A 67193-nucleotide genomic window follows, 5' to 3' on the forward strand; every position below is an offset into this window, starting at 1 on the left:
TTTGGTTTTGTTTGTTTGTTTTATGGTATCTGTTAAGGGCTTACACTGTTCTAAGGGCCGTGGTAGGTACAAGTTAATTAGGTCGGACAAAGTCCCTGTCCCCCACTGGGCTCGCGGTCTAAGTAGGAGGGAGAACGGGTATTTAACTCTCGTTTTACAGTTGAGGAAACTGAGGCACAGAGAAGTTAAAAGACTCGCCCAAGGTCACACAGCAAGCAATTGGCAGAGTCGGAATTAGAACCCAAGTCCTCCGGCTCTGAGGCCCGGGCTCTTCCCACTAGGCCACAATGATTTTCCTCCTCCAGGCTGGCCCTCCCAGCGGGGGTTCGTACAGGGGGCGAAGGGAGGGGACGGGGCGGGGGGAGTCACGGAGATTTGACACGGAGTCAATCTCCACGAGGTTCGGACTCCGGTTTCCCGAAGGAGAACAAAGTGTTGTATTAGGGAAAGCAACGAGCCGGACATGCTTCGGTTCGAAAACTTGTCTTCTTCTTTCCGATCTCAGTCGAGAAACCCTTCTGCGCCGGGAGGGACGGCTTGGAAAGTGTTGGAAGTTCATCAACGCGGTTAAGTTTGATGGTATTTCCGGTGGGAGAGATTTATATACCGTCCTGTCCCACCCGGCGGAGGAGCCGATGCGGGAAATCCGGAGCGAAGTCAGGCCGGACTGTTCCCTGCAGAGACGGTCCCAAAACCAGCCCACGGGGCAAGAGGGACGAAGCGGAATGGACGTGATTATTGCTGTTTCTTCTCAAATTAAAAAACAAAAACCGAGCCCCAGACCCGTCCAGCAGACAGCGGCGCCTCAGGTAAGTATACTTCAATTCCACCTCACTTTTTTTGTGGGTGGAGACGCGGCAGTCGTATACTGATACTTTTGTGATGAAGGGTCGGGGGTGGAATTAAGTCACCGAGAAGTTACTCTCACTGGTTCCAAGTGGAAAGACTCGTGAGATTCTCGCTGGAACCTTAACCTTTTCTCTCGACGACTCAGAGTCGAACCAAGTCGAAAGAGTCGGATTCAACAGCTTCTCTCCAGGAATCAACAAAGCCAGGACATTTTCGAGGGAGTCTAAAGTGGCCCTCGGCTATATGTCCGCCTACCTCCGTCTCTGTCTCCGTGTCTGCTTCCGCCTTCTGCCCCTTCACTGTCCCCCCTCCCCCGTCCCGCCCGAACCCAGCCTCTCTCTTCTCTGTTACAAACAAAATTGTTCTGACTTTGGTGCGGGTGGCATTTAGAGGCGGATTGCATTCTTTAATGCGTTCATGAAATAGGCGGTAGTGATTCTTGTGGTGTAGGAGCAGCCACGTGGCAATTCTAGACGCCCCTCGAACCCCTTAAATCCCCTCTCGGAGGACCTCAGGAGTGGCTTAGGGCTTGTGGGCAAGGAGCTTAGAGCCCTTCTTCCCCAGCTGGTCCTCCGTTTGAGGGAACTAGAGGCACGGAGGAAAGTGAATCCATTGGATCGCTTGTTTCCTGACCGGGCCAGGCTGGGGGAGAAGGCAGAGAATCGATCCTTCCGGGCCTTCGGTTTCCTAGCAACTGGTCTCCGGTGGGGAAAAGTTCATTCATAAAATGGCCGCGGAGGCCTTGCGTGGGAGCCGAGTCCAAGGCCCGGGTGGGCTGGAACCGGCTTGCGGAAATTAGAGGTTCCCGAAGAGGATGGAAACACTTGGGCTGACGCCGTCTCCCTTCTCGAGCCGGGCCTGCGGGTGGGTGGGCGACGTGGGCAACAGGGGAACCCACAGAGACGTCAGAGAAGATCTAGGATGGAGCGGGTCTCCAGCCCCATGACCCCAGTAGGGGTGCGTTTGGGGGGGGGGGGGGTTAGGGAGTAGGCGGGGGGAGGAGGATCCCCCAGGTCTGGCGCTGAAGGCAGTGTCTCTCTCCTGCCCTGGCTGTTCCAGCATGCGGCATCGCAGGCACCCGTTTCCTTAGTGAGCCTCTATCGCAAAGTCTCAAGAGCTCAGTGTGCCGCCTCCCGGACCCCTCCTCCCCTGACCCCAACCACCAAACCGTCCCCAGGGACCGGATAATTTTAACACCAGGCCTCCAGCCCCACCCGGACCCGCCCCACCCCACCCCGCCACCCTGTTTGGGCTGGGCCTGGTTCTGTAAGGCCCTCCTCTTCTCTGCCCAAGAAAAGGCCAGACCCGCGTACCCCAAGGGAGTTAAGGATTTTAGGGAGGCTGCTGGGCTGAGCCCGCAGACTAAAGTACAGAAACCGTTCCTCGCACTTTGCCTCAGCGAAGGGGAGCATCTGCTGGATCCGAGCGGATCCGGCCGTCCTGGCCTCCCTGGCCCGACCCTAGGAAATTCGTCCTAGTTAGAGAGAGGCCTGTTGTTTCCCCACAGAAGAAATGTGGTCCGAAAGCCCCGAGGGAGCGGCTGGAGTCTGTTACACCCTGCAGTCGCTCCCATCGCCTCACCCGGCTCCTGGAGCAGGGCCTAGGAATCGTCCCCTGGGATTTCACGGGGTCAATCAATCAATCAATCGTATTTATTGAGCGCTTACTGTGTGCAGAGCACTGTACTAAGCGCTTGGGAAGTACATGTTGGCAACATATAGAGACAGTCCCTACACAACAGTGGGCCCACAGACTAGAAGGGGGAGACAGAGAACAAAACCGAACATATTAACAAAATAAAATAAATAGAATAGATATGTACAAGTAAAATAAATAAATAAATAGAGTAATAAATATGTACAAACATAAACATATATGTATGTATCACACCAGATCACACCAGATCGGGGATCAACTTAGGTTTCCCCCGCGCTCGCCCTCCTCCAAAACCGCCGAAGGCCCGGAAGGGGAGCGAACGGGCCAGGGACCGGCTAGCAAGAGGGAGCTTCGGGGATCGCTGCAGGTTTGGGATCTCTGGGATAGTCAAATCCTACTTCCCAGAGGGAGCCCCAGCCTCCTGGAAGGCTGAATCTGCCTTTGGGGCTGCCGGGCGGCGGCCTGGGCAGGAAGGGCCAGTGAGGGCCGGATCGCCCTTCCCGAAAGCAGGGTGGCTTCTAGAGGCCACTGGGCTACCACCAAGCCTGGCCGCGGCTCAGAGCAGCTCCCTCCCCGCCGGCGCCCCGCGGCCCACGGCGACCCCTCCCCTTAGGAAATGTGCTGTAAAATCCCAAATCAATAAAGGGCTTTGGAGAGGAGGAGGGGGTTTTACAACAGCTCCAGCGTTTATGGAAGCAATTCCGAAATAACCTTCTACCTGGACTCCACTTCCCTTCTAGCAGCAGCTTTCAGGGGGCTCCTTGGGCCCCCGGACCCACGGGGAAAGCCATTCTAAATCGTTCCGGGGTTCTGTTAGGACCCCAGATTGCGGGGAAAATAGGATCGCCCACAAAACTGCGAAGACGGGTGGTTAGAGGTCTTTGAGGAGCTTCTGAGATTTCAGTGCGTTTAATATAGTTGTGGAATCAGCAGCTAGATCTTCCCAAGACCCTTTCCCCACATCTTTCCACCACGGACCTGGTCGGTGTGGCCACCTCCACGACGTGTCAGGCCAGTTTTACATGGTAACATCATTTCTAGACGCCCCATACATAGACATTACAAATTCACAGCGGATGGATTTTCACACCTGTAAAGTACTCGGGCGCAATTCAAATCCAGAGCAATACACGCCCAGGATAAGTTTTGTTCTAGATGATACTATCTGGGCGCTTCTCTGGTGGATAAACATTACAAGAAGAGGAGCCACCCCAAAATGGGTCCCTGCAACGATATATTAACATATACGTGGCAGATGCACGGATTAATATATCCTCTGGAATCGGACCCATCCCGGGTAAGTGTGGGAGCGAAAATTGCCCGAGTGCAAGCTCTCTTCTAGATTATTTTCAATCTGAGAGATCCTCCGATCCCGAGGTTCACAAAAGTGGTCAAGATCGAATTTATGCTTAATACTCAGGCATTTATTCACCCATTTATTTCCAAACGCCCAATCCGCAACCAATCCTACATCTAAAATATAGAATCTCCTGCAAGTTAAGCTCCTTTCCAGAACGGACATGCATTTCTCTATGATAGTCATAGGCACAAATTCACGTTCATATTCACCCCCATCCAGTTTGAGTACCGGGTATCCTAGATGGCAATAATACATCTAGACATTTCTGGAAATGAATCTATGTTCCGTCATGTACCTACCCAGTCTAAATTCAGCAACGGGCTTGCGCTCAGGTCGGCTCAGGTCGACTCTTTCTCGACAGCAGTCTGCCCACAGTCGACCCGGTTCGGCCTTTCCTGGGTAGGAGCTCCGACTATGGGTTCCGGATCTGAGCGCCTACAGACCAGGCCGGGATTTGGGCCCTCTCTCTAGGAGGAGTGGGGCTGGGGAAATACAGTCTGCAACGATCATGGGAGGGGGTTGCAGATAAATAGCGTCTGGGGGCGTAGGTGTTATGTACGGAAATATAAATATTTGTATCCTGCGCGAGTCTGTGACCCATATATATCCCGAGGCAAGTGTATTATGGGCACCCACTGAACGTTCACACTTATGGCACACATCTACATTACACATTGACACATCTCTCTAATGTTTATGTTTCGGTTTAATTCAGATATATCTCTCTCTTTCTCTCTCTCTCACACACACACATCACACTTTCCAGAGGATCTAACCCTCCCACACCCCAGGCGAGTGATCCCAGGAGCGGCCAAAGTATCACAGGTCTTTCCCCTTGCTTTCTCCTTCCCTCTCCATTCCCCCTCGTCGTTCTTGCGGGCCCGGAAGCTTCGGCAGGCCAGACCTTGTGCGTCTCCATGTCCGGCCTCCCTTGCCGGCAGATGGAAGCGTTCGAGCTCCGCTGGGGAGCAGGAAATGGCGAGAGAGAGAGAGAGGGAGGGAGAGAGAGAAGCAGGGAGGAAAGGGGGAGGAGGGCAGATAGGATGTCCCGCTTTTCCGACTGGAAAAATCTAGAATTTTGCCCCCAGAACCCTGCGGGGTGGAGGCTAGTTTCGGCCCCTTTGGGACTCAGGAGTTAGAAGGCCGTTTTTAATCCCGGATTGAAACGAAGGACAGAAAAGGTCAACTCCCCCCCTAGCCCAGCCCCTACCAGCCCGGCTCCGCTCAGGCTGCCTGCGAGCAGACTCGGGGGCTTCTCTGCTCGGCCGGGGTCCCACCAGAGGCGCCGAGGCGCCCGGGTCCTCGCCCCCGCCCGGCAGAAAAGCAACGGGCCGAAGCTCTAGGAGGCGCCACGACTTCCAGGGAGGTCCGAGTTGGCACGACGACTCTCCACTTCCCGGAGGGAGCCCGCAAGAACCAGGGAAAACTGGGGTGAAATCCAACATCAGCTCCCCTCCCCAAACAGGCGCCAAGCTGGATCGCCGGACTCCGGGGAGGGGGAATGCGGCTGCGGGGGGCGGGGGCCGCCGGAAAGAATTCCCCAGGCCTGAACCCCGCCGTCCCCAGACCCCAAATCCCAGCCCAGAGAGGCTCCTCCCCCAGGAGTCTGAGCCAGCCTGGCCTGAAGCTTCTTACTCCCCACAACCGGACCCTTACCCGGATAATGTTGGGCACCCTATTACTGCAATCACTATGGTCAAGCTTGCTTGGCTCTGAGGGAGCCTTCAGTCTTCCCCCCACATCACCCCAAAGATCATCAAACCTCTCTGCTGCCACTCCCCACGGCCCCGAACTTTCAGCGCAAGGCGGGACCCGATTAGATCTTTCGGGTTTAGAACAGAGCTTGGAACTTGAAAAGGGGAAAAGAAGGCTGGACTCTCTGCCTCCTTTTGGACTCTGATTTATCTGCTCCGAGAAATGAAGGCCGCGAGTCCCCGCCACTGTCCATGTCGCGCTTGTTTCACTGGGGTGGGGACAGGTGAATTGGGGAAAGGGGAGGCGGGTGGATTCATCCCAGGTGCGGCAGCGGCTACTCCCTCCCACTGCCTCCCGAGCAGGTGCCTGGTGGCAGCGTCTTTTTTATCGGCCTTTTCCGCCTTTCCCCTGGAGTCCGTCCGCCTCCTCGGCTCTGCCACCCAGCTAGGCCGGGCGGGAGGGCGAGCGGAGAGCCTTCTCAGCAAAGCCCTGGCGCAGCAGCCTGAGCTGCGGCCCGAGAAGGGGTGAGGTCGGCCGGCCCGCCCGCCCTCGGATTGATCCTTAAAAAATCATCTGGAAATGCCGGAATGGAGAGAAATATGGCGCGCAGCACGGCCGGGCCGTAACTCACATTTAATGACGTGAGATGGCTTCCTCGGGAGGGAGAGACGGGAGCTCGGGCCCTCGGCTTTCTCGTCGGAAGGAGGGGTTGGAGGGGACAGAGTGGGGCGCAGAGAAGAAAATAAAATAGGTAGACTTGTCCCCCTCCGCCCCCCAAATCATTTTTTTTCGTTCCAGGACCTCTTAGGCGAAGGGGGGAAGTGAGGTTCCTGAATTTGTTGGTGCTTCTGCGTTTGGGATCCCAACGAATCCCCATATAAGGTTGTCCTCCCGTTTCCAACCCATTTTCTCCCCCCCCCCTCCCGGAAAACTTTGGAAAACGGTCCCAGGCTTTGGGCTCCCAGGCTCCCCGCCTCGGTACAGCCAATGAATCAGCTGGGCTTGCTCTAAACTCGGAGGGAGAAAGGATCGGGAGAAACGGGTCGGGAGCCTGTAAAGTGACTTGCTAAGTTTATCCCAGTGGAACAAAAGTGCCGGCGAGGCAACCAGGCGTCCCCCGTTTAGCGCGATTTCTTTGCGGGAGGCCGGCAGCCTGGAAAGCCGTGCCCGGTCATGGCCAGGACTCCGGCCCGCCTATACTCGCCAAAGGCCTGAGGATCGATTCACATTTCCTGCTCCCGGCGGTAGCCGAGGAGCGGAAAACGAGTTGGGCGGCTCAAGGGTGACCCCCACTCGTAGAAAAAATACCCCACCCTCTGTCTCATCACCCGCGCCTCCCAGGGTTTTCCGAAGTCTTCCCCCACTCCCAGAGAGAAGCTGGCGCGGCTGACTAGGGGATGGAACTTTTTGCGTGTGTCTGAAGGAAAGAGGGGGTTTCACCAAGGGGAGGTAACTTTTCTTCCCGTTTCCCGGCCTCCCCGGACCCACCGCACTCCTGTCTGCGAAAATCCACCGCCTCGCAGCTCATGGAAGTTTATTTAAGTCTTTAGTCAGTAAAGTTCCCTGCGGCCGGCTCAGCCTCAACCGTATTTCCTAGCGGGAAAGTTCAGTGGAGTTCCGCGCCTGCTGTTTCCCCTTTCCTCTCTCCCTCGGGATGGGGTGGGGGCTGGGGGAGGTGGAGACTGGGTGATTCGGTGAGAGCTGAGTATAGGGGATCGCTCCCAATATAACGACTCTTTTTCAGAGTCCCTCCCCTAAGCCCTCAAACTCCCTGCCCTTCCATCCCTCTTGTCCATATCTCCAGAGGAGGATCCTAACGCTTTCTCTTTAAATAAAAAAATGCCACCGACGGTGGCCAGGGAGGGGAAATGGCGGGGTTGGGTGATGATAAATAGCTATTTTTCAATGGTTCCCGCGCGTCTCTCCCAGCTGCGGGGACAACTCGGGTCTCTCTGTCCCCGGTCCCCTTAGATCAAGCACGCTTTTTTGTAATTTTTTTTACCCTTTCCCCTCCCTCTTCCCCCTCCCACTCCTCTCCCCCCCCCTCCCCTCCCGCCCCCTGCCGGGGGGACTCCGGGCGGCCGGCTTCGGGCTGGGGTTACGTGGAAGCCGAAACCCCTGACGTGGTGGCGCGTTGCATAAGCAAAAAACAATCCATCCCTGATATGGAATGCAGCGCGGATGACAGCGGGAGCGCAGCCCCTCTGCCCGATTGATTTACGTCGAGGCTGACGCTTTATCAGGCTCACGAAAAAAGTTTGACCAATCATTTTGCAAGGAGCGCCGAGCCCTGCAGCCCCACTGTACTTTGTTGGCGGAGAAGTTGAGAGAGAGAGAGAGAGAGGGAGAGAGAGGAAGAGAGAGAGAGAGTCCAAATCTAAGCTCGGTCCTCTAGCTACATCTACCGATATAGAGCGGATGGTGGCTCTCCTTCCCTGTAACGCGCCCTGTATGATGCTCTGAGAATGTCCATTTCGGGGACGCTCAGCAGTTACTATGTCGACTCCATCATAAGTCATGAGAGCGAAGACGCGCCCCCCGGCAAGTTTCCCGGGGGCCAGCATCCGGGGCCCCGCCAGCCCGGCCACACCGAGCATTTAGACTTCCCGTCCTGTAGTTTCCAGCCTAAGGCTCCGGTGTTCAGCGCCTCGTGGACGCCCCTGAACCCCCATCCTCCGGGGACCCTCCCTTCGGTGTATCATCCGTACATTCAGCACCAGGCGGTCCCTCCGGCCGAGAGCAGGTATCTCCGCAGCTGGCTGGAGCCGGTGGCCAGGACAGACACTGTTCCCGGGCAGGGGCTGGTCAAGGCGGAGCCGCTGGCCGGGGGCTCCGGGGAGCAGCTTCTCAAGCCGGGGTCGGGCCAGGAGTACAATTTAGAAACTGCGGCGGGCAGAGAAGCGATCCTGTCGAATCAAAGGCCCGGCTACGAGGACAATAAAATTTGCGAAGGAAGCGAGGACAAAGAAAGAGCTGATCAAAGTAAGTTATAAAAAGTGAGGAAAGAAACAGCCACAAGCGGAGGAAGAGGGGTAATAAACGCACGGCCAGGGAGAGTTAAAATCATGGAGGGGGAGAGAGGGAGGGAGAGGGAAGGAGAGGAAAAGAGAAAGACTGAGGAACCGACAGAGGAGCGGAACTTTCAAACGACTTGGGGCCAGTTCGGAGAAGGGATGAGTGTTTGGAGAGCTGGAGAGGGTGGTCGGAGGGTTGGGAGGTGCGGGGGTGGGGGCAGAGGGTCTCTTCTTCAAATCCCGTAGCAAACGCTATCCGGAGGGGGGAACCTCAAAGAAAGCTTCCTTCTCTATTTCTTTGACTCAATTCGAGGTGGGCGAGAGACGACACTGCACGAGGTTTGGTCGGAGAGGGGAGTTGCTCGTGGGGCGGTGGGAAGAAAGGGAATAGGAGAAAGGGGACATTTGCTCCCGGAACTCCAGGCCCCTCAAATTTCTGTCCTGAAGAAGTGTGTGTGTGTGTGTGTGTGTGTGTGTGTGTGTGTGTGTTTATGGGGAGGGGGGTGGTGCAAGTCTGTGTGTATCTATGTGTATGTGTGTCACTGGGAGTCTGTTTTCTTGTATTAGCATGATGCTGGCCCAGTGATTATTTCAGGCATAGACGGTAAAAGACGACAAAGGGGGAAAGCGAGAGGAAGCCCTCTTGGCTTTTATTTGACTGGAATGGCTTAGCAGTCCTTAAAAATGGACCGTAAGCCGGCAGAGCGGGAGAAAGGATGGACACGGAGGAGGAGGACGAGGCGTTGAAAGGAAACAGCGGAGTCCCTCGGCCTCCTGCTTCCTCTGCGTCTCTGAGCCCCAGGGTCCGCGACCGCCAGGGGGGTCGGGGCCAGGAAAGAGGAACGGATGAGAAGGGAATCGTCTGGCCACCGAGCAGAGTTTCTGGGCCCTTACCCTTCCAAGTCCATCTCTGCTGGGGAGGAGAAGGGACGGGGTGGGAGGGTCGGATCCCCCCGGGCTGGAGGGCGCTGGGTATCAGGTCGGGGGAGTCTGGTGGAGGCAGGATGAGGGCGTGGGGGGTGGGTGAGGAGTGTCTTTTCCCAGTCTGGAGGGCGATGGGCAAAGCTAGCGTGTTTGGAGGTGAGGGGAGAAGGAGGAGGACCTGACTCTGTGCAGGGATCTCGGCGCTCCCAGAAATAGGACTCCCCCCCCCCCCCATCCTGGCCCCGAATCCTTCTTCATCAACCTCTTGGTTGTTGAGAGGGGAGGGCTTGAGGGCTAGGTGCGGGGTGGTGCGGGAAGGATACATGAAGTATGAAACCGGGTTAGACTGCCCGAAATCCCCTCCTTGCTAGCTTTCTCTCCTAGGCCATCTCTTTTCGGGGCCATGGGTCTGGGGGCCCAGGATGGGGAGGGGTCGAAGAGGGGGGCGAGACTTCCGCCCGCACAGTATTTTTCCTCATTGCAGCTTCTGGGCCTCGGGGGAGCTAGGTAAAGGGAGAGTGAACCGGATTTCATTCGGGGTCAGATAGGAAGAAAAAGGAAAATCCCCATCCCATCCGAGAGGCTCCTGTCCTCGGGAGAAGCCCCGTGGTTCCAGAGCACCGTGCCGGATATACCGCGCCCAGTCTTTGGGGAAACGCGCGCGTACACACATACACACGCGCGCGCGCGCAACCCCCAAACTCAACCCCAAATCCCATTAAAGACATGGAACATCAATTATTAACAGCCCTGTTCCTCTTTAATATTTAATTTTGCTGCATCTCCCAGCCCAGTCAATCACTGTAAGGAAATAGCGCAGAAATTGGTCCGACGCGGTGCTTACACCGTAAAATGAACCGTATTCTTTGAAATATTCAGCGCGTTTCATTGCTGGAGAAAAGGTTATGAAAAGCTGCCTGTTGTTTGAAATTCAGCTGCGGATCGGAGAGTTTGAAAGGAAGGGTGGAGGCGAGGCAATGGGCGAGGGAGCCATTTGAGATTTCGCTTTCTTGTTTCTTTTCCCCCAAATCCCTTCCCTTGTCCAAAACCCATTTCCCCCTCCGGCCGGTAGGTAATCTTGCTGTATTCCCTTTCTCGTCTCCTTCCCTAGACAGCTAAGGTATACGGGGGGGGGGGGGGAATGTTGCCCCTTGAACCCTCCTTCCCCCACCTCCACTTCCTCGACTAACGAATCTCCCGGGGCAGGTAAAGGTATGGAGGTCAAAGGTGTTTCCAGAGCCAGGAGCCAGATCTGGTAGCGAGGGAGTGTATAGTTCAACTGCGTGTATGTGTGTGTGTGTGTGTGTGTGTGTGTGTGTTTGCGTGTGTGTGTGCCAACGTGTCCCGGTATATGGGTGTGTATATGTAGACTGGGTGAACACATTTACGGGTGTGTTTAAGCGTGTGAGTTAAGACTGTGCCAGGACACTATACATCGGAAAGGGCACATCAATAACAATAACAAAAGAGGTTGGGATTTTCCCCATCTCTTCCTTTCTCCCCCACTCCCTCCGCCCCGCGACTCAACCCACGGCCTGGCTCAGATCAAGGTAACCATCTACCCCGTGGCCAATCCCCCCAAAAGGTCTGGGCCAACTAGAAAAACTGGAAGAGGATGTCTGTCGATTTGGGATATTTCCGTGGATGATCCGAAGGACCACCTCATCCAGCGTCCATGGGCTCTTTGGACACATACACACACGGACGTGTTTGATCGGGACATGATCCCACGTGCCCTGTTCACACACACACACACACACACACACACACACACACACACACACAGAGGCGTCTTAGACTTTCCCTATCGGGACGTGATTCGACAAAGGCAGGGTTGTGGTTCGGAGTAGCAAGGGCCCGGGGTGGGAGTGGGAGTTGTGGGTCCGGGGGCGGGAGGGTTGCGTCCTAGAAACGATCAGGCAAGAGGCAGGAAGCCAGGAAGCTCAGGTTCGGTGAGGCATTTTCGTCCTTTCGGCTGATTTCTGTCGCTGCTTCTCTTTCAGCCAACCCATCGGCCAGCTGGCTGCACGCTCGCTCGTCCAGGAAAAAGCGGTGTCCCTACACCAAGTACCAGACGCTGGAGTTAGAGAAGGAATTTCTGTTCAACATGTACCTCACCAGAGACCGTAGGCACGAGGTAGCCAGACTGCTCAACCTGAGCGAGAGACAAGTCAAAATCTGGTTTCAAAACCGAAGGATGAAAATGAAGAAAATGAACAAGGAACAGGGCAAAGACTAGATCCCCTTTTCCACCTCCTCCCCTGTCCCTGCCCCGTTCACCCTTATTTATACCGGTGGCTACTGCACAATGGTCCTGGAACAAATATATGGGGCGTGGGGAGTTTTCCGGAAGGGAAAACCGCTCACTTCCCATCCCTAATTCTCCCCAGGCCCCGGATCCCAAATGGAGACCGCTGAGCTGAGAGGCGACCCGGCCCGCTAGGCTGGGAGGTAAACGGAAAACGAGAGCGTTCCTTCTCCGAGACAAGAAGCGAGGGGCATCTCCACTCCTTAATAAAGTCGGAGAGAGGGGTTGCAAATGTGGCTGGGACCGAGTTAGTTTAGGAAGGGTCAGACTCCTCTGCCTGGACAACTCACTTTTTCTCTGTGCTACACACACACACACACACACACACACGCTCAGAAACTCTCCTTCACACCCCACAATATACAAACACACACTCTCTCTGTCTCTCCCAACACACCCACACAAACACACATTCACAAACACACACACACCCCCCACACAAAACATACACTAAAATCCCCTAGAAGCATACACAAAAGCATATATGGCACGGTCACAAGCGCATAATTAAACTACTACCCCCTGGATAGAGTCATAGTTGAAGAAGGAAAGTATTTCCGATTTAATCATTTGTCCTGTTCCTTTCGAACTAACGAGGTTCCAAGCCCTCCCCCGGTTGGTGTGTCTCTTTTTAATTTTTTAAATCACTCTGTCCAGCGAACTGACTCCCATTCTGGAGAACGCTACGCTTCTAAAGCGCCCTCCCTGATTCTCATCCCCATTGTTCCTTCCCCATTTTGTCTCCTACCCTAGCCCCTCCAAACTGTTCATTCAGGAAAACCAAGCCACCTTCACCAGCGAATGCGCTTATACCGTGTAGGGGCTCCCCAGTCCCCCTGTTTTTAGCTCAACTCGTATTCTAGATGAGAAGAAACGACGGGAGGACTAAGATTGATAATTTATTGTGAATCGATTTCCAACCCATCCAAAGTTAACCTTGTAGGTGTCAGAAATGAAAAGGACAGATAGCATAACGCTCCTCCCCACCCCCCAACTCCTTCGCCCCTCAAGGTGTTGGCGAGAACCGGGTAGAATAGGTGGATTGTCCGGCCCCCCGGTCCATTCGCGTTCTGTTTACATTCGGAAAAGAGAGACCCCAGCGTTCTGCTTCGGTTCTCGCCGGGAAAATGAACCTCGTGACCCGCTGGGTGACACGGAAGAATCTAACTGTATCTTGCTCCATGAATCAAAATGTATCCGGCCTCGTCCCTTCTGGGTTCATTCCGCGTTGGAAAGACCGGTCAAGTCTCCTCTAGGGGCTACTCGGAGATACTCGATTTCTCTTTTCGCCCCTCTAACTCCCGAAGGACTTATGCTCCCCCGTTTCCTCGCATCACGGAAAACTCGGAACGGGGGAGAACTTGAGTAGTTTTTTTCTTTTCTTTTCCTTTCTTTTTTCGGCTACGTCGGTGGTTGTTGTGATTTGTGATTTGTGGTCGTGATTTTTCGGTGGCTGTTTCGCCCATTTTGGTTCCTAATGTCGCTTATTTGTGGGGGGTGGGAGGGGGGTGCGGGGCAGAGTTCTCCGGTTGTTCGTTTTGAAAAAAAAATTAAAATAAACCTCGCTTTTGTGTCTATCTGTGTATCGGCAACTCTCGGCCTCTCTCCTCTCGCTGTCGGGTTGAAAGGAGAGAGCGAGGAGTCGAACCTACCTCGTTGCTTTTCTCTTCTGGGACAGCGCCCCAAGAAAAGGGGGAAAGAGTCAGGAATTTAACTCAAGGGTGGGGGATAAAGGTGTCCCAAGCGCCGTGTTTCCCTATATCCTGAGCTTTGGGGTCCTTGAAAGGTTTTAGGATTCCCTGAAACCTTCCTTCAGGAACTTGGGTCAAAACCTCAGCCTGTTCCAAAAGCACTAACTTGCCCTAGTTCTTAAGACCAAGGCTCAGGAGGACTTGAATGTTATTACTGGTAGCGGTTGACTGATTGACGGTGGCCATGATAATGATAATATTAGCACGAAAAGTAAAACTTTCCTTCGTCCAAAATCCATGCGTTTCCCCCATTTTTCCTGATATCTAACGGCAGAAACAGGAAAGCGGTGAACCCGCTACTCAAAGCCACGAAGCCGATTTGTGAACTTTTCCAAAGGGCAAACGGTGGCCCCTCTCGCCCGCCACACAATGCCCCTCTCCCAGAGTGTTAGCGGGCGAAGGTCCTATTCACCCATCGGAAAAAGAAATTCTTAAACCGTGACTCTGCTCGAATCCTTTCCCTCATGCTGCCCAGGGAAGCGTAAGAACGAAAAGAGATTTTGAGGTTTCCCAGATTATCTTTATTAGAGGTTTTTGGTTATTTGTTTCTTTCTTTTTATTTTTTTCAAGCCAGTGCGGGACGTGCTGCACGCGGGGAGAAAAGTAAAGAGACAGGTATGGAGTAATAGGGGGAGAAGTCAGGGCGCTGAATTTCTTTCTGACATTCCCAGACTCCCGGATAAAGGGATTTCGAGTCAGGTCCAGAACTCTACCCTCAGTTGAAGAGATCCGAAACTGGAAAGGGTCCTCAATACGACGCTAGGCCGACGGTTCTCGCCGGCGGACAGCTAGACTTTTGACCAAGTGTCCCACGCTTTTCCGAGTCCTTGTTCCTACTGAGAGGTAGGGGAGAGAGATGGGGGGTTTCGTGCCCTCCCTCAAGGGGTTGACGAGGGCCTGGGCTCAAAACACAAGCGAAACCCCTATTCCTCCTTCTTTTTCCCGGAAAAGAATCGAGTCAAACCTTGTGGAAAGGGAGGGAGAAAACAAAATCCCGATTCACTGGGTGCTTCCCCTTCTCTCATATCCCTCTCTTACTCTCTGCTGTCTGAGAAACCAGGAGCGCTGTACCGAGGGCGAGAGAGAGAAAACTCAGTGTGAGAGTCGGGATAGGCATAAGGAAGGGCTTCCTGCTAGACTGGGGGATTTTCACATTGGAAATTGGAAAAGCGAAGGCCAGTAGCGGCAACGGCGGTCCCGGCCGAGAAACCGCGGGCGGGAGATGGAGGAGGGGGCGGGAGGGGACGGGACGGGATGGGGGAGTGGGGAGAACCCAGTTTCCTCTTCTAAGGACGTCCTGCAAAGGCAAACAAAGGGAGAGATGCGGAGGCGAAGCCGGGAAGGAGGGGATTGGGAAGTAACTTGTCATAAAAGCGATCGAGAGAGAGGGGACCCGCTGCAGTGTGCGCGCAATAAAAGAATATGACCGCTATAAAACTTTATAGCGTATACATTTCGGAAGGTTAAGGAACTAAATAGCAGCAAAGCAAACAGCGCCCTGGTACTTTCGGGGCCTCACAAATTAGCAACGTGGCTGGGGTTGGACTGGGACATGTGGGTCCCCCACCATTGCACCCCGAGTCGTGAGGCCGAGGGGGCGAGAGAGTAGGATGGAGGGCAGAGGGATGGGGTGGAGGAGGGAAAAAAAAGAGGGGAGGGGAAGAAGGGCTGATTTTGTTGTCGCAGACGCTTTGGAAATGCCGCAATCCGGGAGAATTTCTTTGTTCTGTTCCCCCCCACCCCCTTAGCAATTGCATCTCTTCAAATCGGGAGTCATAAACCGAGACCATTACACACACACACACACACACCACACACACACACACACACACGCACACTCACGCACTCACGCGCACACACACACACACACATATTCTCACACTCAAAGTTCAAACCAGACGTCTGGAAAAGGGGCCAGTAGCCTCTTTATCTGTTTACAACTCCGCTCCCGCCCTGTGCTCCCTTCCTGACTCCAGAAAGCTCGGTAGCCGAGTCTCCACTCCAGCACAACTGGGGGTTTCATCGGCAACCCTCGCTCCCTTTTTCTGGCTTCCGACCCTCTTGCTGTAACATTCGGGGCAGAAAGATCCGTGGCCCTTCCACTTCTCTCGTCTGCTCGCTAAATTCCCCCAAGCCGTTTTCCGAATTCGAAGCTTTCTCTCTCTTTTGTTTTTAACCTCGCCTTTTTTCTGATGAAAGTTTTCTCCCTCTCGTCTCTCACTCCAACGGCCCGATGAAATTGCCGTCAGAGCGGGCCTTTCTCCAGGGGGCCGCTAGATGGCGCTCGTGCTCCACGCTAAATCCCCCGTCGGCTCCGGGTCGTTCACCAGCCCCTGGATGGCCCGAGAAAAAGCCCACCTGAGCAATCCCGAAAGTCATGAATGATCCGAACGTAATCAAAATACATGGACAATTATGGACGTTTCCCCGACTGTGGCGTGTTCCGGCACAGTCGTATCTACTCCCTAGGAAAAACTGGAGATGATATTGTACCCCCACCGAGGTGTCTTGAATCTTAGGAAGCTTTGGAGTGAAAGAGACTCTTTCCTTTCAGTAAGAAAAAAATGATTCCGAAAAGGAGGGATTGGGTAAATAGGCTATCCCGACTCCGATTCCAAGCCAGGGAGGGGCGCCAGGTGAGGAGGGCTGGGTACTGATGATCGGAAATCGGGAGCCTCTGTCCAAGGACGGTGTCTAGCGGGCCTCGGGCCTGGTGAAAGACCAGAAAGCAGAAGAGGGGAAGGAATGTATAAATAAGCCGACCTCTTTTCGGTTGGACCGAAGGAATTGGGTCGGAAAGGGCAGCTTGGGGGAAGGAAGACTGAAAGGGGTCCAGACGTTCGAGGCCCGGAGGAAGCGGGTCGGTGCGTGTCCGAACGTTTGACGATGCAGACATGGAGTGCCGAAACCATTTCCGAAAGGGCCGTGTGGGAGATCTGGGGTCTTCTCCTTGGACGGCGCGCAGAAGGGGGAGACACTGGGGAGCCGTCTGGACAGTTTCAGACGAAAATCCGCTGGGGCCAAGGGGAATTTTCGGGAGGAGAAACGATGGGGGAGAAATTGTGCCGCGGTCTCACGGCTGGCGGCTTTGGGGCCGGACACCTGGGATAGTCTTGTTTCAACTGGGGAATTTTCGGAGGGAATGTCTGGAGGGGAGACGGCTCTCATTCCAAGACCCTCCCTCGAGCCACCCGCCTCTAGGGAAAACTTCTCTAGCACCCCCGACCCTCAATCTCGCTCCTCGCCCTCAGGGAATAAGCGAAGATTGCCGCGGCCCTCCCAAAACTCCAAAGGGATCAACGAGTCAATGCTTGAGTCAGCGGCAAGAGGAAAAGTTAGCTTTCCCAGAAACTAGACTCTCCTCGTTTCCCAATAAATCTCTGCTCCGTTGGGTGTTTATAAATGTTCTTCTCTCCCTCTTGTTTTTCTTCTAATAGAAACCTTTTCCTTCCATCGGTATCTGGTACAGGGCAGGGATGATTTAGGACGGACCCGATGCTCTCCCGCCGCCGGTGAGTCACTCTCCACCTCGTAACTAAAATACTGCTTGCTCTTGGAGAAACTGGTAACTTCCAAGAACAAGTTCGCCCGCGATTTCGCTTCTTTTCCTTTTTATTTTTCCTCTCCACCCCCGCCCCCTCCCCGATCCCTCCCCTTCACTTGCCGACTTCTGCTCTTGTCTGTGCCTTTCTCCTCTTTTCGCATCTCGCCCCCCACTTCCCATCCTCAGTGGAAATTTTTATTCTAAAATAAAGAACTCCAAGAACTTGGGGAAGGGGAGGGGAATGGGGGTACCTCGGGCTCGCCTTTCAGCACAACTCAGAAGGCAGGAGCCCGAGTCACGACATGAGGATGAGCGGTAATCGACTCTGAATAGTAAAAATTCGAATGCAGTTGATTCAATCCCGTTCGGTTTCTACAAGCCAATCAGCCCTATTGGCGAGTCTAAATGTCTGGGTTGTACAACAGGGACTTGCAGGGCAGAAGAAGGGAAAGAAAACCGATTGAGAATTGCTGGAGGGTTGGCTTGGGCTGAGGGCATGTGGGGACCCGGGCATCTCTGGCTTTCCTAGGGCGATTAGGAGCAGCAGGAGTTTCAGGCGCATTTTCGCCCCCTTTGTGCCCAGGTTGAATCTGGGTTTTTAAAGAAGACGAAGTGGAGATCGGGGGTAGGGTTCAATTTTGCTTTTCCCCCTCTCCAGGCCAGGTTGGGAGAGGGCCAAGGACTCAACGGGCTTGGGAGGTGGGGAGACAAAAGAAAAGATATATTGATCGCCTTACAGTCGATGGGCAAAGCCGACAGCTCCCCGAATCTAACACGGAGCGGTATGAGCGGGCAGGAGGGGAAGAGAGGGGAGACTGGGTTCCTAAGATCGGGACAGGCACAGGTTCAAAGAGAAATATCGCCCAGTAAAGCGCCTCTAGCTCTTGGCCTGGATGGTGTCAACACGATAATAATCTAATCCTCGTCCGGTGAGTTGGGAGAGGTAGAAAGAGGGATTCTTAGATCGTTCTTGGAAAACTGGACTCGGGGCTCATATCGGTTCCGGGAATATACAAACTTGAACCATTCCCTCTTCTTCACCCTACCCGCCGTCCCCGTCCCCTCCCCCCACACATCCCCACCCCTCCAAGCCCCCAAGAAAAAATAAACGCGGTCCGAAACTTGCTGACAAGGGACCGGGGCGCTTTTCCGAATCCGTGCGTTGAGGCTGGGCAAAACTGCCGAGCCTGCAATCCGCGGGGCGAACTTTGCTCAGCGGTTAACAAATGTCCATAAACCAGAAAGTTTCTCTTTCCTCCCTCCCCCCTTACCCTCCCCTCGCCCCTCCCCCGAGGCAGCCGAACCCCACTACCTCGCAGTCTTGGGGACACCCCCACCCTCAGTAAAAGTCAAGATTCCCAAATAACATGGTGATGGGGGCGGGGGGGGAGAGGGGAGACTCGCTCACTCGGGCCAGGGAGAGAGAGTGGAAGTGGAAGGAGGCGAAAATGTCGAAAGAGTCGACAATAGCGATGAAACCCCCATAATCATTTTAATTTCGCTATTGACACGCTCGCATCTTGCATAAAGGCGAACGGGTCCAATCGGATCCGCAGTTTTATAGCTGTAGAGGAAGGAACTCGTAAAACGCTAACAGCTTTTATGCGCTGCGGTATAAACAACAACAACATCTCCGGCTTTATTGCGTTTTATAGTTTGTTAAAGAGTTTACAGCCGTTTTCGGTTCCTATTACAAAGGCAATCCCCTCCATATGAGAGCTAAACCTTTATCAATAATAAGGAAATTGATCATTAAAACCTTAAATATGACTACCTCGTTTGTTTTAAAATATGTTTAGGGTAAGAAGCTGTATGATTTGATAACTTGTATTAAAATACCAATTACATTTATAGGACCTTTTAAAACTCGACGCAATTAAACCGTGTTCTTTTACAGTTTTCCAAAGCGACCCTGACATTTCGAAAGACTAAAACTGCCTCGTTAAAATCTCGAAATTAACAGCACAAAGTGCGCCTCCTTCATTTTTTTTTTCTCAGCTCCCCAAATCAATCTTTAGGGTGGTCCGGGTAGGTATTTGATTTGTTGTGAGACGAAAGATATCTCATTAATGTAGGTAGTTAAACATATTTAATCCGTATATTCTCTCTCTCTCTCTCTCTCTCTCGCTCGCTCGCTCGCTCGCTCTCCCCCTCTCCCCCCTCCCCCTCTCTCTCCATGGCGTTTTTTCTTTCCTCTCTTTTTTCCTCCCTCCCTCTCTCCCTCTCGCTCTCGCTCTCACCACCGCGCAGTGCGGAGTCCGTGTGGAGCCGAGAAACCAATGAGATGAGGTATAGTTAATGGATGTAAATGATCATGAAAAGAGAGAGCAAAATATGAAACAACTCATTTGCGAGGGAGTAAATCACCGAAAACTGTTTATGAACTGGCATCTCTTCTTCGAAATGTAAAGCGAGGAACTCTTTAAGTGGCGGTATATTTTTTGGGGGGTGGGGGTGGGGGGGAGGGAGGGAGGTGGGCGAGCTCGGCTATCATGCAAGCTTAGACTTTCTGGTGATTATCCGGACCTTTTATATTCCTGGAAATCACAACAAAGTGTGGCGGCTTCGCGATCTTCTTCGCCTCGTTCTTTCTTTCTCTCTCTCTCTCTCTCTCTCGCTCTCTTTTTTCTTTTTTTTTTTTTTTAGTCTTGTGAGCTGACTAGAGCCGGTGTTTCCGCGTTTTTCCTCTCCCTCCCTTCCCCCCCCACCCCCCCAAAAAATTCAATAAAATGAGCTCCTATTTCGTCAACTCACTGTTCTCCAAGTACAAAACCGGGGATTCTCTACGCCCCAACTACTACGACTGTGGGTTCGCCCAGGACCTAGGGGGAAGACCCACCGTGGTCTATGGCCCTAGTACCGGAGGTACCTTCCAGCATCCGTCGCAGATTCAGGAATTTTATCACGGGACCTCTTCGCTCTCCACGTCCCCCTACCAGCAGAATCCCTGCGCGGTAGCCTGCCACGGGGACCCTAGTAACTTCTACGGCTACGACCCGCTACAAAGACAGACGCTCTTCAGCGCCCAGGACTCGGATCTCGTCCAGTATGCCGACTGCAAGCTCGCCGCCGCCGCCGCCAACGGCCTGGGCGAAGAAGCTGAGAGCTCGGAGCAGAGCCCTTCCCCAACCCAGCTCTTTCCGTGGATGAGACCGCAAGGTGAGAGGGGGGAAAGGCGCGGGAGAAGGGGGGCGGGGAGGGGAGGGGATCGTCCTGGGGAGACCTTTTTTTTTTCTTAAGGAGAAAGGGGGCCGCTTAAAGACACTTCCTGAATCCATAAACCTTCTCTCCTTTTTTTCCCCTCCTTTTTACTGTTTTATGGGGGGCTATGGAGAGGGCTGGGGTGAGGGGGAGGCATACTCGGCTTTTTTGCACTTGTGAATTGCTTTATAGTTTAATTGCCCTGAAGGAACTTTTATTCTCGGGGTTGGAGCTCTGGGGCTTTTCAACCTGAGTCGCTTCCCCCCCCCCCAACACCCCACCCCACCCTTTCACCCCACCTCCCCTTTCCCAAAGTTTATGGCACTTTTAATAGCTTCTTAGCCCCCAGAACCCTGCCCCGGAGGCGGCTCTGAAGCCGGAATGGAGCGGGGTGGGGGGGAACCGGGCCGAGAATTCCCTCACCCCCCCGCCTGGATTCAGGGCCGTCTGATTCCCCCATCCTTCTACTCCCACTCCCCACCCCCACCTACCTCGCCCTTCCTCCTCTTCGCTGACCGCTGGCTCAAACCCTCTCCCCCCACCCCCCCATCCCCGCCCCCCTTCCCCCCACCGGCCTTCTCGGCTCAGTGTTTCTGTGAGCGGAGCCTCCTTGTGCCCTTATTGTACTCTTCTTCCCCCAGCCCGTTTCACGTATCTTTCAACCTTCTCCCCTCCCCCACCCCGCCCCTCTCCCTCCCCTCCCCTCCTCCCGTCTCTCCGCCGTTTCCCGTTGCCAGCAGCCGCCGGACGCAGGCGAGGCCGACAGACGTACAGCCGCTACCAGACCCTGGAGCTGGAGAAGGAGTTCCTCTTCAACCCCTACCTGACCCGCAAAAGGCGAATCGAGGTGTCGCACGCTCTGGGACTGACTGAGAGGCAGGTCAAAATCTGGTTCCAGAACCGGAGGATGAAGTGGAAAAAGGAGAACAACAAAGACAAATTTCCGAGCAGCAAGTGCGAGCAGGAGGAGTTGGAAAAGCAGAAACCGGAGAGAACGCAGGAGCCCGAAGAGGAGGGGGACGGACAGAAGGGGGACAAGAAATAGGGCCTGCGGCGGGGCACTGCGGGGGGCGTTGCGGGGGGCCTGCGGGGCCGGAGGGGGCCGGAGTTGTGGGGGGTGGGGTCGGCGGGAGACGCATCCCGCCCTCCGGGATGCCGAGAACCAGCGAGCCGACGAGACCCGGTCTCCCTGCCGAGTCGAAGCTGTAAGCACCCTTTCCTGTAGCTCTTTGATACAAGCGAACAGTATGCGGTGGAGAGAAAGTCCAAGCGTTCGCAGCGCAGGCTTTCCTCCCTCCGCGCCAATATTGCTAGTGTAGTGTATCGTCCTAGCTATGTGAACCATGACTGTGAACCTTCTTCGATTTTCTTCCTTCTTTTTCTTCCTGGGGGGCGGTGGGGGAGGGCCCCCCCCAGGATTGACCTAACAGCCGCTTTCAATGCTAGCGATCTTCTGTGGAATTAACATTGTGCAATTTCTTTTCTCTTCGTGGTTCTTTGTCTTGACCGAGGTACCTATTTCTGAGACGTCATCCCAACAACATGAAACTGCCTATTTATGCTGTAGTTATTTCTGTCCGTCTCTCCGCCTTTCTCTCATCTCTGTCTCTCTTCTCTTCTCTCTCTGTCTCTCGATCTCCTCGCGATCTATTTTCTCTGTCTTTCTGATTCTGTCTCTCTCATCCTCTCCCCCCCCCCCCATTTCCTCCGGCCTCTTCCCTCTCCCCTCCGCTTCCTTCGTCCCTTCGCCTCCCTCCCCTCTCCCCTTTCCTCCCCCTTTTCTCCCCCCCCCCCACCTTTGGTTGACAATTTCGTCTTAAATGTTTCTCAAAAGAGGTTTCTTTAGTTAGCATGCGCACAGTGAAACAATTGTTAAGTGATCTTAGGTTTACTGTGAAGAGAATGTATACTGTATCCGTGAATTGCTTTATGGGGGAGACTAATTATATATTTTGTTGTTCTTCAATACTTTGTTCTGTTGTCTGCGCCTGGAAAGGGCGGAAGAGTTACAATAAAGTTTACAAGCGAGAATCCGTGACATCATGGAGGCTTCTCTGCTTCATTTCCTCCAGGATCGTTTGGAAAGCAAGGAAATAAAAGTCAATTGTGTCCCGCCGCTTTCAAAGCAGCTCTCGGACCCGGAGAGACGGGAGGAGAGGGGGTGTAGTGGGCGAACCGGAGGCTGAGGGCTGGCTGGTTGGCTGGTTGACTGGCTGGCTGGTATGTGGGACAGGTTGCCCCCCTAAGTGTTTTGGGGTGTTGACCAGGAGACTAGCTGGACCTCCTGCGGGGAGGTGGGCTGTGTGTGTGTATGGGGGGACGGGGAGGGGATAGAGACCCTGTCCTTGCAGTAAATGTCGGGGTGCAAACAGCGGAAGGTCGAGCTAACTTCCTACACTTGTCCCTCCCTCCCCCTCCCCCACCTCCTGTTCCCTCATAGGAAGACGGAAGCGACAGGGCTGTTGTGTGGGCGATTTGCGAAATGATGGCAGGAGAGAGCTACGGTGTCAACCCCCATTTTGTCTCATTAATCTTTGCCTGCCTGTGCGCGGGTGCGCGTGGGTGCGCGTGGGTCCGTGGGTGGCTCTAGCGTCAGTGGGTCTGGGCCGGAGAGTGAGGCCAGACAAGGCCGGACAATCTCATTAGTCGGTGGGTCGAGGGGGCTGAGGGGTTGCTGGTGGTTTCTTCCCCCACCCCTCAACCCCCACCTCTTTAGGCCGAGGCGGGCCGCTTCCTGAGCTTGGAGATCTCCAGCCCAGTGGAGAGCAGGCGAGCAGCTGGCGGCTTTGGCTTCTGTCGGGACTTCCCAGGAGTAGGAAGAAGCCAGGAGATCCGTCTCCTCTGGCTCCCCACCTTCTCTTTCTTCCTCCGTCCCTCGGCTCCCACCCCCCGACCGCCTCCCCCCCCCCATCTCTTGCCTTTTCTTTTTCTTTTTTAATATAAACCCCGAGAAGACGGAAGGCCCCACTGTCCGCCGCCCAGCGCCCGTGGCCCGGACTAGACGAATATAGCGCCGAATAACGTTAGAGAAAGGAAAGTATCGGCTCTCAATGAGGCATTTGTCTGGTCGGGGAGGAGGGCGCGTTCAGCCGGGAGGTGTTGAGGGGGAGACCCCGTCCCAAACAGGAGCCTCGGTCCGGAAAGGGTGGGGGGGGGGTGTCTCGGGGGAGGGGGAGGAGACAGGAGACCGCCCTGCCGGATCGATCCGGACTTTTTTTTTTTATTCTGGGCCCCCTACCCCCCAGCACCCACCCCGGACACAGACTCACAGATACACACACAGACACACAGACACACAGACACACACACACCCCTTCTGATGTGTCTGAAATCTGATTGCAGGTTGCCCGCCAATCGCCCCCTCCCCCTTCAAGCCCCGGTTCCCCGCCCCCCCCCCCCAGCCCCAGGCCCAGCCCCAGCCCCAGCCCGGCTCCGGAGAGCTCGGGCCCCATTCATTATTGATCATATTTTATCCGCCCGCCGCGGCGGCGAGTCTCCCCATTCCAGAGAGCCGAGGGGAGGCCGGGCGGCCATTGGCGGAGGGTCCGTCACGTGGGCCGGGGTCACGTGGGCCGGGAGGAAAAAGGGGGCTCTTTTTGGTGTAAATCTGGACTCTAATTCCGTAATATATCAAGGTATCTCGTAAAACCGACACTAAAACGCCCCGGCCTACAAATCACCCGGCCAGATTATGAGCTCATTGTATTATGCGAACGCTTTATTTTCTAAATATCCAGCCGCAAGTCCGGTGTTTCCGTCTGGAGTCTTCTCCGAACAAACTTCTTGCGCGTTCGCTTCGAGCGCGCCGCGCCAGGGCTATGGAGCGGGCTCGGCCGCCGCCTTCGCCGCCTCCATGCCGGGGCTGTACGCGCCCGGGGGCGGGATGCCCGGGCAGAGCGGGGCCGTGTACCCGGGCGGCTACGGGCTGGAGGCCAGCTCCTTCAACATGCACTGCGCGCCCTTTGAGCCCAACCTCTCCGTGATGGGTCCCGGCGGCGACTCCGCCAAGCCCGACTGCAGCAAGGCGGGCCACAGGGAGTCGGACCTGGCCGCCGGGGACAGTAACTTTCGCATCTATCCCTGGATGAGGAGCACAGGTAACAGGCGCCCCGATGCGTCCGAGGAGAAGCAAATAAAAATTCAGAGGCGTCCTTCCCCCCTCCCCCCGCCCCTCCCCCTCCCCGGGCAGAGTCCTCCCTCCCTTCTCCCCTATTGGGGGCGGGGGCGTAAAATCGAATCCTCTTCTGTCGGGGGGCTGGGCGCGCCCTTCCTCTTCAGAGAATGCTTTCCCTTTCCGAGAGGTCTTTCTCCTTGGGCTCCCAAAGTCTCCCCTTTCCTCCCCCTCGCTGATCTAGGCCTTTTAGCTTTAAATATTTATCAGCTGCTCCGGGGCTGACTCGGGAGAGGCAGTTCGTCTTAGTGGGGATCGCCGAGGTTTGCAGAAATAATGGCTATTAGCACGCCCCCCCCCCTTTCCTCCCCGAGTCCCACGCACTCAATTTCCACGTTGGTGATTTCATCTATTTTTGTCTCCCCCCTCCCATTTTCGAAGGGCCGGGGGGTGGCTGTCGCCGTTTGGAGTGAGGGGACAGTTGTTGGTTTGGGACAGCAGTTGAAAGATAGAAAGCTCCCCACGCCCCGCTCACCCCCATGCCTCGGCGGCCCCTTTCGGAAGCATTTTTGCCCTAAACATCTGCTCCCGACCTTCCCTCTACCCTGTGCAGGGAGACGAACTTCCTAAACGGGGAGAAATCAGGGAGACTAGAGGAGCAGAGGGCTAGATCTGGGGATTCGGGAGCCTCTGGGACCGCACCTGCCCGGTGCCGGAGAGTCTTAGGGTGAGGTGGTTTTCTCAGGGTTATTCTATCCCGGCCCCCTCTCTCCCCAACTTCCATCTCTGAAGTTCTCTGGAAGGTGGAGGTGGTGGTGGTGGTGGTGGTGGTGGTAATAATGGTGATGTGCAAATTAGGAGACCGCCCCACTCCGGAGAGGTTGGGGAGAGGGAGAAACCTCCAGCGGTCTGTTTTCCTAAGTCTGACTCAGGTGCCTCATTCATCCTCCCGCTTGGTCGCACCGATCCCTGTCAATTATCCCTAAATAAATAGCCAACAAGCTTTTCCTCTTCATTAAAAGAGGGAGACTCGCTGATGTCGAGCTGGGGGCTGATAAACCGAATTAGCCTCCAGAATCCAGCATTAGAATAGGGAACCTTCCCTAGACCAGAATCCCAGGTCAGGGAAGGAACAGCGCACGTTTCTCTCCCCTCCACTTTTTCCCCCTCTCCCCCTCTTTTTTCTACCCCTTCTTCCTCCTCTCTTTCCCCCATCTCTCTCTCTCTGTCTCTCTCTCTGTCTCTCTCTCTGTCTCTCTGTCTCTGTCTCTGTCTCTGTCTCTGTCTCTCTCTCTCTCTCTCTGTCTCTGTCTCTCTCTCTCTCCCCTCCCCTCTTTTCCTTTCTGTGTCTGTCTCTCAGATTCCCGGACCTCAGCTACTTTCCCCAAGGGGAAAACAGAGTTGAAAACTTATTGCGTTGGGAGGGAGAGGGAGAAGCGTGCTCGGCCGGGCGAGGAAGCGCTGGAGGGGGGAGGGGGGCGTCGGTCCCAGTAAGAGGCGGGGGCAGTTACTAAAAGGGAGAGCTGAGGTTAGGCACTGCGCTGGCCCCGTCCCGGGGGTCTCCGGGAAACGGGAGATCTAGCTAATTAGTAGCGGTCACCCTTTACCATTACCTGCTCCATAATTCACCCGTTTTTACAGTTGATTTATCAAAGCCCAAATTTTTCTGCTCGTAAACATTTCAGCTCGGCTTTTATCTGACTTAAAATTAGGCCCTTCTCGTTCTCCCTCACTCTGCCCCACCTTCTTCCCAAACCGCCGTGCCTCCAGACCCCTCCACGACAAACTGGGGAGCCAGACCTGCTGGGGGTGGGGGGCGGGATAACCTCCACCTGAGGGCTACAGGGGTCCAGAGTCTAACTCCTGGACGTCTTCCCATTATGCCCGTCGCTCTGTTCCTGGGGCCAAAGCCCCTCCTCTCAGGACCCCCCACCTGCACCCAACTATTTCCGTGGGTCGAGACGTCTGGTTGGGAAAACGTCCCCTCCTTGCCGATGCTTTTCTTCCTTTTCAATTTTCTCTCCGAGCGAGTCTGGGGTGGCAAGGGCGGGAGTCAGCAGAGGCCTGGCGCTGCTTTTTCCTGAAATAGCAATCGGAAAATGATCATAATAAACCCCACTGTTACCAATTAAATGCCACTGGAAACTGTCTCTGGCTCCCGGGTCTTTTCACAACAAACCACGGAGTTCTAGCCAGTTTAGGTTTCCAGCGTTTCGTGTGAACACAAATATTCAGGCCGCAAAACCTCCAATCCCCCCTCTCTCTCCTGAGGTCCCTTCGCCCTCTCCCCCAGCTTTGCTCACCTCTCCCCGCTTGGCCCCCCAGTTCCTGCAGCTTCGGGTCGAAGCTGAAGCGATAATCCGGCCTTCTCTCCCCGCCCCCGATTGGAATTTCTTTCGGGATTAGGAACATTGAGACGGTCAGTGGGGAAGAAAGCAGCTAGGTTAATGGGTCAGAAAAGCTTCTCAACTCTCCCTCCGCCCAAAGGAACCCGCAAGCACGGTCATAGGAATGGTGTGTACTCTCTCTCTCTCTCTCTCTCTCTCTCTCTCTCTCTCTCTCTCTGTGTGTGCGTGTGTGTGTGTGTGTGTGTGTGTGTGTGTGTGTTTTTAGGGTGCGGGGCTCCTGGGGTTGGAGTCATCCCAGGAATCGAAGAGACCGCGAAGCCTAGTCCCCGCCTCCGCCCCCCGCCTCCGCCCCGGTCCGAACGCCCCAAAACTGCCCTTTTCACATCCCGTTCTCCTTCCTTCCTTCCTCCCTTCCTTCCTTCCTTTCTTTCTTTCTTTCTTCCTTCCTTCCTTCCTTCTTTTTCTCCTCTCCGAGCAGGCACCGACCGCAAACGCGGCCGCCAGACCTACACCCGCTATCAGACCCTGGAGCTGGAGAAGGAGTTCCACTACAACCGCTACCTGACCCGGCGCCGCCGCATCGAGATCGCTCACGCCCTGTGCCTGACAGAGAGACAGATCAAAATCTGGTTCCAGAACCGGCGGATGAAGTGGAAAAAGGAGAACAAGACAGCCGGACCCAGTTCCAGCAGCCAGGACAAGGCAGAGGCCGAAGAGGATGAGGAAGAGTGAAAGAGAGCCCCAGCCCGAAACAAGAGGGGAGAAACGAGACTTTTCAAAGTGGGAAAAAAAAATAACCCCAAAACACCGAAGGGCCGAAGTCTTGGTTTCTTCCCACTGACCAAGTATACTACCTAGATTAAAGGCTTCTGTTTGCTTTTGTTTACGGTTTTTGTCCACTAGAAAGCGGTCTACCTGTAGCTTTTAAGAAAGCCCCGCCGTTCTGAGTGGCGATTGTAAGGTCTTTGTAAACCTTCCTGTTTGTATTCCCCGTTTCTTTGTGGACCTTGAGTGTGAAATACGTGCTTCCCTCCGCCCTGCGGCGGCCCGGCGGGCTGGTTAGACACCGTGTGTACATATTCGTTAGGGAAAAAAAGACAAAAACGAAACAAAAAAATACCCTTCTTTCTGGTTACCTGTTGTCTCCTGACCGCCTCCCCTTTCCGCCTTGCTCCTCTTCCCCACCCCTTCCCTGCTCGTGCCTGGCCGTGGCCGTGCTGTGATCGTCTGTAAATTCTAAATGTTTCAATGGGAAAGAAATAAACTAAACCTAGGGACCATTTTCTGCGTCTGCACACGAGATTGCACCGGGCGCCGAGGGCCCGCGCTTCTCGCCCTCAGTTCGGAATCGAACCTCGCCGGAATCCATATCGAAATGCGTCTTTAGGGTTAGCGCTGCCCCACCTAGGCCTTCTCTTTCTGGGGCTGAACTCCACCCTTCCTCACAGTTTCCACGTTTCCCTCTTTGCCTCCCCAAAGAGGTGCTCCCCACCCGTACACAGACACGCACGATTTGCCTGGAAACCGTGAGCTATTTTCTCCCCTAAGAGACGGTTAAGGGTGCTGGGGATGGGGGCGGGGGGCGGGGGACACAACAGAAAACCTTCCCGACCTAGAAGGGCAGAAAGCGAGGGAGAATAAGAAGAAAAAGAGCGAAACCAATGCATTCTCTCTGTACCCTAGGAGAGGCCTAGTGAGGCAGGCGTCGGCCCCAAGGCCCTATGTCGGTGCCAGCTCAGCGAGCAAATCAAAACAGTTAAAGCAAGGAAATCAGGCGCCCTTCCCACTTTCCCGTTACTAAACCCTCTCGTGTCTTCTTTCCCTTTCGTCTTTACATTTCCCCTTGAAGAAGCTAAAGAAATAACTATTAGCAGGGTGAGGGGTGGGGAGGAGGAAGAGGAGGGGCGATCAGCGGTCCCGGGGCGGGCGGATCCCCAGGAATTCAAACGCACTACCGCAAAGCCGCACTGCGCTGTCGGCCTCGGCCGGGTGGTTCGATTCGCGTTTTTCCTTCCTCTCTCTCCCCCCGTGGCCTCGCAGCGCCTTTTTCCTCCCCCAAATCTCTCCCCCCACAAAACAATGCCTTTGTTTCCACCTATTCCTTCCTCCCCATAGGCTCGGGAGGGTGGGGCTGGGGGATGGGGAAAATTTCAGGCCTGGGAAGGTGGGGTTGGGATGGGGGTGGGGTGGGGGGGAGGGCACCCCCATAGCCCGAGAGAGGAAGCCCCACGCCAGAAGCCGGAGTCCCGGAGAGCCAGGAGGCTTTTCCTGGCCCCACTGGGTGTAGCCTAGGCTCAGATTTTGCAGATATTAGTTGAGGGAGAAAGGTTGCGGGCCAGAACCCTTTATTGGGGGATTTCATTTTCCCTAGGAAATGGCTAGGTCTTTTCCCGCGCCAGAAGAAGAAGAGAAACTCCACATCCCGCATCTGCTGTCCCCTGACCACGGCGCAGCAATCCCGGCCACAAGGTCTCCTTAGGGCGGCTCTGCCCGGATCTAGGAATTCGGCTGGCTGGAGCCCGATTCGCCCACACCGGCGAGATGGTGGCCATGGAGCCATGGTGGCGGGGGGCGGGGGAGGAGCGGAGGCTCGAGCCTCCCCCCCCTCCTTCGCCCCATCAGATTTGCCATTATCTTGTGGGAGAAAAAGCCGCAGAACCATTTCTCGCCCGTTGGGGAAGGGGTCGGGGAAGAAGGGAACAGAGGCATAAAGAGCAGAAGAGTCGCTAACCCGCCTATCCCCAGAAAGCCAGGTCTCTCCCCCCGCAACAGAAGCAGAACTAAAAAATGGAGGCAGGGGCGGAGGGGTCCGCTCTCTCCAATTTTGGGGACGAGGGAGTCGAAAAGGACCCCCTTTGCCTTCCGCCCCTGCGCCTCTCCCGTCCCAACCCTCCTGTCCCCCTCCCCAAGTCGTTGCCCCCTTATCTTGGGGGATTGTTTCGGAGGAGGGAAAAAGGAAGATGGCGACGAAGAAAGAGCTGCTGCAGGAGCAGCCATGGAGAAATGCAATAAATTCCTTGTTGTTTTATGAAAATTTACAACTTTGTGATAGAAGTTTATGAGTGGTTGGATCCAGCGATTGGCCAGCTCCGGTCATGTGGACGGGCAACCGTGAACATGAACTTTTTATGATTTCCCTGGTGGTTATAATGCAGCATTCTTTGGCCACCACACCTTGGGTCGGAGCAGCGCGTCCTTTAGGGCTCTCGCCGCTTTATATTTTTTACTTCGGATAGCAGTTCAATAGGCTGGAAGAGAGGGAGAGGCAGAGAGAAAGAGAGAGAGAGAGAGAGAGAGAGAGAGAGAGGGAGAGAGAGAGAGAGAGAGAAAGGGGGTGAGGCCGAAGGAGGGAGGGAGGGAGACAAACGTGACACACAAAAAAAGAGTTAAATCCAAAAATGATTTTAATTCCTGGGCTAACTTGCTGGCTGATTTGGGATTTCAGTAGCCACGGATGGGGAAATGGAAAATCTGCACGGACTGCAGCCCGATCCCAATTTTCAAAGCGAGAAGTTACTCCATTTTCTATGCAAATATCAGAAACGCAAGAATCTCTCTTCTCAAGTCAGAGAGAGAGAGCGATAGAGAGAGAGAGAGAAAGAGAGAGAGAGGGAGAGAGAGAGGGAAGCGACGGCTCTCAGACTGGGACAATATTATCTGGGAGCTGAACGATAAACCGAACGCTTTTTTTTCCTTCCTTCCCTATTATCCCAGAAAAGAAATGGTCGCGTCAAAGGTAAGGGACCGCTCTACAGTTCTGTTTTTGTTCTTCCCGCTGATTTCTCCCGATTCTGGAACTTGTTGGTATCTCTGACATCCTCCCCCAAAGCCAAAGCCGAACCCCCAGGGACAGGGAAGTGAGTGGATTCTGGAACGATTTCACCCGGAGATGCCTGTTTGCAGAGAAGAGGAGGAGGAGGAGGAGGAGGAGGAGGAAGAAGAGGAGGATGAGGAAGAGGGGAAGGAGGAGAAGACGGCAGAGATGATTGAAAAAGCGAGAAATATGGAAAGGAGGGGGGTAGAGAGGGGTTTTTTGTTGTTGTTTGCTTCGTTTTTTGTTGGGGGATTTTTAAAAGCAGATTCAGCAGAGGAGAGAGCATGGGCACTGCAGGGAAGGGAGGGGGTTACCTGAGGGTTTGGGGACAACTGGGGGTGGAGTGAGGAGTTGGTGCCTTGGGCTTTCGTAACTGATCCAACCTCCGCGGGCTCGAGTCTCCCCTCCCCCTTTTCCCCCTTCTCCCCTCCCCACCCCGCCCTCCGTACCCCTTTCCCCACTAGCCCAACAGCGTATGCCTACCCGGTTGCCCCTTCGGGGAGGGTCCTGGCCAAGTTGCTTTGAGATCTCGCCCGGTGGGGGCTAAGGTTCCTCGGCGGTCCACGGGGGAAGGCAGAGAAACTGGAAAAAGAACAAAACAGAGAAAGCGTTATTTTTTTTCTTTTTTCAAGTAAATATATGAAATTTCTGTGCGTCCAGGGAGCCTGGGGGGACCAGGGTATGAAGTTACGGTGGCGGGGAAGGGGGGTTGGGTAGTGTGTGGGGAGGGAAAGAATTGATCTCACTTTATGCTGAATTTACCAGCAAGCTATCTTCCTCTGTCCTTTCGAGTTTTGTTTTCAAACAGACCGAGGTGTGTGGTTTTTGGGACTGTATTTTACACCGTTTCTGCGTGGTTTTGTTGATATTTGCTTTGGGGAAGTGGCTAGCTGGCAATTATTCTTGAACTTTCGACGAATCGAATGTTTTTTCGATGGTAGAAACTGTTTCCCAAGCGGTTACCGACCTAGTATCACCCCTCGGAGCTTCCTTTCCCCAATTTTTCAAACTTGAAATCTGTTTGGGAGGGGGGAAGCCGTATTTAATCGTGGCTGCTTTCAAGCCCGTTTGTGACTCGCGTCCGACATTATGATTCGTCGGTTAGTTTTTGTTTATTCATTTCTTTTTCCCCACGCGGGGAGTTTCGGAAATTCCTACAAATAACTCTGGGGTCGAAGGAGGAGAGAGCCAAGAGGCGAGAAATAACAAATGAGAGAGCTTCTTTTGGGCGCTAGTGCCTAGCAAGAAATGGGACACTTGGGCAAGAAGTGCAGATCTTGGAGGGACGGGGGAGGTTGGGGGTGGGGGTGGGGAATGGAATTCGGTTGGATTTGGAGTTTTCTCCTCCTCGTCCCCCATCTTTTCCTCCTCTTTTTCCTCTTCCCCCCTCCTCCTCTTCATCTTCCTCTTTCTCTTCCTCCTCCTTTTCCCCTCCACCTCCTTCTTCTCTTCTCCTCCTCCTCCACTTTCTCCTACTTCTTCCCCTCCTCTTCTACACCGATCGAGACCCACAGTCCGCTCTTCCCCTCCTCCCCAGTTAGGTGGGAGATGAGATCTGGGGCTCTATCACGATTTCCATGTCCCGACATGGAGCGGCAGAGAGCCACTTGTGGCTCGGACGAGAGGGATCGCGGCGAGTGGGGGGCGAGAGCGGGTGTTTTTTGGTTTCCCCAAAGTGGAAGTTTCGGTCGCGCTCTCAGATAAACCCTTCAACGGGGAATTCCTTGTCTATAAACATCGCACCGAGTGTTTATTTAAAAAAGGAAAGAAAAAAAAGGAGCGGAAGGTCCCTCTCTCCTGTCTGCCACGACGGGTACAAATCGGCCTTTTTACAGCCCGCTTCGGCCCAAATTATGCGGTTTGCTGCCATCTACCGTCCAGAGAGACAGCTGCGCCTCGGCGGAGCCAGACGCTGGCTGGAATGGGAAGGGCTGAAACGGGAATGGGGGCAGGATTTGGGCCGCTGGAGCTTCGTTTGATTCCCGTTTGTGCTTGTGGTCGAGCCCCTTTCTCTCTTCCTAGCCCAGGTCCGCGGACAGCGGCGGAATAATGGATCCCAATCGCCCCGCGGCCCCCGCATCCCGGCTCCCCTCCGGGCAGGACGGGCCCCGCTGCAGGGCAAGGGCCGGTGGGTCCGAACGAAAAGTTTATTATTATCATTATTATGATCATTTTACTTCGGTGGATGTCAGGGGCGTCTTTGGGGGCAGAGAGGCCAGTTTGCCGAGGAAAATCTGAAAGGGCGGGAGAGCGAATGCGAGCCCACCCGCTCCAGGTGCGGGGAGCGCAGACTGGCAAGGCCGAAGTGGCGAGGCAGGAAGGGGCAGGGCGACCTGGCAGGCTGGGGAGGAAAAGTTGAGTGAATTTTCTCTGGCGCCGAGGGGGTCGGAGAGATGTGGGGCTTCGCTGCCGAGGATGGAGCGCGAGGTTTCCCCGTCGCTAGCGAAACACAACGCGGGGTCTGTGTCAGCCCGGACGGATTGGGGCGTTTCTGGCTGGTTTGGGGATTTTCACACTCAGTCTCTCCTGGCAACCGGTTCGCTGGAAGCGTGTCCGGCTGTCCCGCCCCACCCCCACGCCCCCCTTCCGAAAGTCCACAGGGACGGAGACGGGTTAGATGCGCGACGGGGCCGCGGGGTGGGGAGAGGCTCTGGACGGGGAGGGTCTAACCGTGCAAACGCTTCCCCTTTGACCTCAGTTCCCCAAATCCCACCTGCCCCCCTTCGGACCCCCACCCCCACCCCACAACGGCTTCTTTTCCGAGGAGGCGGTAGCCCGAGGTGGCGGCCGCGGCGGGACGGATTCTTGGGACTTCCCGCCCCGCTCCCCGGAGTTACTGATTAACTAGATCTTTAGAGGCCTTTCAAGGTGCAAGCCGCCCCGACGGCCGGGGGGCGGGAGGCGGGGGGCGTCCGGGGATGGACCGAGAGACCGGAGAGGACACACAGAGACTGACACCTGGGGGCGAAGCTGTTTGAAGTGGCGGGCTCGGGGGACGGGAGGGGGAGAGAGGGGCGAGTCTCCCCGTTTCATCTCGGGATGATTTGCAGGGGGGATTCGCGGCGCTGGGCTCGGCCGCCGTCCTTTCATGAACCTTGTTAGTGTGAGTTGCTTTATGGCCGCAGTAAGTCCCCTGATTAGGGGCTCCCGCTGAGCTGTCACTCGAGGGGCTGGGGGCTCCGAGGGGACATGAAAGGAAACGTCCCAAATCTCTGTTTCTTTCTTGTTTCTTCTTTTAGGGGAAGAAGCAGCTTCCACTTCCAGGGTTTTCCTGGGGAATGTGTTGGGGGTGGGGGAGGAGGGGGTGCTTCGGAGGGACTGGGTGCAGACTCCCTGGATATTTTGAGTTTTCTAGACGGTGCTCAGGGGGTCGGGGCGGGAGGAGGAAACCTGCCAACCCCCCTCCAAAATAACATAAAAAGAAAGCGAAAAGAAAGCTAGGAAGCGTGCGGCGCTGATTTGCATTATATAAACGAAGCCTTTGTAAGGGCATTGGAACTTGGGGTGAGAGGAAGCGGCATCACCTGTTGGCTTTTCGGGGGCTCGGCAGGGCTCGGGGGTCCCTTCTCCGCCGGCTGAGGACCGGACTGGGGGATCCAGGGGTTCTGGGAGTGGAAGGAGGCTCCATAGGGAGCCACTCCTTTCTGCAGCCCTTCTCCGGGAGGCCTAACCTGATGGGTCAGGCCTCGGCATGGCGCGGGAAGCGTCGGGGACAGACCAGGAAGGGCGAGACCGAGGCCCAGGGCGAGCGTCGAAAGTGAGGAAGGTCGCCTTGGGCCTTCACTTCACCCCACTGGCCTACGCCCTTCCTATCGTCCTCCCCACCCCCCACTCCGTTCCCCCGATTCCCTGGAAGACTGGGGTGGACAGCGGGATCACCCAGGAGCCCTTTACACGGGTGGCGGAGGAGCCACATGCTAAACGGAGAATTGAACGGGGCTAGTGCAGAGCGCATCCTCCGGCGCCTTTGAAACGAACAATGTGCGTGTGTGTGTGTGTGTGTGTGAGTGTTCGGGGGGGCGCGTTGACCAGGCCCCCACCCGTCTAAGCTCGCCCACATGTTCTCTCCGCACAGATACCGTTAGATTCACCAGGCACACAAGCGAGCACTGGCTATTTACACTTCCGTACACCCACATCCATAAACACACTCATCCAGAGCTGCCTGCCAAGCCGTCCACGCGCTCCCTGGCCGGCCTTTCTCCTAAACAAACGGATCAGACGAATAAACGCCCATAAATACCTCTCCGCTTAGATAAGAACATCCAGGCGCCCGAGACCCCGGCCGTCTCCTCCCGAGCGTCTGGTTCCAATATTTCCACAGGCGAATGGACAGAGGCGAGTCACATTTGGGGAGTTATTATGATCAAATATATTATTGACATATTATTACGATCCGATTGCTTGGCGATATATTATTATTATTTTCTGAAGGCCTTTTTGGACAATTCCAGCTAAGTATTTCTGATTTCTGAGGGTAAAAAAATCCACGTAGACTCCACAGAGAGGCAGAGAGAGGAGAGAGGAAGAGTCCTAGGGGAGAGCGAGTCCTTGGGCAAACGCCTCGGTGGTCTTTCCAAGAAAAGAGGGAAAATGGGGAGCGGGGAGTGCGGGTCTTGGTGGTCTTTCCTGCTGTTTTCACATCCCACACCACCGCTATCGCCATCCAGGACTGGTTCGTGTTTAGGATAGTCACTCCTTCATTCACTTAGAGGAATTCAAATTCCAGTCTGAACGGGAGGGCCCAGATCAGTATTAGTCTGGTTTGGGGGTGTATTAAGGTTTTTTTGGATTCGAATTAAAGCCTCATTATTGTTGTTGTTGGGGAGGGGAATGGAGAATAACTTCCCCGAGAAGTATTGAACGCGAGGCCATCCAAAAGTTGTTTTAGACCTTGGGATCTGCGTTCCTCGCGGCCCAACTTTCCCCTTCTCCCTTTCCCTCCTCTTATCCAGCTTCTCTTCCACGTCCATGTCGGTCCGACTGGGTTTATTTGGGCGAGGGACTCGGTATTCCACAATAGTATAGCCAGTTTGTTTGCGCTCCTGGCGAGAGCATTCCCCGACTCAATCTCATCCTTCCCCGTGAACATAGAATCTTTGAACTACATTAACCCGGAATCAGATCCCAGATTCGAAGGCATTTAGGACCTCCTGGGGAGAGGAGTTGGGGGGTGGGTATCTATATCGATAACCAGTTTTCCCTCGCCCCCGGCCCCACCGATCCCCACACCAGCGACACACGCCAGTCCACACGCAATCCTCCCCGCGTGGACAGGACGGAGAATCTGACAGACGGACACCCTCTCAGTCGGGGAGAGAGATACCTCAGACCGATAGACTGCCCCAAGGAGGGTCTCCTCACTGAGAGTTTGGTGGGGGTTCGATCTTTTTCAAGATGAAAATAAGTACCGTGGTTTAGAAGGAGGGAAAGAAAGCTGGGGAGAGAAATCCAAGGCGCTGCGGAAGGAAGGAATTTGGGAAAACAGCTCGGCAGACACCAACCTCGGCTCATTCGGTGTCTCCCCGCCCCCTTCCCCAGGACACACACCAGCCTGTTTGGGAAGAATTTATGGCCCGGGATATTTAGCCCCTTCTTCCTCCCCTCTAGAGTCTCCAGTCCAAGCCCGCAGGCCGCCCTCCTCCCTCCGAAGTCTTCCCAGCGGGGATCGGAATGGGTCGGCCCTGGCCTCCGAGTCCCAGCCTTCGTCAGGGAGAGATGGAGGCTTCTCGGGTGGGGACGGGCAGGCCAGGAGAGACGGCCCAGTTCTGGGAGAAGGAGCAGCGGCGGCCCCGTGCTGCCCCTTGCCGGGACCCATCGCCTCCCTAAATCGGCGTTCAGTGGCCCGCCAGCCCGGCCGCTCGCCCGACCCGGCCCGCTAGCTCCGCCACACAAAGAGTTGACCGGGACTCCGCAGCGACCTGGCTTAGCTCGCGGGGGAGATCCGGGAGCCAGAAAGACGGTTTTCCAAACCCGGGGCCGGTTTTCCCTCCTCTTACTGCTAGGAAAGCTAATTAGACAGCTGAGCTCTCTGCTTGTCTCCTACCTTCATTTAAAAGAAATCAAACTGAAACCTCTCTCTCTCCCTCTCTCTCTCTCTCTCCTGGGGGTGTTCTCGGCCTTGCCCCCACCTCTCGTGGGCGGGAGCCGGGTGGAGGGAAGGACCGCGGGGGTTAACTTTTCTGAAAACACAATTAACTTTTCACCATCCAGGCTTTTTTTTTTCATATATTTATTTCATTATGGGGGAGGGAGGCGGGCGCTAGGAGTGAGTCGCCTTTCACAGCCCGACCACCCCTCCTCCTCACTCCCCCCCTTCCTCTCCCCCCATTTCGACAGACGACTCTTTCGCAGCTCCTACGTAGGTGGGGTAGGGTGCGTTTCTGTTGTTGAAAAAAAGAAAAGGTTGATGGTTTGTGCGTTGGGGTCCCTCGTGCGGGCTCGACTCCTCATGGGTGCTATTTGGCAATCCCAGGCTCTCGCTATTGGTCAGTGTTTGATCATATGCTTGTATTTCCTTCTGTCCCTCACTGGCACCAAGCCATCTCCCGTCAGCTAAAACCTAATCTCGGATATACTACTAATAGCCGAGTCCTCGGACTAGAAAACACAACAAATCATAAAGCCGGTGGCCAGGACGGCCGCTCTTCCCCCCGGGCTCCAATGAGTTCCTATTTCGTCAACTCTTCGTTCCCGGTTACACTGTCTAACGGGCAGGAGTCCTTTCTGGGACAGCTCCCGTTATACTCTTCGGGCTATGCGGACCCTTTAAGACACTATCCGGCGGCGTATGGGGCCGGCGGGGTCCAGGACAAGGGGTTTGCGTCCTCTTCCTATTATCCTCCGGCGAGTGGGGGGTACGGCCGGGCGGCGGCGTGCGACTACGGGGCCGCGGGCTTCTACCGGGAGAAGGAGCCCGGCTGCGTCCTGGCCAGCGGCGGCGAAGACACGGCCCCCTTCCTCCAGGAAGCCCGCAAGGCGGACTGCGTACAGGACAAGAACGGGTTTGGAGACGGCGACGATCAAAAGTGTTCCACGCCCGTGTACCCGTGGATGCAGAGAATGAACTCCTGCAATAGTGAGTGTTGCTCCCTTCCTCCCCTTGGTTGATGAAACCCCATGCCCCCTACGCCTCCCTCATGTCCTCCGCCCTCCCCTCCATGCACCTCCCCAGCCCCACCGGAGCTAGAGGCCAACTTAGAGCCCCTGGAAAGTTTTGCCGGGAGGCGGGGATGGTAGCGGGCGGGTCAACCCCTTCTTTTCCCCCCTTCTGACTTCTAGAAAGTTTACCAAAGTCCCAGGTCGACACCAGCGCAGGACGGTGTCCAGGAAAGGATAGGCGGGGGGGAGGGGGAGATGAAAGGGGGGGTGGGCCGAACCAGGGGGGACCCCCCACGGAGGAAGAAGGGTGTCGCTCTGCGGCCTCCCGCGCTCCCGGGGTTCTCCACCCTGGGCGCCCTATTCAAAAGGGAGCGCGTCACGGGGGTGGAGCGGAGTGTGCCCGACAGGGGCGAGGAGGGCGGCGTTTGGAGTGAAAATCGGGGGGTGAAGACACGGGGGAAGAGGGGAGAGGTTGAGTTTGGGACCTATGAAGTGTGTGCTCGCGCATGCTGGCGGAAGAGAGAGGAAGAAGGAGAGAGACAGGCAGAGAGAAAAAGACAGACACACACGCGTGCGCGCGCGCGCACACACACACTCGTACAGAGGTGTCTTGTTTGCCCGAATTGTTTGGCGTCCTTAAATCCAAATTGATGCCCATCAGGGCCGGACGCGAAAGTGTTGGATCCGATCATGCAGAGAGTATCCTGGATCGATTCATTTCATTATGGATTAACTTCTCGGATCGATCACATGTCCCAGCAAGGAGAGGGGGAGGGGAGGAAAAACAGTCACTACACAACACCTGGCCCCTGGTGCGCCGGCCCTTCCCACTCCCCTGTCTGTCGACTCAGGTGGGAGTCCCGAGTGACACCCTCTCCCCGCAGGAGCGGGCGAGGGGTCGTAGGAAAGGGACACCCCCCCCCCGATTGTCGACATGGGGATGTTAAAAGTAGAAGAGAAAGCCCCCCCCCCCCGCCATGATTCCCACCCCTCTTTGTTTACCCCTTAGCCAGTGGGAGGGACAGCGGGGAAAGGAAGGGACACCCCCCCCCCTCAGACGAGTTTTGTATCTCAGCGTCTCTTCTCTGAAACAGGCTCCTCCTTCGGGCCCAGCGGCCGGCGTGGCCGCCAGACCTACACCCGCTATCAGACCCTGGAGCTGGAGAAGGAGTTCCACTACAACCGCTACCTGACCCGGCGCCGCCGCATCGAGATCGCTCATGCCCTGTGCCTGACCGAGAGACAGATCAAAATCTGGTTCCAGAACCGACGGATGAAGTGGAAAAAGGAGAACAAACTTCTTAGCTCCTCGCAGCTTAGCGCCGAGGAAGAGGAAGAGAAGAGCGCCGAGTGAAGGCGCCGGAGAGAGAAGAAGGGACGAGGGGGCGCCCGCAGAGTGGGGAAATATGGGAGGTGGGAAGAGGGGCGGGCGACAGTCATCAAATCCCCGAGTCTGATGTGGGGGTGGTAAGGGGATTCGCCCCCAAATCAGCTCCCAGAAAGTGTCAAGACTAAACCGCAACGCTGGACTCAACCTGCAGGGTCTCGTGTCAGTCACAAGCTGCTAGCCCCCAGCCCTCATCCCCAGCCCCCGCCCCTCCCTCCCTCCCACGGGAGCCCCGTGGGTTTTCTGTGTGGTGTTTCTGGTCGAGAACAGATAGTAACTCGCTAACTTTGTGTTTGCCGGAAGCGATGCAATCGGTCTTTTTGGTGTTTTCGTCTTCATTTTTGTTCAGTGATCTCTGCACGATTGACTTCTCGATTTCCCCTCGGGAAGGGGAGGGGAAGGGGACCTCTTCCTGGGCATGGGGTCTGCCCCTCCGCCTTCCGGGCCTGTGGTCCTCCTCCCCCTCCCCACCCTCTTTCTAAGCTCCTGAAAGGGACCGGGTCAACAGAGGAGGGAGAGGAGCCACAGTAGCAGAAAAAAAAAGTTTCTATTTTATTAATTTCCTATGTGTTGTGTTTGTAGTTTCGTCTTAGCTCTCTACATGAAATACTCCGTTAACAATAATAATAATAATAATAATAATGATCATCATCATCATCAAAATAAAAATTCGTGGAAACTCGCCGCTCCCTCTGTCCCCTCCCCATCCCACCTCCAGGCCCTCCTTCCCTCTACCTTCCAGGACTCGCCTTTTCGTCCACTCGCCGGCCCGTGCTCGCGGTGGGGGCGAACCTCTTTTTTCCCTCCCCCGCTCTCCCTCTTTCCTGAGCTTGGAGGGCAGCCTCGCCGGACCCTACAAGCCCTCGCCGCCGCCGCCGAAGGCACAAAAGTCACGTTTTAGAGATAAATTCCGTTCTCCCCACCCCGCCTTTTTTTCCACTCCACTTTTGGCTTCCAGGCCGAGGCCGTTCAGCAGCGCTCTTTCGGCGCTGCTGACATTTCGGCTTCGTACAGCTTCGTCCTTATTCTCCTTTCCATTTCCCGGGTCCCATCACCACGGCCCAGGGCTTTCAGGAGCTCCCGGCTGGAGTTCGCCAGTGGCGACCCCTCCTTTCCCACTTCCTTGCCCATCGCTTTCTCCAACGGGGACTCCCGCAACGGGCAACGCTGACCTCGCGCCTCCGCATGTGCTTGGCACATAGTAAGCGCTGAACAAATACCATCATTATATTATTATCACTCTCCTCCAAGGAGGAGGAGGATGCGGGAGGCCAGACAGGGCCCGGGCGGATGCAGGGCCGAGGACGAGGCCAAGCCGCCCTAGATAAAGTGTTAAAGGCCGCTCATTCCTTTCTGTTTCCCGACTTTCCACCGGGGGTTTCCTCCCGCTGTGCCTTCCCAGACTGCGGGCGGGAAAAGGGGACTCTGTTCCGTTCCTGGCCAGGGGCAGCCGCATGTGTCTTTGCTCAAACTTTCGCTCTTTCGGAACGAAACAGCGCTGGAGCGCAGAGGCTGAAGGTAGGGCAGAACAGAGATGGACAGACAGGAAATGGAGCTGACCGGTTGTTGTTTTTTAAAAAATTTGTTTTCATAATTCCCTTCTCTTCTCTGTCTTTCCCCCTTTCCCTTCGGGGTCAGGGGATCGAACTGGTGGATTTTCCCCCTCCCCGATCGCTCGGTTTGGCCCCGCGTTCTTTCCTGCTGTCAGGTGCAGGCACTCTCTGAAAAAGCTGTAGGACATTTTGCGATCGCCGGACGCTTTTGCTTTCGGAGCCAGGAATTATTATCATTATGTGTCACTTTCAATATGGCGCATAATTCCCGGCGACTTGCGGACAGACACTGCAAATTCCGAAACTGCCCGGAAATCAATCCGTAGCGCCGGACCCCGCAGAGAGCCGGGAGATCGGTGGGGTGGGGGAATGTGAGTGGTGGGAAAACGGAGGGTGGGGGGAGCGGAGGAGAAAAAGGGGGATAATTCCTGGAAATCCGGGTTTGGAGCCGGCCCATCCCAAGGGCAGGGTACAAACAAAAGTGTCTTCTCTTCCTTTCTACCCCGATCACGGCCATCCCCAAACACATCGGGGACTCTAGCTTCTACCCCCTCAAACACACACACACACACACACACACACACACACACACACACACACACACACACACACACACACCACTGCCCCCTCCTACCTTTTCTTACCCTGACCCCATTCTTCACCCCTCCCTTCCCCAAAGCGGGGCTGCTGTTCTGGAAGAAGAGGAGGAGGAAGAAACGATTTCAAACTTTCAGGAGCCCGGTGGGGTTGGCATGGTGGGGAAGATCATTTTTCCCCCTCTTTTCCCCTGAAGCTCCCTCGGGCCCCCTCCCCCTTTCCTTCCAAATCCAGAGGGAAACCACCGCGCCGTAGGACCAGCCCGGATCCAACCCTGCATCAGGGCGATAACAAGCCCCCTTCAACCCCAAATATTCCCCCTACGGCTTGGCCAAAGAGGCTCAGCGAGAGGGAGAAACCCCTCCGCGCCTCCGTCGAAATTCCAACGGAGGAAAAGGGAAGAAGAGAGGGGGGAGGGAACAGAGAGACACCCCCTCCCCCCCACACACACCCCGAACGGGAAGGAGCCCCCTTGACCCCTTCTCAACGAATTGGACTTCTTAGTTCCCTAACATTTGGCCCCGGGAAGAAAAGGCGCCGCCATCCTTTCCTGCGGTCTGCTCCGCCGCCTGTCGCCGGGAGGTGGCGCGCTCTGCCAACAGGCTGCCGGAACATTCTCTCCCCCCCATTTCCCCTCCCCTTCCTTTTTTTTTTTTTTTTTTGGAAGCCTTGCATTGAATCGCCCTAACGATTCTCGGATCGTCATTATTTGTAACCATAGAGCATGAATTACCTCTTGAGGTCATCAGCGAGAATTTACGACTGGTCAACAAAAGCACGTGATTCCCCAACGCCCCCCCACCCCCCCCGCAAACCTCCCCCCCCCCCCGTATTTGGCCGCATACATAGCAAAACGAAGTACAGTGCATTGCTATAATTCATTAATACATCATAAATCGTGAAGCACAGGGTTATAACGACCACGATCCACAAATCAAGCCCTCCAAAATAACCCAAATGAGCTCTTACTTTGTAAACTCGTTCTCGGGGCGCTATCCAAATGGCCCGGAATATCAGTTGCTAAATTATGGGGCTGGCAGCTCTCTGAACGGTTCGTACAGGGATTCAGGCACCATGCATACCGGCTCTTATGGCTACAACTACAATGGAATGGATCTTAGCATCAACCGTTCAGCCTCCTCCAGCCACTTTGGGGCGGTGGGCGAGACCTCGCGCGGTTTCCCCTCGCCCGCCCAGGAGAACAGGTTTAGACAGTCGTCCAGCTGCTCTCTGTCCTCTCCCGAGTCCCTGCCCTGCTCCAACAGCGACAGCCATGGAGGCAAAACCAGCGCCTCGTCCCCGTCCGACCAGGCGGACTCCGCCGGTTCCAACACCAATTTCACAGAAATAGACGAGACCAGCGCGTCCTCGGAGCCCGAAGAAGGGAGCCAGTTAAACAGCAGCCTTCCCCGGGTGCCGCCAGAGCCCTCTGCATCGTCAACAGCAGCAACAGAGGGACCGGCCCCCCAGATTTTTCCCTGGATGCGAAAATTGCACATCAGCCACGGTACGGAGCGTTCCCTTGTCTCCCTGTCGCTCCTTCCCCACGCCACCTCCCAGCCCGGCTGGGGGGCGGTGGAGGGGGGTTTCGGAGAGAGGATGATTTTATTCCTTTTCTTAATATGGGGGGGGGGGGTCGTTAGAGGTTCAGAGTGGCAGAGGGCAAGGGGGCCCGAGTGAGGGGGAGGCGGGGGGGGTGGGAGAGGCAAGTGCTAGCTCGTGCAGCTCCGGCTGTTTTGCCCCTGGCGAGATTGGGGGGGGGGGGACGATTTTGCAGCCCCCCAACACACACACCGACCCAATCTCGGGGTCGGAGAAACAGAGGAAGGGTGAGTTTAAGGGTGGATTCCAAGAAATGGTCCCGAAGAAAGTCCCGCCGCTTTTCTCTATGCCCCGGGTCACCCTGGGCGCAAGGCGAGGCTGGGAGAGGGAGAAGGAAGACAAAGCCGACCTTCATCGCCTGCGGAAACGGGGGTGGGGTGGAAGGCGGAGGGGAAGGGGAGGTAAGCCAGAATTTCGGTGTCTCGAGGTCGGCTGGGTGGGTGGGATCCAGTAGCCGGGCCAACGTGGACCCCCCCCCCCCCAAACCAACCTTCCCCCAAATAACCTTGTTTCGCTGCGGTCTTGTCTCTACCCAGATATGACGGGCCCCGATGGGAAACGGGCGCGGACCGCATACACCCGCTACCAGACCCTAGAGCTGGAGAAGGAATTCCACTTTAATAGGTACCTGACCCGCCGGCGGAGAATAGAGATCGCGCACGCTCTCTGTCTCTCCGAGAGGCAGATCAAAATCTGGTTTCAGAACAGGAGGATGAAATGGAAGAAAGATAATAAACTGAAAAGCATGAGTCTGGCGTCCGCGGGCAGCGCCTTCCAGCCCTAAATTGCAAGCTGGCGCCTCGGCCCGAAGTCCCGCCGCCGCCCATGCCCCAAGCGCCCGTTTTCTGATTTTCGCCGCCCGTTCCGGACAGCTACCCGTCTCCGACAGCCCCAGGCTGGCCCGCCACGGCGTGGCTGTTCGGGGGAGCTATTCATTTCGCCTTAGGTCCTCTCCCAACCCCGTCCGATGATTACCGTTATTATTATTATTACTACTACGAATAATAATTATTATCGTTGTTATTTCTCCACCACGCTCTCCCCCCTCCTCCCCTTCCTCCCAACCTGTCAGTGTTTCTAAATGTTCGTGTCTGTGGTCGCTTTTCCCGAGAAACACAAACTCGCATGTTGAATGTGGAGTCCCTCTCTGTCTGTGTTCTAACTTATTTATAAAAGGAGAATCAGTGCGTATGAATTTGCAGCTTTGAACTTCTCTGCCAGGGCCATAGTCGGGGTCACAACGGGCTGGTGTGTGTGTGTGTGTTGTGGGGGGGACAGGGCCGCAGGAGCGAACCTCCAAAATGCCTCCAAAATGACGGTCGTCTCCCCTTCCTCTCACCCTTCCCTTTCCCTAAAAGGCCTCTCGGGCCCTTTGGTCCTGGGGAGCGGGTGGGAAGAAGGGGAGAGAAACCTTGGAGGGGAGAAGGGGTGATTAAGGTCTAGGTTTCAGCCCCGCTTGGCCGAGAGAGAGACTGATTCTGGGAAACCGAGTCTAACTTCATGGAGGGAAAAAAATCGGAAAAGAAACATCTCAGGGTGTCTCTGCCCTCTGGACCGACACCCACTCCCGCTCCCCGGACTGCAGGGTTTGTAAATATGAGACTCTTCCGGACCCCCCCAACCCCCAGCCCCCACCCCAGACCATTCCCAGCGGCAGAGAATGGGTGCAGTATTATGTGTGAAATGTCTCGCACAAGGGCCTGTTAGTGGTTTTGCCGATTCGCTTTTAGTATTTGTTTGTAGCTTTCCTTGAAGTCAAATAAATGTCTCTCCTCCTCGTTCCTCCTACTCCTCCTCGTGTTTTCTCCCCAGCGCCGGGGCCTCTAGCTCTGCCATCAGAGCCGCAGGAAAGGAGCGCCCAAATCCTTCAAAGCCCAAGCCCAGGCCGCAGCCTGGCTCCGGCCGACCCGGTCTCCGAGCGGCGAGAAAGGAAGGTCGGAGCAGCCAGGAGGGAAGGGGAAGAAATCAGGCGGCGAGGCCGCCATGGCCCCGGAGTTGATCGCGGCCTCTCCCAGAAGGGAGGAGGCCCCCCCGCCCCCGCCTCTTCCCTCGCGGGGAGAGTGGCTTTTGCGCGCTAACTTTCGCCCAAACTTTTCCGTCTGTCCTCACCGCTCGTTTTCTGGGTGGCCGCCGCAAAGAACAGGGTCTCGACCCCTCGCCAGCTCATCCCTGCCCCTCTCTGCTCCCCGCAGTCCTCGGCCTCCCGCGGACGAGGGGCCGAGCCTCACAGTGGATCCAGAGCCTCCTTCCCTCCTCCTTTCCCTCCACCCCACGGCCGCCCACGATCCTGGAAAAGGGCCCGCTTTGGCCGGGCTCCTTCCCCCGCCCTGGAGCTGCGCCCACCCCCCAGCCCGGGAACTTACCGAGGTCCGGCCCGCCGGACTCTAGCCAACTTCTTGGGGGACTTTGAGCGTCGCGGCCTGGAGGCCGGTTCGGGTCCCGGGCCCGTCTGAACGCCCCGGCTTTGTCTCTCCCCGCCCCCCCTCCCTTTTTTCTTTATCGATAGCAAACTATTCCCAAAGTAGGTATGACATTTAGATGTCAAATGGATAGGGTTTTATCTCGAAGTTAGATCGTAAAAATCGCCGAGAAGTCAGAGACATACCCCTCACTGGCTCGGCCGAGTCACGTGAGGTCCATAAAGTTAGTTTTATGGTTTTGGGGAGTTGACACAGTGCGGTATATTTCACATTCTCGAGAATGCTAAGTGACACTTTAACTGCTCGTCGGGGCTGGGAAGGGGCCCAGATAGGTGAGCGCTTTCCCAGCTGAGGTCCGCTCGGCCTCTGACTGCGAGCTCGGCTCGGCTCGGCTCGGCGGGCTCGGGGCGGAGGAGGCCCGAGACCCAGCCCGTTTCACAGTAAGTCCTGCCGCACTTGGCTGTCGTGGTCCCGACTCTATTCGCGGGGGTCATGGGGTTCCGACGGGGCGGCAGGGTGGGGCCGAGGAAGGTGATGGACGGGGTGGGGGGGGGTTCACTTTGCTCTGCCCTGCTCAGATCTGAGGAAACGGGGGGACTACCCCTACTCATATTATGAGTGGGGGGGCTCTCTCCTCCATGGGTGGGGCTCTCCTCCTGGCCGTTATGTCAACTCTTAAGAGGGGAGGGCGTCGGGAGAGGGAGGGGGTGCTCAGAAAGGGACGGCGGGGTCTCAGCCAAACTTCAATTCCTTGTTCCTTGGAAACCAAATGGGAAAGACGAGAGCTCGGTGGGTTGGGGGAGGGGAAAGAGCCCTCGGTCAACGATTGGGGTCTTCAGCCCAAAGTCTTGGGACGCCAACTTAGCTCGGTCGCCTTGCGGGGGGTGGGGTGAGGGAAAGAGGGGGAGAAGAAGAGGGGGAGAAGATCGGTGAGATAACGGAAACGAAGTGGATTCCCGGATTAAAGGCGGATGTTTAGTGTGCGGCCGGCAAGCCTACCTGCTCTGGGATGCTGAAGGACGGAGAGGCGAGAGTTGGTGGGGTTGGGGGCGGGGGGTGTCACAGGCCATACTCCCCGGCTCCCATCACGAATGGAAAAGGATCCCTGTTCATTTTTTTGCGCTCTCCGCTCTCCTCCAGTGACGCCCCGCATATTCTCTTTCCCAGAAATAGTGTTGGGGGAGAGGGAGGGGAGGGTGGGGAAGGTGGTCTACCTCTAGACCTGGGGAGCAGAGGAGTTAGAATTGTTTGACCAACTCAATGCATCCAGGGGAACAAAGTCTGACTTGTTCAGGGGAGAGAAAAGGGCCCATAACCAGAGATTCCCAGAGCAGGGCCTGTACACGTCTCTTGCCTTTCCGCCCCGATACGTTAGATTTCAGATCTGAATCTCGCATCCAACTCAAGCTTCCATCTCATGTTCTAGGTGTTGGCCCGACGTCCTGGTTCTCTCTGGGCTTTCCCTTTCTCCTGAGATTCCCCAAACGTCACGAGTCTCTCCGCGTTTGGCCGAGTCGCCACTCCGCTTGTAGAGAAGTCACCCATCCTGGCTAATACCCCCCATCTCACAGCCCTCCCCCACCCCCTCCCTGCCCCACTGAAATCCAGGGCACCGGGGCGAGGGGATTAGGGTTCGGTTGGAGTTGGATGGGGGGCGGATTTCGTGCGATTGTTCTCCCCCCGCGCCCCACGGAAGGGCCAGTCGCCGGGATCCCCCTTTCTCTCTTGAGTCATCGCGAATGAAGCTAGCTTGACTCCAGACAGGCCCGAATCTGTAAGTCTCCAGACCGTCCAGAGTCACCCTTACTTGCCTCTCTGGGGTCCGAGAGAGCGTTCTCAGGGAATTCCTGTCGGGCGGTTGGTTGCGGGGAGAGCTATACATGAGGGGTGCATTCTCACCGCCGCCCCTTGGCCCCATTCCGATTCCATCACTAAAGGCCGAACCCCACGGTAAATTTTGTGCCAAGTTTGGCATCTTGGCTCTGCATCGAGACCGATTCCCCTCTCTCCTCTTTCCCCTAGCTGTCCCGAGTTGTCTTCCCCGCGAGGCCCCTTGAAGGAAAGTGGGGGGCAAAGGTTGAGGAGTGTTGGGACGGGGAGCAAGGGGAAGGGATCTAGATTTCCCCACGTCCCCAGCCTTCCCCTGAGCCGTCCCTCCCCCCAAATTCCGTGTTTCAGAAAAATTCCTCCCCCGCAGGCCCCCTCGCCCGTTCTCAGAACCTCCCCTCCCGTCCCACACACCCCCACCCCCGCCGCCCCGGTTAAAACGCTCTCTGTCAGGCTAGGTTTTTCTCCCTTCCGAGGCCGAGATCGGAGCCTGGGGCCTGATCTAGAAAAAGCCCTATGTTCCCCAACGGCAAGTCTTGCCAGCCTGCTAGAGCCGAGGAGCCAGAGGCCGGGGCCATCTGCTCGTTATATCAGGGCAGATTTTCCGGCGGGGCCCAGAGGGCGGCCTGGGCGGGAGGTCTCGGCTTTTCGTGAGCGCCCGCAGGGCGGATCCCAGAGATCACTGCCCAGAGTTGTCCAGTTTTCCCCATCCGGAAAACTCCCGCTAGAACCAGCTCTCTCTCTTTCCTTATTTCTTGATTTGTCTTTATCGATGAAGTCCACCACTCCTTCTTTCCCTGTCCTCCACCCCCCATGACGACTTCCTTTCTTTGGTCTTCCTGGAGCCTTCCCTCGCCACTCATCAGTCTCCCTTCGCTCTTTTTCTCCTCGACCCCGCTCACCCTGCCCGCCCTCTCGCCCCCCATCCAATTTCCTGGTGGAGATGGGGTGCTAGCGTTCCTTTCGGTGGACTTCGTCGCACAAGAATGTATTGCTATTTTTTATTTTTGTTTCTCTGTTCTCTGTGGGGTGAGAGGAAGGATAAACAGGAAAGGAAAATCTAACTGTAGTTAACTCGGCCGCTGCGAGGGACGGCGAAGGGGGCCCCTCGGGGTGCTGGGAGACGTCGGCCAGGAAGGAATTCCCGCCTTCTAGATCCCCTTCCCCCTTGGGTTTGATTTTTCCTGTCGCTCGAGCTGCGGGCCATGGGGAGTGGGCACCTGGCCTGGTCGGAGACCCCAAAGGCCTGGCTGCGGGGGCGGGTTGGTCTGGGGGATTCTGGAAAACCAAAGGGGAGAAGACGGGGAGAGCGGGGTGATCTCCTGGGGGGCTTCCCCCGCCTCGCTCCCCCCCCACTCCAACACACACACACACACACACACACACACACACACTCACTCCACACCCCCTAATACTTCTCGCTTGGATCGGATTTCTGGGCTGGAGAATCTGTCCGTAGAGGTCTCTATCGATTAGGGAGCGTCGGCGTCCATCGATATTCATTAGAACGGACAGCGCCTCCAGCCCATTAGAAACCAGGGGTGGTTGGGGGGTCGGGGAGAGATTTCTTTCCTTCCTGGATGGGAAGTGGGACCGGTCTCCATCCCGTATCAGGGAGGCAGCGCCCCACCCCGCAGCCATGACCGACAGGAAAGAAGGGAGAAATGTCCAGTGCTCAGACCTCCAGGTCCCACCTCCACCCTGCCCGATCCCCAGACAGTGCCCAGAGCCGCTCTTCTCCCACCTCTGAAGAAGCTGCCCCCCTCCCCCCTCCCCACCCCCACCCCTCTGTCACCCGTGTCCTTTTCCAACCTCTTGAGGTTGGAACCTCCGGAGGCCTGACTCGGGTATTTAGTATTTTCTCTGTCCTTCCTCTCGCCTTCCCGTCCTCCCGCCCCAGCCCCTCCAAAAAGTGATTAAAATCTGTTAAAGGATTTAATTAAGAGAATTAAATGAAAAGGAAAGGGGCACAAATGAGTTGGGGGAGAAAAAAAGCAAAGCTATTCTAAACGATTAAATCGCCATTTTAACAGTATAATGGAGTTTGCATCCTGAAAGGGGAAATCGGCTCTCATATCTCATCAATAATTCATGGACCAGGGGGATCACGCCGAGGTCAGCAGACAGGGCCGGAGCGGGCTCTCTACACCCGGCCTCCGAGCCAGGCTACGTGCATGTATTAGCGACACACACCCGTTCGCCGCGGGATTCGCAACCTTCGTGCTTGGAGGTGTGGGGAGGTGGATGTTGGGGGGCGCGTGGGGGGAGGGGAGAAAGGGAGAGAAGGGGGAGGGGAGAGAAAAGGTTGCCTTTTCATTTTCTCTTTTCGACCCAAAGAGGACCCCTCCATACCCCTATCTCCTCTCACCGTCGCTAAGCAGTTTGAGAAAGAGTGCGGTGGTATAGGGGGGTTGGAGAAGAGACCCGGCCCTCTCTCGAAGTCTGGATTGGGCGGAAGAATCAGAGCAATTCTCTTCTCCTAAAATCTCCCCCTCAGTCTCTTTTTCTTTTTCCCCTTTAGACTTTCTTCCTTCTACCTGTCTTAATGTCTCTGATCTGTGTGTGTGTCCTTGACCTTACCATCATCTCTGCCCCTGCTTCGTCTCAGTCTCTGTCCCTGCCTCTGTCTTTGTTTTAGCCCCCTCTCCGTCTCTGTCCCTTCCACCCTCCGCTTCTGCCCCGGTTCCTGTCCTTGCCACTGTCCCTGCCCCCGTCTCTGTCTCTGCACCTGTCTCTGTCGTTCTCTCTTTCTCTCTCTCTCTCTCTCTCTCTCGCTCTCTCTCTCTCTCTCTCGCTCTCTCTCTCTCCTATTCCTAAACGCTTTCTCTTCCAGGGAACAGGAAGAAAAAAATGTCGGAGGTCCCTCTTTTCCCTACAAACTCCCTACAGTGTGTTCCGTCGTCTTCCCCTTTGTTCTTATTCTGACCCGCCCTTTCCCCCAGGTTAGAGAATCCATAGATTTGATTTTGTGTTTGTGTGTATGTGCGTGTGTGTGTGTGTGTGTGTGTGTGTGTGTGTGTGTTGATTAGAGGGGGATAGGGAGACGGTGAAGGGGGAAAGCGGATTTTTCCTGGGCCTCCAAGCTTCTCCTTAGACCTCCACAGCCACCTCTATCCTTCCCGGCCTCCGGTCACCTTTGGGACTCGGAAGCCCCGAGCGACAGGCTGAGAGGCCTCTCGGCTCTCCCGGATGAAATCTATAAAAGGTCAGAACGGCCGCTCTGGCCACTCCCTAGGACTCCCTAGGACGGGGCACGCTCCAGGGAAGCGGAGGAGGGAAGGAAGAGGAGACAAATTGGTAGGTTCATAGTCTCTCCCTCTAATTTCTCTCTCTCACTTTCTCTCTCGCCATCCTTCTGGCTCTCCCTCTTTCTCCCATTTTTATTTACCCCCGCAACCCTCCAAAAAATCCTATATTAAAGGGATCCTCTCCCCCATCTCCTGCCTAGAATCTCCGAGGCCCGGGAGGGGACATCCCCCACCATTCCAGGACTTCAGCGTAAAAACTGTTCCGTTCCCCTCCTTCTTCCCCGCTCTCCTTCCCACTCCTCCCCAAGAGGAAAGATCATTTTGGGGAGGAAGAATCTCAGGCAATGGCGTCTTGGCAGCGTTGCTTCGGGCAGGGATTTAGCCGGGAAGCAGAGGCTGTACCGACCTCGAGCAGCCAGTAGAGTCCGCCTGAGACCAAGTTCACAGCCACACTGGCCCGTTTGAGGGCTGGTAGTGTTCGGCGACGCCTTCCCCTCTCTGTGGCTCCTCTCTTCGCATTGAGGGTGGGAGGAGGGTGTCTTTGGGCTAGGACTTCACTGGCCTCCTCCCGCACCCCAAGCTGCATCGTCTAAGCACCAAGCAGCTCTTTCCCCGACTCCCTCCCCAGATCCCCCTCCAGTCCTTTCACCTCTGGCACCAACCAAGCTTGGGAGAAAGCCAGGGCGGTGGCTAGTGGTGCATTCGATGGGGGGGGGGGAGGGGGCGGGGGTCTGGAGGCGGGTGGGAAGGGTCAGGAGGTGGGGGGTTTGGGGATATGGATTCGTATTCACCTCCCTTTCTCAAGTCGGAGAAGGAGAATGCGGCCTTGCGGGGCTTGTGAGGTCGGCATTGTAACTCGAGGGGTCAGAAAGTTGGAGGGTCAAAAGTTTACGCCGTGCGTGAGTCGGTGTGGGGCGAAGGGGACGGCTTAATAAACCGGCAGGAGGGGCGGGGGGCGGGGAGCGGGGGCGCTGTCTATAGACCTACAGAGGAGAGTCAGGTTAAGCCAGGCTCGGGAGGCAAAACTGGGAGGCCGGGAGCGAGGAAGGCAGAGAAGAGGAAAGGGTGAAACTGGAGAGAGGGAGTAAATCAGGGAGGCCGAACAATAAGGTGGTGTTGGGGAGGGGAATTGATTGTGACTCCCCAAGGAGGAAGAGCATGGCGACACTGAAATTCTATTTCCCGCCCAGAAATCAACTTTTGAAATACCGATTTGATTTCGGAGTCCAACCTGACCACCTAGTGCATTATTAGACCCCATTAGTAGGGAGTGCCTTTAGGGTGGTAACCGGAACCAGAGCAATCCCTCCTTGGGGAAGAGGGATCAAGACCTTCTCGGGCTGATCAGTTAGAGAGTCGTGTTCACGAGAACCTTCGGGCTCCGAGGAGTGGAATCGGGGCAGAGACAGATTTCACTTTCCCCAGCCCTGTGGCTCCTCCGCCAGGTTACCGAGAAGCGAGTGGACGAGTCCCGCAGGCTCCTCAGAACTCCCCTTTCAAAATTTCGTTCCCCCCCGCCCCCGTTCATACCACCCCCACACCATCAAACTCGTTTTGCCTCGATAGCCCGATTCTTCGCCTCGAACTGGAGGGAGGGGGTTAAGGGATCTCCCTTGATCACACTTCAGTATGCATCTAGCATCGCAGCTCCGCCTCGAGGTGTTTTATAGTTTTCATTAGACTTCTCCCGCACGCGGACAGCTGCCGAGGCGCTGCGGGGCTCTGCGGGGCTCTGTGGAGCGGTTAGAGTGTGGCGCCTAGAGCCGGGACACGCAGGCCCCTTTTTACCCGCGACCCCACCACGTCTGTCTCTTACGTGAGGTCCGGGGAGATAATCCATTTGTTCGACTTCATATTAAACCGCCAGATCAGAGACTCCCAGCGGGAGTGAGGACCAGGGCCGCCCTGTTCGATATCTAATTGTAAATATAATTCAACCCCGGTTTTTGATCAAACCGCGGAGGCGCCCCCCACCCCTCTTTAGAAAACGTCTCCTTCCCCTCCCTAGTGTCCGCATAGCTCTCGGGGAGGGTCGAGAGTGGAGTGCCAATCGCGATGGTCTGGGACTCAGTTTTCGTTCCCTCGCCCCCCACCCCACTCCCCGCAACCATTGCGGGTTCTCTAAGCCTGGGCCCGGGAGGACAGGTCTGGTGACGCCGACAGGAGCCTTTCGAGAAATATTCTTTGAACGGCCATTTGTGACTCCGTCACCTATCTCATTCATTCAATCGTATTTATTGAGCGCTTATTCTGTGCAGAGCACTGTACTAAAACCCACCCGCTCTCAGCCTCACGGTTCTGGGGGCCGCGGCCCGGAACTACTTTCGGACCCGGAGAGGACAGGTAGAAGCCTTCAGTCTGTCGGTCTGTCTGGCCCTAACCTCCTCTGACCCCAAAACCGCGAGTCTTTCGAAAGACCAGATGGAGGATCGGAAGGAAAGCGGGGATCCGTTAGGTCGATCCTCCGCCTCTCGACCCACCCCTAGTTCGGTTTCCACACGGGCAGAAAAAAATTTACGACCTAAAAATACTTTTGGGGAAAAAAAAAGCCTGTTTTCTCGATGGTCTACCGACTGAAAAGTTTGGGAGAGGTTGGTAAAATATAAAGATCACCAACGCTAACCAATGTGTGGTGGGAACAAGGGGAAAATCCGGCTGCTTCCCCTGACCCTGATTTACTGGGGACTGAAGGCCTTGAAATTGTAAAAAAAAAAAAAAAAAAGAGAGAATCTGCTCCACGGATTCGGCCCTAATCCATCCACCTGGAGTCGGTCCTTCGCGAATGACCCGCGTGGAAGGGCCTCGCAAGTCCACGACGGAATGCTCCTCCCCAACTCCACCACCAACCAAGACAGGGGGAGCTTTCGTGTCCTAGTGTAGAGAAGGTGCTGTGCCGGGGGCGGGAGGGACTCGGAAATTAATGCTAGGGACCCCCATCCCTCAGCCCCGACCTCCCTTCCAGCCCCCCAGTGCTTCGGTTGGAAACCAGACCTTAGGGAAGTCAGGGTGCTGAAAAGCCAAGCCGAGGGGGGTTTGGCAAATGAAACCCGCGCAGACCGAAACCAAATCGTGGCCCGCTCGGGTGCAAATTGAAGCAGTCGAGATGATCTGAGTCCAATTCCTGCCGTGTCATTTTTCTCCCAATAATGACCTGCGCCAAATTCAATATGACCGAGCGAACTGTGAGGCGTGTTATAGAAGCGGCGAGTGGCAGCGGCCGGGAGAGGGGTGAAACGCAGGTCACGGCGTCTAACAAATATTAAAATGTTCGGGGCGCCCGGGACACGCCTAGCTGATTAACAAAGACTGCCAAAGTATGAGATTAATACGAAAACTTGGGACTTCAAAAACAAAACAAAACAAAACACTTCAAAAAAAGGGCAATTCTGGTGTCCTCCGAGGGGCCAGGGACTTGCTTTTCTCGTGGCCGCGGGGCGGCTTCTGGGCATACAATGAGGGGTAAGGGCGACCCGAGCTTTCCGAAAACCCAGCAACTGGGAAGGCCCGGGAGAACAGACTGGGCTGCTGTGAGTATTTTTTGCGTTCCGTCTTTCCCTCTGAAGGCTTTCCTTCTCTTCTCTCTCTCTCTCTCTCTCTCTCTCTCTCTCTCTCTCTCTCTCTCTCTCTCTCTCTCTCTCTCTCTCTCCCTACGGTAAGCGCCGAAGGGAGGAAGGGTTCTGAGCTAGGCACTCGGGGTCGGGGAAGAGAGAAACCATCTCTCGACCTGTGGCTCTCGGGAGAGAGACAGTTTAGGGAGCTGGTGTGGAGGGATCGGGAGAAAGAAAGAGACGGAGACGGAGAAAATGAATTGTGTTGTTTTTAAAGCATCGGTCTGGGATGCCCCTCGCATCAGAAACAGGCTCTCTCTCTCCCTGAATCTCGTAGCCCTCCGCCATCCCCATTAAAATGCTTTTCCTGCTGCAAGGGGTTGGGATGGAGACAAGGTGGAGGAATAGAGAGATCTGGAAATGGCAGGTGTCGGACTAGGAGGAAACGCACAGCTTATATTTGCCTCCGATCGGTTTGTGTCTCTCTCTGTCTTCACCTCTATGCCTCTCCTTTTCTATTTGTCTGTTTCTCCCTCCACCTCTCTCTCTCTCCATCTCTCTGTTTCTCTCTGCATCGTTCTGCCTCCATCCACCCGTTTCCCCCCTTTCTTTTCTCATCCCTTTCTTTCCGTCCGTTTGTCTGTTTTGTCCCTCCACCTCCGCCTCTCCCCACGACGTTTGCATTTCACTTCGGGTGTGTGAAATAGAACAGCGAGCAGGCCTCGACCTCCCTCCCCCGGGCGCCCCAACCCATTCCAGAGGCTACCCCGGCGGGATTCGCTTCTCCGCTCCCGACCTGACTTTTTCCTTTGAAAATGGAGAGTGGTGGAGGGAGATATACACTGAGCATCCGTTTCCCTAAGCTTCCGAAATGCCGACGGTTTTATGGGCGCAGGGGCGTGTTGAGAAGGAAACTTCTATAGGTATTGGGGGGATTAGGGCGAAGGGCCATCCGCGCCTGGCTAGGGGACCGAGTCCGGCCAAGAGGGACTTCTGGGCACACTTCGGAAGGTCCCTTTAGACGCTAGGGGTGCTGGCGCTGTTCCGAGCAGAAAACCCTTTTGTCTGCGTTAAAAAGGCATTTAAAGCCCCACACAGCTGGAGGCTAGAGACGCCGGCTCCAGATAGCTCTGTCCTGAAAACAGAAAGGTGTTTCTCTGTTTTTCTGGGCAAAGAAGGACTCAAAAGATATGTTGGCTGGAGTGAAAGTGTTAGGATAGGAAATGAGAATAGGAAGGCTCGAAGTGTCAGAGCCCAAATGGGCTCCAAGATCTGAGCCTAGGACCAATTCGGCGGGCCGAGGCGGGTGTTTCTGTATTGGGGGACGAGAGGAGTGGAGTGTGCTTGGGGGAAACTTTTGACGTTCCCAGGGTCCCAGCTCAGAACCCAGATTCTTATTAGAGCCTTAAAATCGCCGTGGTGGCTGTGGCCCAGGTGAGGGGGAAGATGTTGGGAATGAAGTCATATTCCCAAACCGGAATAAATAGGGGATGGGGGAGGGAAAAAAGAGTAAGAAAGGTCAGGGGTTGTAGAAGAGGCGCGTTCGGATGCTTGAGGCTCACTTTAGAACCGGTGATGGTGGGCGGGAGTGGGGGGAAATGGAGCTAACAACCCACAGATTCATAAGATGCTCAACTCTACCTCTGCAGTCCGGGTTCTTCTGGGGTTATGTGGGGAGAGGGGAGTGTTTTCGCTAAACACAATTCTGCTCCCAACTCCCATCCTTCCGAATATTCCGAATGTCACACCCTCTTCCCACATCCCCCCCCCCCCGCCCACTTCCTTCCCCGTCTGCTCACCCCGGAAGCCTGGGCACAGATGGGGGCGGGGAGAGAGGGAGGTCTGAATCCCTCTTTCAGAGTAAGGTGGAGAGGTTTTGGGGGGTCGGTGTTAACTCGCTTTCCGGAGTTTTCATCCTTTCGTCCCAGCCCTTTCCAAAGGGAAGTCCCCTCTGCTCATCCCACCGTTTGACATTTCCCCACTCTCAGAAATCAAACGCCTTTGATCTTTTTCTCAGATTGTAAACGGAATTGCCCGCCATTAAAAACGGTGGTCCCATCTGCTCAGCCTTTCTGTATTTTTACAGCCCCTTTCTCTCTTTTTACAATTGACTAGAAAAGGAAAAAGTACTTTTATGACTCCTAGCCATTCCTCGCCTCCCCCCTCCTCCCTCCTCCTAGAAATGACCAAGAAAATATCGAATATTCGTTGGATCGAGAGCTGAAGAATGAAACGAAGGAAGGGACAATTCTTTTCTGATCTCTTACGGTAGATGGGCCTTACGTGGGAGGACGAGACAATTGAAAATCGACGGGCACGAATTTTGATTCTTATGACCTTCTTGAACGAATCTCCCTTCCCTACTGCAGGCTCACTGTTTTATACGTATTTTATACGAGAGAGCTGTGGGTTCCGCTGCGCAACGGCTCGGATCAGCGCCGGGCTCGAACAGTCGTGCCCGTTTCCCGGCGGAGATGGTAGTATTCACGGAGAGTTAGAGAGCTCTTTCTCTAGGAAAATGAACCGCAGCTTTTTCGCTGCTACCCAAATAACTCCATAAACCGAAGAACGCACTCAAACTAAATGAATGGAAGGATTTCTATGCAAAGAAGATATATCTGTCTTCTGTATATACCCTGTAGATCCGAATTTGTGTAAGGAGTTTCGTGGTCACAAATTCGTATCTAGGGGAATATGTAGTTGACATAAACACTCCGGTCATTTTTTTTTTCCAGAAGAAATAAAATAAATTAAGTGTTTAAAAATGGATCCAGAGACGGGACCTTTTTGAGAGAAAAATCGGAGGGAATTCACAGTTCTACCTGAGATCTCAATTCTTATCCTTCCGTCCCTCCCCAGCTTCTCCAGCCCCCAAAATTACCTTCTCTCTCCCTATTTTAACGCCAAGGAAAAAACCAAATACAACCCCCTAAGTATGATTAGTAAGGGGCTGGGCGTGAAGGCGGGGATACTGGGGGGTTGCGTCATAAAGTCCCGAAAATGACTGTTTCCATGTACTGTGTCCTTGGAGGGGATAGATCAGAGGCGGACTTATGTTTGAAACATTTCGAACGTGGAGGGGTGGGGGGAGATTTATCTTCTCGGTTCAACTTTGAATTGGTTCCAAAGATTTAATTACAATTCAACCAACACATACACCGACGTCTCACTGGGATGAGGGTGGGGCGGGTCCTCGTGGGATTAATAACGAGATCGACCATAATCGCAACAATAATAAAAATATTCCGGTTCCTAAAATGCTCTATTCAGTCCTACGACTCCCGCATTTTGAAAAACAGGGAAGTGGGGAGGTGGGGGGACGGGGGAGAGACGTTAGTGTCCGACCCGGCCAGGCTAATAACGCGACTAAATGCGGTTTCGAAGGCGAGGGATCCCCGAATTAGTGGATGAATTTTCTATCGATCTGCCAGCAGCGCGATTCATCTCTGCCAGCTCCCTCCATCCCCCCGCCCCCGCCTTGCTCCAGGGCCTCCGCCCCCGCGAGAAGGAAGGACGGAACAGCCTACTTCCCCGCTTCAGATGCCCCTGTTCGTAGACCCCCCTCCCTTTCCAGTCCTTCCCGTCGCCCCCACCCGCAAATACGGGCTTCACCCTCTGCTCTCCCCCACGGGGCAGAACGCGCTACTAGCGCGCCAGGAGTGGGGAGGGGGACAGCGAGAGCAGGGAAGGTGATGAGATTGCGGGGGAATGAATGGGAGAATCTCCTTCACCCCCAAGCTCCCACCTCGATCCCCCTGTCCCCCTGGCTTCTCAAGCACGAGAGAGAGAGAGAGAGAGAGAGAGAGAGAGAGAGAGAGAGAGAGAGAGAGAGAGAGAGAGAGAGAGAGAGAGAGAGAGAGACACCCTGGGAGGAGGGGTGACGTGAGGGGGGAGGGAGAAACTCTGAAGATCTTGGCTCGGGTGAGGTCCGAGTGAGCAGATTTCCTTATCCGGGAATCGCAGGCGGCGCGCCCATTGGCTCCCGAGATCACGTGGGCCCAACTTTGTTCACTTGACAGTAAGTAGGAGGGCTTTGGGAAACAGGAAAACGAGTCAGGGATAGGAATAAATTTTAGTATATTTTGTGGGCAATTCCCAGAAATTAATGGCTATGAGTTCTTTTTTGATCAACTCCAACTATGTGGACCCCAAATTCCCTCCCTGCGAGGAATATTCCCAGAGCGATTACCTACCCAGTCCCTCGCCGGGATATTACAGCGACAACCAGAGGCGAGACAGCAGCTTCGAGCCTGAGGCGGGCTATCCGCGGCGCTCAGCCTGCACGGTCCAGCCGTACTCCTCCTGTCAGGACTCCGGCCACCCGCCGCCGGCGGGGCTGCCCCCTCGGGGCCACGGGCATCCTCCGCCGGCCGGGCTCCAGGACCACCTCGCCGAGGCCGCCCAGCGCTGCGAGGCGGTCAGCCCGAGCCCCCCGCCTCCACCTTGTAGCCAAAACGCCCTGCACCCCAGTCCTTCCCACTCCTCTTGCAAAGAGCCCATAGTCTACCCATGGATGAGAAAGGTTCATGTGAGCACGGGTAAGTAACCGAGTCCGCTTTCTCCCCCTTCCTTCCTCTCCGCCCCCCCCTCCCCGTTTAGCTTTATAGTGACTTGAACCTCCGAGTCGTGGGGGGCGGGGAGGGAGGGGGGAGCGGGACGGGACACACCAATTGCCCCGCTATAAAATCGCCATTGCCGGAGATTTACGGGCGCCCGCTTTCAGAGCCACATAATTGCAGCCCCCATAAATTTTTATGGCACTGTTTGGTCAGGCGCCTTTGAAGTCGGTTCCCCATCCTCCTCGCCTTTCTCGCCGGAGACTTTTTCGCCCCGGAGAAGCTTTGGAAGTGAAGTTTTATGTTGAAGAGGAAGGAGGAGGATGGGTTTTACGCGGGGGGGGGGGGGTGGGGAGGAGGAGGTAACCGGCAGAGCGCATAGGGGTAATTTGTATTTAAGTGGTGGGTTGAGTAAACTTTTAGCCCTTTTTTCCCCTCCCCTTCTTCCTCCCCTCTCTCTGGCCCTTGAGAATGTGGGAAAAGTTTCTCCGCGAGGCAAGGCGCCGGCTAGGAATCTGGGCAGGAAAACATGAAATCTAGGAAGAGGAGAAAACGAAACCCCTACAGCCCCCAGAACTCCGACTCCCCTAAGCTCAGAAGCGCCAGGCGCGGGGGAGAAGTGGGAGAGGATTGGAGACTCGTGGGAAGACGATCCCCTAATAATTATTGAGGGATCTAACGTGTTTAAGGCCCCTGTTTACGCTCTGTAGGAGATCTTTTTTCTTGTTGTGGTAGAGAGAGATGTGTGTTTGTGTATGTCTGTGTGTTTTATAGTTTAGCAGGGATTCTGGGGGATCTCGCCCCCTCCTCCTGGGTAATAAAAGTTTCTTTCCCCCCCTTGTGTCTGTCCAGTAAACCCCAATTACACGGGAGGGGAACCGAAGCGCTCTCGGACCGCTTACACACGCCAGCAAGTCTTGGAGCTGGAGAAGGAATTTCATTACAACCGCTACCTGACCCGGCGGCGGAGGGTGGAGATAGCGCACGCCCTGTGCCTCTCCGAACGCCAGATCAAAATCTGGTTCCAGAACCGAAGGATGAAATGGAAAAAAGACCACAAGTTACCCAACACCAAGATTAGGTCCAATTCTTCCAGCTCGTCCGGAGGGGCTCAGAACCGAACCAACGGAGCCTCTTCTTCGTTATAACTGCTCCCGTACAGGGGAAGACCCCGGATTCTTTGGGGGTGGGGTGGGGAGGGGAGGGCGGGGAAGGGGGAGGGAAGAAGGGGAAAGGGTGGTGGTACTTAGTTCCAGGAAATATTGTCTCTAAAAAAAGATAAGGGGGGGGGAGGCGGGGAACTTTATTTATAGACGGGGGGGGGGGCAGGTGATCTCCCCCTCAAGAAGCACATAGAGTGTTCGAGCCTCTCGCTTGCTTCCATCAAAAAGAAGGAGGAAGATGAAGAGAGTAGCTTTCATATTTGGCAAAGAGGGATCTACGTTTCACCTTTAATCACGCCCGGACCGGTGACCCCGCGGACTTGGCCGCTCTCAGGCCCATCCTGGCCTATTGTCCCCTCGACCACCGAGGCTCCCGATAACAAACGGCGCTCGGATTGTTAAAGAAGGACTTGGAGTCTTTTTCCGTCTGACGGTCTGATCCAGACACCCAACGAAAGTCTACTCAGCCATCCAGATAAGAGCAGTTCTCTGGCCGGGAAAACCCCAAACAAACCAAAAAAAAAACCCCATCATCGCCAGCTTACTGGCTGGGACTGTGTTCAGTGTTAAGACTGCCGATCCGGGGGAGGGCTACACTCGTGAGCAGGAGTTTAGCAATAGAGAGGAAGCGCGGGGCGGGGGGGAGGGGGGAAGCGGGGGGGGATGTGGATAGGGGGCGAGTCTGGCACCACTGAAATAAGAAGGGAAAGTGGGTCAGAAGAAAAGAGACCAAGAGAATGTAAATTGTGTGTATGGCTTCCTGCTCGAGAAAAGTCCAGCAGGTTAGCAGACTCGCTGGAGGGTCTGAGAAACGTGTTGGCTCTGGTCACGGGATGATAAAACAATACTACCTGAATGCCCAGTGGTCTTCCAGGGAGTGGGCCAAGGGCGAAGGGAGCTTTTCCCTCACTGCGTCCAGTCCGCTTTGTACTGACAATGTGAACCAGGAATAAAGCGTTGCACCTCTGTCTGGGAGAAAGAGCCCTTCGGGTCTCCCAACAGCTTTTTTAATTATTATTATTATTATTATTATTTTATAATTATTTTATTTTATTTTATTGTGTCTTCTTCCTTGACATTCCAAAGCCCCCTCCCCTCTTTTCCATTTCAAAGGCCTGGTGGGTTCCTTTGACTTGACCTCCCGGTGCCGCCCGTGAGATGACGCCCTTGTCGCCCTGTACAGAGTGAAAATAGAAATAAATTTTTGTTTCGTTGTGACTAGCACCTCGTGTCTTTGTTAGAGCCGGGCTGCAACGAGATCTTTGTCTCAAATGAGGCCTATTGTTATCAAAATGGAAAACGCGTCTGCATGACCAGGGCCTCGGGCCGCGGGGCTCCGTTTGGCCTTCCTTTGTGCTTCTGGTTCTCTTTCTTCTTTCTTTCTTTTCTTCCTTCCTTTCTTTTTCTTTTTTTTTAAACGTCAACGGGCCGGAGTGCAACCTGGCGCCGTAATGGAACAGTGCTTAACTCTAAAATGCACCAGGCCAAAGCACAGCTCAGCCTTCTCCCCGAAGATGTATTTTCTCTCTGTCAGCGTATGTAGTGCATTCGTGCTTTTTCACTCTGCCTGGGACCCAGAACGCTGTTGGCTTATTAAAGTTCTGAGGGATTCCCCTTCGTTCGCAAGCCCAGGGCGGGGGCCCAAAAGTATCTCTTCTCGGGGGTGTTTAAAACTTTAATGAGTCTAATTTTGGGCCCAGCTCTTTCTTGGTGTTTGCAGATTTTTGGAATATATATATATTATATATATATACCGGCCGATGCTATAGCTCAAACTCTGACAAGCAAATAGATAATCAAGAAGACAGATGACCTCTTTTGTGCAGCTTCTGCTCATCTATTAATTTTCATTTTCTCTTTCGGAGAAAGTATCGAAGCTACCAATAAGAACCAAATAGCATCCCGGCTCTGAGGTCCCGCCCGCTCCAAGACTGGGGGGAGGGGAGGAGAGGGGAGAGGGAACGATCGGAGAGACAGAGCGGTGGGCGGGAGAGAGAGAAAGAGAGAGAATAAAATTTCTCATCCATTCTCGGGGAACCCCGGTTTGTTTGAGCGGCTGCAGTTAGATCCAGACTGCTCGTCTCTCGGTCCCTCTCATGGCTAAGATAGTGCCTGACGTTATTTAAACAGACACGGCCTGGGCTGTTTCATCTAATTAAACGGCATTGCTTTTCCGTCTCCTCTTCCCTGGGCGAATAAATATCCTCTCCACCGCTGGTTTCAAAATAATAACGATCACCAGAAGCAGCCTGCCTAGAGCTGCTACTATTAGCGATTTAATAGTGGCTGGCTGGAATCTTGGGGTGCTCAGGGGGAGAAAGGGTGGCGGAGGAAAGAGGTTCAGGAGGTGTTTCGACTTTTGCTTTTCGAAAGCTCTCTTCAGAGGGTGGGGGGTGGGGGGGGGAGAGAAAAAACCTCCGGCATGCAGGGGAGTGGAGTAGATCTTTGTTTCGCTTCCTTCGAATAGAAACGCGGAGCGATGTTCACATAAACGCGGGTTGTGGCCCTTAATGGTTACTAAACTAGTTCTTATAAAGCATATGCCCCCCCCCCCCCACCGGAATGTGCTTCTATAGGACCTGAATCAAAGCTACTGCCCCGAAAGGGTGAATAGGATCGAAAAAAGATTTCTATAGAACCTAAAGTTCACAGCCATTATATGGAGACAGCACTAAGAAAAATGTGAGAATTATACAGAAAATCATTAATCACTTCTTTTCTTTAAATACGTATCCTCTCTCCTTTGTTATTCAACAGCAAATCTCCGCAGACCGTCTGTTGGGGGGAAAAAAGTGTTAGCTGCTCTTCCAGACCTACGAGGGGGGAATATCTGGATCATAAAGTTGAAAAGTTTTTTTTTCCTCTGGGTTTGGACGAAGTCTCTCCCCATGAACGGAATCAGCCGAGCTGCTGCCAGAGAAGGAGCAATGCGGAAAGGTAACACTGTGTTGCTTTTGGCTTGGCATTTTTGATCGTTTTATGACCTCTTTTACAAGCGAGCTTTTCTTCTTTTCAGTCGCTTTTGCCCTCGCGGACTCATCCGGTTTGTCGCTTTTTATTTTGACGGAGTGTTTGGGTCAGGGAGAGGGGAGGCGTTTGAACTGGCAGGGAGTGCGGGCCTCGAGGTGTCAGGGTCTAGAATCGGAGCGTTGGTGTGTTGGTTCAAAAGGCTTTTCTGCCCCTCTGATCTTTCAGGGGCTCGGCTGCTGGGCCTCGGCAGGGAAAATAGATCCGACAATTGTATGCGGATATTAAAAGCCCAGACGTTCTGGGGCAGGATCTGGGGACGAGAGTGGAGTCGCTGATCTCCGCGTTGTGTCTAGCGGTGGATTCTAAATACATTATTTGTGAATCACTTCGAGAGATGGAAACGGGCCAGCTAGCAATAATGTCTGTTGTTGAGTTTTGGAGACTAACCCTTCTCCCTCCTCCTGCCTCCCTGCTCCTTCCGTCTTTCGTTCTTTGTTTTAAAAAAATAAGCCTATCTATTTCTGCAGGGGCTCTGTGCAATGCGGGCTGGAGGGTGAGAGGATCTGGAGGGCGACAGGGGCCGAGTTTCTCAGTGGAAAAGTATTGGCCTCTTAGTGAGCATCGGCCTGGGGCAGGAGAGGGAGGGTTCATGGAGAGGACACGTTTTCTAGGCGATTACCTCAGTATTATAGCCACAGAGCGACCTCGGAAACCCCTTGACCTCTTCGGGACTGGACATTGTGCAGTGTAACATTTCCAACCTAAGACAGGCCGGAATGTGGCAAGTCTTCCCCGTCTCCTCGGCTCCCACCCCCGCCCCCTCTTTCCTTCTCCTCCGCGCTCCGGGGAGCTCCTGGAGTGGGGCGGGAGCACCGGGGTTCTGGCTGGAGCGGTCGAGGTGGATCGATGGGGTAGGAGGGGGGGATGGTGGGGGTGGAGAAAGTTCTCCTTATTTTCATGAAAGCCCTTTGGGTTGCAGGCCAAGGCCTGTATGTTGCTCGCCGGGCACGGGAAGGGAAGCGTGCAGAGGGAAGGCGAAGGTGAGGGTGGAGAACAGAATGGCGCAGGCAGGCCTGGGGGAAAGAACGTCTGGGTTCCTCTGGAAAGGGAGAGCTTAGTTTCGGGCCTTTCCCTCTGCTGGGTTTTCCTCTTCTCTCGGTGCAAGCGGTCCAGCCCATTTCCAGAGATTCCTTTGTTTCGGAAGCCGGGCTCCCTTCTCGCCTCCCCCACCCCCTCCTCCTCCTCGTCCTCCTCGCCTTCGTCTCCTCCTCCTCTTCCTCCTCCCTCTTCTTCCTCCTCCTCCTCCCCCTCTTTTCTCGTTCTCCTTCTCCTCTTTCTCCTCCTCCCCTCTTCTTTCTCCTTTTTCTCCTCCTCCTCCTTCTCTTCCTCCTTCTCCTTCCCCCTCCCCGCCACCTCTTTCCCAGCCTAAGCAAAGAACGTAGGGCCCAAATAGATAAGAAGCTAAAGGTTTTAGGAGCCCCCCTTCAGGAGACACCTCGAGAGCAGTTTGCAGCAAGAAGACCAACCGGAGGCGTGGGGGCAGTCGGGGGGTCGGGAGGAAGACCTATACACCCCGAGAATATAACTCCCCTCGCTCCCCACAAACCTACAGCACTCCAGGGCCGCTGAAATGACGGGGTCACAGACAGAAAGGCAGTCAGAAAGAGAGTCTGAGGGACGGTCAAAGAGGGACTCACGCCTAAAGAAGAAGAGACAGGGGAGACGGAGGTTGTCTCTGGTTGTGGATGCCCTGGGTTTGTTGTTAAGCAGTTCGATGACGTTCTGAGTAGTTGAAACGTTATTCTCTGCAGGGATATTTCGCGGCCGGTCCTCACCAGCTCGCCCCCCACGGCCGTTCAATAATTCAGCCCGTTGCTGGGACCTTTGTTTCGGAGCTGCAACCTGCAGCCCTGAACATGTCCGCCGGGCTAGGCCGGGAGCATCTGAACCGGGCAGGGCCTAGGCCTTCCAGACGGCAACACAGCCCCCCTACATTCATACACATAAACCCAATGATACCCAATCACAGTTACAACCGCTCGCATTTGCAAGCGAGCATACACGAGACGCACACTGACATACACAAACAAGGAAACGCAAGCACACACAAAACCCCTGAGATTTGCTCCACAGGACCTTGCTCATACGCAGACACACAAAAGCGCACACATGCACCCAAAGGGGCTCCTCGCAACCACACACACAAAACCACACACATCCCCTGTACCCCCACGGGGAGTAGGGTCCTCTGTATTTGTGTTTGGGACGGAGACTGGAGGGAAGGAGGAAGGAAATAATGAAGGCTCAAACGCTGGAGGAACTCGGGGTTCGCCGGAGGGGGCCCTCCTCTTTTTTTTTTTAGCTTGCCCTCGCCCAGAGCAGCGATTCCCAAATACGCCCTTGGTTTCCCAATGCGAGGAGTCTGCTTCCAAACCCGAGGTTTCCAGTTGCAAGAGGCGACGCACCCCTCTCCATTGAGAAACGGAGGGTAGAGACCACCACCTTCTCTTCCGTCCCTTCGAATTCTCTCCCTCCCCTCCCCACTCCTTATCCTCCTCCCTCTCTATCCCCAAGCCTTGCCTCGGCTTGTGTGTGTATGAGTGTGTGTGGCTGGGGGGAGACGCCTCAGCGTCGGGGGAAAAAGCGCCCGCAGAGTCGAGAGGTACCGGTTTGGGTTTGGAAGGGCTGAGTTGGGGGTGGACGATGGGGGCGAACCTGGGTAGCGAAAGAAAGCAAGGAGAGAGGGTCGCGCGGTGTTCTGAACGGCTTTCCTGGAAAGCAGAGAGGGGTTAGGACAGATCTGGCTAGAAAGCACAGTTGGGAAGTTTCCCAGCGCGGTTGTGTGCTGACAGATTTGTGATCCGCCGTAAAAACGGCGCGCTCAAATCCGTAAATCAATCTCTCCTCTCTCGTGGAATAAATGCGCGTTTTCTCGGCCTGGGGAGCGCTCGGACCCTCAGCTCCAAGGCTTGGGAGTCTTTCCCGGGCTTTCAACTGAGCTTTGGCATTTGTGTTGAACTAGCCGCTCCAGCGTTGCGTTTTATTTTATCATCTTACTATTACCTCGCCGATGGGGGGTGGGATGGGGGGGTGTCCCCTGGCTTCCAGGAGCAGGGACTGTCTTCGAAACCAAGTTAAGGGAGGATTAAGCGTCTTTGCTGCAAGAAGCTTGCGGAGTTTTGACCTCCTTGAAAAGAAATGAATTTCATTCTGCAAATCGAACGTCCCCGACCCCTTTTCTGCTCCTTCGGCTCTACAGAACTCACCAAGCCTAACGAGTTGGGGAAAGGGGTAGGTTTTTTTTTCCTGGGAGAAGGCGATTTTAAGTCTGGTTTGGACTATCGGTGCTGGTAACGGGATGTGTTGCCTTTTGGACTGATGTTATTGTTATTTTTGGTATTGCAAAAAACATCTACGTTGGGAGTTTTCCCCCTTAATTTTTTTTTGTCCATACACCACAGATGAAACAATGGCGAATCGCCTTGTCCCTTAGTTCTCTTCTCATTCGTTTTCTGCGGGAATACTTCCCTTTCTCGGGCACCTGGGTTTAGCCAGCAGCTAGGGCTAAAAATTAGAGATAACCGTGATCACCTAGCTGGGTAATATGTTCTCTCTGCCTCTTTCTATCTGTCTCGCTCTCAGTGTATTCTCTCTCTCCTCTCTCTCTTCCCCTCCCGTCTCCCTCTCTTCCTCTCCCAAACCCGATTAGATTTAGCACTTTTACCCCTGATTAGAATAGTTTCAGAATGCTTTTTAGCGCTATTTATATTTGGTAATAATTTCGAGAGGAAGGTAGGGGCGGGGGCGAGTGCAGGGGGGAGGGGAGGTAGTGACGTCCGCTCCTTTTACCATGGTGCTGGATTGCTCTTTATACCATTGTCTGACCTTCTTGCCCGCACCTCCGCTTCTGTCCTCTTCCCACACTTCCAGTCTTTCCGCCCAGCCTCCTTGAGTCTCCTCGCGGGCAACACCTGGGATATAGAGACCCAGAGGCAGGGACTTCAAAGTCTTTTTGCAACACCCACACCACCCCGCAAGAGTTTCAAGTCTGCAGATGTCTCTGTGTGTTCTGTATGTGTGTGTGTGAGTGTGTGTGCTGGGGGGGTGATGAAGAGAGAAGTCATATGAAGACAGAGAGATGTTGCAGAGGGCGCGGGGGGCTGTCTTTTGTACTAGGGTACTGACCTAGCCTTCAGCCCGCTCAGAGTTTTGGGAGCGAATAAAAAAAAACCCAGCTTGGGCGAGCCCAGTTTGAAGGCAAAAATGCCCTTCATCCTTAAAGAAACACATCTAGCAAATGAAGAAAAAGAGTGGAAGAGAGAGAAAGAGAAGAGAGAAAATCCCTCAAACCTTTCCTGCCTCTTTCCCTTAAAAACATACCGCTCCCGGGTCACCTATCCTTAGGGGGTGAAGTCTTAAAGTCTTGTTTATTGAGGGGGAAAAACCCCGACACAATGGCTGGGTTCGGAGGGGGAAAACTATCCCAAAAGTATAAAAGAAGAAGTCCGGGCAATTCAGAACTAACGGGGCATCAAAGAAGCCTCTCTCTCTACTCCCCCACTACCCCAAGTCCGGCCCACGGACAGACCATTTCTATGTCCACGGTTGCATGTTTAAGCAACCCAAAAGAGAGGGGATTTCTGGAG

At 55.0% G+C, this 67193-nt stretch overlaps 6 protein-coding genes across 8 annotated transcripts; all 6 read left to right on the plus strand.

Moving 5' to 3' along the window:
* Nucleotides 1–8025: 8025 nt before the first annotated feature.
* Nucleotides 8026–11767, plus strand: HOXB9 (homeobox B9). The gene is made up of 2 exons (XM_038753862.1): nt 8026–8542; nt 11502–11767. Exons 1-2 carry the CDS (start codon nt 8026–8028, stop codon nt 11735–11737), a joined length of 753 nt encoding a protein of 250 aa, XP_038609790.1. The 3' UTR covers nt 11738–11767.
* A 7842-nt stretch (nt 11768–19609) lies between these two features.
* HOXB8 (homeobox B8) lies at nt 19610–21347 on the plus strand. 2 transcript variants are annotated; one of them, XM_038753668.1, is made up of 2 exons: nt 19610–20260; nt 21040–21347. In XM_038753668.1, the coding sequence occupies exons 1-2, from the start codon at nt 19831–19833 to the stop codon at nt 21345–21347; spliced, it is 738 nt and encodes a 245-aa protein (XP_038609596.1). In that variant the 5' UTR covers nt 19610–19830. The 2 variants fall into 2 exon arrangements, with proteins under 2 accessions (XP_038609596.1, XP_038609597.1); XM_038753669.1 differs by having other exon boundaries at nt 21043–21347.
* A 2451-nt stretch (nt 21348–23798) lies between these two features.
* On the plus strand, nt 23799–27647 carry HOXB7 (homeobox B7). The gene is made up of 2 exons (XM_038753672.1): nt 23799–24399; nt 27240–27647. Exons 1-2 carry the CDS (start codon nt 23994–23996, stop codon nt 27491–27493), a joined length of 660 nt encoding a protein of 219 aa, XP_038609600.1. The 5' UTR covers nt 23799–23993; the 3' UTR covers nt 27494–27647.
* A 2480-nt stretch (nt 27648–30127) lies between these two features.
* Nucleotides 30128–39621, plus strand: HOXB6 (homeobox B6). Of its 2 annotated transcripts, XM_038753666.1 has the most exons (3): nt 30128–30497; nt 37117–37653; nt 38771–39621. In XM_038753666.1, exons 2-3 carry the CDS (start codon nt 37239–37241, stop codon nt 39028–39030), a joined length of 675 nt encoding a protein of 224 aa, XP_038609594.1. In that variant the 5' UTR covers nt 30128–30497; nt 37117–37238; the 3' UTR covers nt 39031–39621. The 2 variants fall into 2 exon arrangements, with proteins under 2 accessions (XP_038609594.1, XP_038609593.1); XM_038753665.1 differs by lacking the exon at nt 30128–30497 and having other exon boundaries at nt 36933–37653.
* A 2456-nt stretch (nt 39622–42077) lies between these two features.
* On the plus strand, nt 42078–44144 carry HOXB5 (homeobox B5). Its single transcript, XM_038753667.1, has 2 exons — nt 42078–42720; nt 43352–44144. Exons 1-2 carry the CDS (start codon nt 42171–42173, stop codon nt 43597–43599), a joined length of 798 nt encoding a protein of 265 aa, XP_038609595.1. The 5' UTR covers nt 42078–42170; the 3' UTR covers nt 43600–44144.
* A 13663-nt stretch (nt 44145–57807) lies between these two features.
* On the plus strand, nt 57808–59583 carry HOXB4 (homeobox B4). Its single transcript, XM_038753671.1, has 2 exons — nt 57808–58396; nt 59267–59583. Exons 1-2 carry the CDS (start codon nt 57964–57966, stop codon nt 59560–59562), a joined length of 729 nt encoding a protein of 242 aa, XP_038609599.1. The 5' UTR covers nt 57808–57963; the 3' UTR covers nt 59563–59583.
* The last annotated feature ends 7610 nt before the right edge of the window (nt 59584–67193 follow it).

Source organism: Tachyglossus aculeatus, chromosome 11 (genome assembly GCF_015852505.1).
Source record: "Tachyglossus aculeatus isolate mTacAcu1 chromosome 11, mTacAcu1.pri, whole genome shotgun sequence".
NCBI lineage: Eukaryota > Metazoa > Chordata > Mammalia > Monotremata > Tachyglossidae > Tachyglossus > Tachyglossus aculeatus.

Bases quoted from the DNA above. Each gene is read 5' to 3' on its own strand.
- HOXB6 (XM_038753665.1), top strand. From the start codon at position 37,080: ATGCTTGTATTTCCTTCTGTCCCTCACTGGCACCAAGCCATCTCCCGT. The intron at 37,654-38,770 runs GTGAGTGTTGCT...TCTCTGAAACAG, and splicing joins GAGAATGAACTCCTGCAATA to GCTCCTCCTTCGGGCCCAGC.
- HOXB5 (XM_038753667.1), top strand. From the start codon at position 42,171: ATGAGCTCTTACTTTGTAAACTCGTTCTCGGGGCGCTATCCAAATGGC. The intron at 42,721-43,351 runs GTACGGAGCGTT...GTCTCTACCCAG, and splicing joins AAAATTGCACATCAGCCACG to ATATGACGGGCCCCGATGGG.
- HOXB7 (XM_038753672.1), top strand. From the start codon at position 23,994: ATGAGCTCATTGTATTATGCGAACGCTTTATTTTCTAAATATCCAGCC. The intron at 24,400-27,239 runs GTAACAGGCGCC...CTCTCCGAGCAG, and splicing joins TCCCTGGATGAGGAGCACAG to GCACCGACCGCAAACGCGGC.
- HOXB9 (XM_038753862.1), top strand. From the start codon at position 8,026: ATGTCCATTTCGGGGACGCTCAGCAGTTACTATGTCGACTCCATCATA. The intron at 8,543-11,501 runs GTAAGTTATAAA...CTTCTCTTTCAG, and splicing joins CAAAGAAAGAGCTGATCAAA to CCAACCCATCGGCCAGCTGG.
- HOXB4 (XM_038753671.1), top strand. From the start codon at position 57,964: ATGGCTATGAGTTCTTTTTTGATCAACTCCAACTATGTGGACCCCAAA. The intron at 58,397-59,266 runs GTAAGTAACCGA...GTGTCTGTCCAG, and splicing joins AAAGGTTCATGTGAGCACGG to TAAACCCCAATTACACGGGA.
- HOXB8 (XM_038753668.1), top strand. From the start codon at position 19,831: ATGAGCTCCTATTTCGTCAACTCACTGTTCTCCAAGTACAAAACCGGG. The intron at 20,261-21,039 runs GTGAGAGGGGGG...TCCCGTTGCCAG, and splicing joins TCCGTGGATGAGACCGCAAG to CAGCCGCCGGACGCAGGCGA.